The sequence below is a fragment of the Lagopus leucura genome, unplaced genomic scaffold (assembly GCF_019238085.1).
Source record: "Lagopus leucura isolate 7727_CA_CO unplaced genomic scaffold, USGS_WTPT01 Super-Scaffold_1, whole genome shotgun sequence".
Lineage (NCBI taxonomy): Eukaryota > Metazoa > Chordata > Aves > Galliformes > Phasianidae > Lagopus > Lagopus leucura.
The window spans coordinates 26848149-26908833 of NW_024962250.1; the positions used below are offsets into that span (position 1 = coordinate 26848149).

The 60685-nt window shown below is 40.9% G+C and overlaps 2 protein-coding genes across 6 annotated transcripts; one reads left to right on the top strand and one right to left on the bottom strand.

The window, feature by feature from the left end:
• Positions 1 to 11006: 11006 nt before the first annotated feature.
• On the top strand, positions 11007 to 19069 carry PSMC1 (proteasome 26S subunit, ATPase 1). Its single transcript, XM_042873381.1, has 11 exons — positions 11007 to 11055; positions 11488 to 11541; positions 12019 to 12115; positions 12526 to 12650; positions 13269 to 13454; positions 13663 to 13791; positions 14673 to 14769; positions 14920 to 15109; positions 16282 to 16433; positions 17881 to 18035; positions 18795 to 19069. The coding sequence occupies exons 1-11, from the start codon at positions 11053 to 11055 to the stop codon at positions 18927 to 18929; spliced, it is 1323 nt and encodes a 440-aa protein (XP_042729315.1). The 5' UTR covers positions 11007 to 11052; the 3' UTR covers positions 18930 to 19069.
• A 2186-nt stretch (positions 19070 to 21255) lies between these two features.
• Positions 21256 to 46319, bottom strand: NRDE2 (NRDE-2, necessary for RNA interference, domain containing). 5 transcript variants are annotated; one of them, XM_042873165.1, is made up of 14 exons: positions 46183 to 46319; positions 39825 to 39933; positions 38446 to 38634; positions 37331 to 37480; positions 36286 to 36748; positions 35717 to 36119; positions 32714 to 32847; positions 30576 to 30699; positions 29054 to 29229; positions 28091 to 28477; positions 26135 to 27063; positions 24156 to 24294; positions 22613 to 22684; positions 21256 to 21992 (listed from the first exon to the last, which is right to left on the bottom strand). In XM_042873165.1, the coding sequence occupies exons 1-14, from the start codon at positions 46259 to 46261 to the stop codon at positions 21867 to 21869; spliced, it is 3480 nt and encodes a 1159-aa protein (XP_042729099.1). In that variant the 5' UTR covers positions 46262 to 46319; the 3' UTR covers positions 21256 to 21866. The 5 variants fall into 5 exon arrangements, with proteins under 5 accessions (XP_042729099.1, XP_042729013.1, XP_042728929.1 ...); XM_042873079.1 differs by having other exon boundaries at positions 37331 to 37483; XM_042872995.1 differs by lacking the exon at positions 46183 to 46319 and adding an exon at positions 43755 to 43868.
• Between the last annotated feature and the right edge of the window lie 14366 nt (positions 46320 to 60685).

Below are 60685 nucleotides of genomic sequence, written 5' to 3' on the forward strand. Positions count from 1 at the left end.
ATGTAAATGTTGAGACAGTTTATTAACTTCTACTCTACTGCAGTCAGGGAGACCCGATAGCTCCAGGTTTGCTCTCAAGACCTGAGCATCACAGTTGTCCCTTCCTAGCTCAGCCGTGCACAACACAGCAAGAGTGCTGGGCGTGGACATGTCACCACCAGGCCCTCTGCCCCAGCTTTCATGTTATAAACTTGCATGGCATCCTGCTTTGCAGTAATTTGTCCATCATGCAGGAAAGGAATCTGGGATTTTAATTTGATAATGACAGCTTTGAATGGCTCTCACTTCTTCCTTCAAAACAGAGAGCCAGCAAAGAAACAAATGTTTTTCTGAAGAGATGTGATAAGATTGTCTGCCTTAGAGTAGGCGTGAGCAGCTCCAGCACTGCAGGGCTCCAGCACTGCAAAAGTAGTGTCCAAGAGAGTGATCTCACAGCCCTGGGGGCTGCAGCGGGACACAGCAGCAAGCTGACAAGCACCTTCAACTCTGTACCACCAGTCACCTGCATCAAGACTTTAGCAGTTCTTCCTGTCCAAGACTCTCAGAAATATGAAGCACATGATGCTGAATCCACCAGCATTCCCAAACTCCTGCAGAGAGAATCTGTGCAATGTTGTAAGATAAGCACCTTTGCTGGAGGTGCGTTGTGGCTCTCCTGTGTGGCATGTGCTGTAAGGTGCAGATATGCTGTTTTCATACAGCTCAGCTCCTCCAGGTCCTGCTCTGACACAGCAGCACGCCATGCATTGGCTGGAACACATACTGAGTCCCAGTGACCTTCTGGGCTCTTAATGGACTTAAATGCTCTTTTGAACTGGGCCCCAAATGATGCTACTTAAATACAAAACGTTTCCTTTTCCTTCTGATTATTGAAATGAATGAACCCCACATGATAGATGTGAGACAGTGCTGTGCAACCGATCTATAATAATCAGATATTGTGGGAATTCTGTGCTGTGGGACGAATCGAACAGTTTCCAAGCCTGATAAATTGAGGAATTCAAAATCTGGTTTGTAATTCAGAAAATAAGTGGATTAATTAAAGAGGCATGTCAAACTGAAGATTCCTTGAGTAATAAGGAACTGAACAGAGACCCATAATTATAACAGAAGAGCTGACTGCCAATCACATTATCATCAATTCTTTCAAAATTTACTTGAACGGTGTGACACCCGTAATGCACAAAGAATAGAGTGACTGCAGTGAGCCATGGTACAAACCCAGCTGGTAGCTATGTTATTTCCCCCCCAGAATGGCTCTGCATCATAAAATGCCCAGCTCTGGAAGATAACCAGAGGTCAATTCTATTTTATATTTAGTTTGGGATGTTTTCTGCCCTATGCAAACATCACTACTGACCTGTCCCTGCACATGGCACCTATTTAGAGTTAGAACTGTGAATGTAGGGGAGAGAAGCTGTTTTGCTGGACAGTTTAATTCTACCACACCCTCACGATATGGGTTCTGATATTTCAGTTAATGTCATGACTCTGAAAGCAAAGAGGAATCACAGAGGAGAGAGAAGGCAGCAGAGGAGTGCTGCAGGAAGTCTCTCTGCGTTCCCCAGGGAATTTATCTAAGTACCCATCTCATGCTCCCTTCTGCAATACACAAAGTAATCGTGATTCTGTGATTAGCCTGGCAGTATCTGTAGCCTTCTTCTCTGTCCCATGAGGCTGCTACAATGCAAAATGTGTGTCTCTCTCCTCCCACTGCTACAAGACTATTCTGTTTCAGCAGAAATCACACATTCAGCTCCATTAAATGTAATGGCATCAGATTGATATGAATGCTCTTTTTAGTCATCTAAGGAAACGCTAATGCCTCTGAGCAGGGAGATCCTCTCTCTAAAAGCCTCCTTTCTCCACACTGTTCCAATGGATGTCACCATTAGCTTCTGACTGCAGTTGTAGCCACAGTTTTATGGGCAGTTGTGCCCTTCTGATCCATTTTAGCATTCCTGTTTCCACCCCAAATACAGAGCTCTGTACTGGTATATAAAACCCTCTCCAATGATTAAGAAGGAGATCTAAAAACTGGGCAACATTATACAAAACAACTACATTTCCAGCATCAGTCTCCTGCTCTGGAGCTCCATATTTCTGTAAAAACAGAGTGATGCACATCGACACCACAGCATCTTATGAGAGTGAACAGAGCAGCTGGAGCCTGTGATGCAAGATGGTGGCGCAGCTGTCCCGGAGGGGTGAGCCACTGCACACTCCCTCCAAGATGTTCCAAAGCCAGTGCCCTCCCCAGCTGGCAGTGCATGTGGCAGTGGCACACGCTGCTGGGAGGTACCTGTGCTGACTTCTCAGAGTGATTTGCAGAAGTGCGAAAAAGACATAAGGGGTTTCACCACAGTTACCCTGAATTATTTCCCATGCACAAACCCATGCGCATTGAGATCCTGCGAGCTGCTGTGCCACAGCATGCTCCTCCCTTCGTGCCTCTCCACATAAGGGCTCAGAGGTTGCTGCCAGGGGAAGGAGTCGCTTTCCAGCTGGCATCTCGAGTTTGTAACGTGATGCAATGTCAGGGGAGAGCGAAATGTAAAAGTCCTTATGTTGACACTGTTGTGCTTTTCACCCTAATGAGAAGTCACCCCTCACTGTAGGAGGATGGCTGCCAGCCCTGACCCTGCCTTAAGAAAGGGCATGCTACCTGGCATGCCCAGGCTGAGCTCAGTGGGGCTCGTGTTCACAGCAGAAAGGAAAAAGAAAAGTCGGGAGCATCGGTTCACTCCATCCTATAGCTTGGACGTGCTTCAAGCACTGCAGATGAATCAATGGGAATAACGTACTGTTAAGAGCAGCAGAGGGCCTCAGAGTATCTTTAACATTTACTTTAATTTAATTTTTCCCATTTTTTAAAAAAAGAACCAGGGTAATTTCCATTTGATTTCCTGGGCAAATTTGGATCAGAGTGTAATACCTGGCCACTTGTGCTGGGTGTTTAGGCTCAGTACAGTCAATTGGCAGGGCATTAATTAGCAACACATCCCTATTGTCTCATCTAAAGATGTGGTTTCTGGCTAAGGCTTTTTATGAAAAACCAAATTAAGTGTAAGTAAACTATCTGGCATTTGCAATGCAAAGTGCTTGCATAAGAAGCTATTTGACACACCCAGAGGCACAACAAAGGCAGCAGGCATGCTGCAGTGACAGAGCTGCCCAGGCAGTGCACAGGGAGAAAAGGATCACTGAATTCCTTGTCTCCAAGGAATAAAAGGAAGGCTCTGCAGATTAGAATCCAAACTGAAGGGCAAGTGAGCTGCCGTGAGTTTCTAGATCAGACTGGCATGTTCCCCCCACAAAGCCCCAGCGTTGCTTTGGAAACTGTGGTAACTCTTCCCATCTTCTGCATATTGCAGTCCTGTGTACTTCTGGTGTTAAAACCACAGAGAGACCCTATGTCCATTTAATCTGGGAAAGGAGCACAGAAACAGCCCTTAGAGGGGCAGTGAGCAGTGGAAAGGTGAGCATCAAATGGCTTCTACTGGCTTGCAGATCCCTCCTGTAGTTCCCAAACATGATGTCAGCTTTCAGTTAGGAGAAACATTTACATTGCTGATAATTTAGTCCAATGTCAAAGCCAGTGTGATATTTTCCCTCTCTGGAGAAGCTGCTAATGAAGGCGCTGTGCTGGTGTTTGCCAAGCAGCACCAGGTTGGTTGCAATGAAGACAGGGCTGTGTGCTGGGAAGCACCTGGTAAGAGAGAATCAGCAGTGTTTCTCTGCACTCACAGCTCTCCACTACAGAGAACTGCGTGGGCAATCCAGGCAAGTAAACTAATGAGCTTTGCTTAACAATCTATCCCAGCTGAATTCCTGAGGCAATTTACACATTAGGTGTATAGCAGCAAGGAAGTGACATTTCATACTAGCTCTTTATAAGAGATAAAATAGTAGAGGATTTGTAGCAAAGAGGAAATATGGCTTGGTAATTAGGTAGGAAATGAATAACTGAGCTAAAGGCAGAGTTCAGACAGGAAACTGAAATATGCTTCAGACAGGATTTTTCCATTAATGCTAATTGTCACAATAGCTGCTTAGTAACATAATCCTTGAGCAGCATGAAATGCTGCTGGTCTCACGTGCCTAAGCCAGACAAAAAGAATGTACAGCCCTTAACAGAATTCTACATTTTGAAGCAAGGCTCCTTCAATATCTATGTCAGTGCTGCTCCTGGACTTCCATCTGAGCTCTCAGCCCTAGCCAACTCTCACGGGCCCACAGACCTGCTGCAGATTTACATTCAGCAAGCTTAATTTACTTAACAACTGGAACCTGTTCAGGTCCTGAGCACTGCATTCATGCTCAGGTGGGAGTAGTTTTAGTACATTTCCATTTGGCTTGTGCTAGGACTGAGAGTATGGAAGTCTGTGGCTTTCCCTCTGGTCTGGTCATCACAAGCTTCTAGGTGGCTGCAGACTCTGGATGCTCCCAGTACTGGGTTATTCCTCAGTAGCTGTTCTGGAAAGTGGGTTATCGTTCTGTGCCCAGCTTCTCTGGGGCTCCTGCTTCAGGATGCAGTGTGAGTGGGATGCTGAGAGGCTAAAGACTGAGTCAACAAAACTGAGCTGTTCAGCAGGTTTGGGAGAAGTTGCACAGGTAGGGATGAAATCTGGGTTGGCCTTTGTATGTGCAGAAACATTCAGTCAGCAGTTTGTCAGTGAGTATCTCCAACCATAATACGTGTAAAATGGAAGATGGAACATGGAAGGAAAAAAGTTCTGACCACTTGGCTGCTTGACCTTTAGCTGCCAGCAGCAAACACAAGAGCTCTACACTGGGCCTGTGGCACAGGGGAGCCTGTCTAGGATGTCCCTATAGGACACATGGCATTAACAGGACATATCACCACAGAAATGCAACTCTGAGACTTGTTTTCCTCTCCTACTTCTCTTTCACCATGGGAGGAATAGAATTGTTTACAACTACAAGGCACTATACTGTGATTTACAGGTTAAGGGTTCCTCTTGAGCTCTTCTTCTCATCCACGAGTCTGGTAGCACGGCTAGAGACACTGTATTCCTGCTGGCTTTATTTCTGCTTTAACTGAGGATGTGTCAGTCCCATGCCTGTCCAACATTCCTTTTTTTTCTTTGGGGTGTATGTAAACCATGACTTTCCAATGCTCCTACCACAAGCTAATGATGAAAAAGAAATGATGGTCCCATCTCTTTCTGTTCTCTCTTACACGTCTCCTTCAGACTCTCACTGTCCCTTCAGGAAGTCTCTTCTCTGGCTGCAGATGACAGGAATCAGCTGAAAACCGTCCGTATGTCAGTTGGCAGCTAAGCAGCATGCCACCATAATGCTCTGCATCTCTTTTCATCACTTCAGCTGCTGCTGCCCTCTGTACAGCCAGGCAGCTCCTACTGTTTTATCATTGTCTTGCAAGATCTCCACTTTGCTGCTGGAACAATTGGCAGTAATCAGGGTTACTGTCAGCACTGCTGGTTTTATTGGTGCACTGAGGATATTGAAGACTTCCCTGGGAAGTCCCAGCTCACGCATTACTGTGATCTGGGAGCATCTCAACCTTATTTTGTAGAAGAAATTATACTCTCATGGTCACATAAGAGCCAGAACACAAGGTTCTGGTGCATGCTGTAAGTGTGATAAAGCTGAGGGCAGAGGAAGTGTTAAAATGTGACTTTAAAAGTCACAAAAAAAATTTCATTATTCACATTTTGATGTTTACAGCATGTCTGGAGATTTGGGGTTGGCAGTGCTGCCCATGTTGCTCACGGGCATCACAGCCAGCAGCTGTTAGCATGGGGCTGGATTATTGGTGGCCTTCACAGCAGCATCACCAGGAGGAGACAGCAGAGAGCTTTGAGAAGAACCTCTTTTAGGGGAGAGCGTTTGGACTCTGCAGACTGGCAAGGAAAGGAAGGTGCTCTGTGCTATGAACCTCAGGAGAACAGTGCTGACTGCCCTTCCAGGGGCTGTGCGCCTTTGGCCAGAACTTTTGCCCACTTGTCCTGCGACATCAAAGTTTTCTGGGTGCTGCAATTCAGACCTGGCTGCTGTGCAGAACGGTACTCACACTCACCTCCCACTGCTGGCCCAGAACCCCAGAGGATTTCACCACTCCAGATTCAGGCAGCTCTCTTTAGCAGGGATCCAGCCATGCCTCCTTACCTGCCAAGTCTGGGTTGCTCAGACCTGGCTGTCATTCCATGCTGACAGAGTCTACAGAACAAACTGCCAGGGCAACACCACACACTGACCTATTCAGAGAAAGAAAAACAGATGAAATGGTTTTCTTGGAACTGCTATTTCAGGATACCCTGTGGCCTTTTCCTTTGACAAGCTTAATAAAGAATGCTTATGTTGTACAGGAAATCTGGTTAGTCTCCATGAGTGGACTTCTCAATTGTTAATCTCATTTGTGCCAGAGACTAAAATCTGGCTACCATGACTTTTGTCAGCCTGTTGATCTAATATTCACAACCATTTCCATAATTACATAGCCAATCACTTTTTAACTGGCTGTAGGATCACTGGAAAATACTTCTGATTGGGGCAGTAAATCCACTCGCTGTAGAGATTCCTGCTTCTAGCTTGTCTTGCAGATAATGTTAAATTGCTTGCAGATATTCAATGAAGTCCACAAACACCATAACTGGCTGCTGCCATTCACTGTACAGATTAACATTTGCCTACCATTATTCTAGTGCTATTTATCCTATTGTGACACAACCAATACCCAGCCACAAGGTGAAAGACAGCTCAGCTGCTCCAACTACAGTGGGGAGACAGTTTGCAGTTAGTCAATAAAAACAGAGACAGTCTCTTTACAAGGCAGTGAGTCATATTAGGTTCTTTTAAAAATTCCTTGTATTTTAACAGCAGCATATTAACAGTTTGGTATCTAGCATAACTACGTAGTTTCCATGGAAATAAACAGGAGGCATTACTTTTAGAGCGACCTATGTATTCCACTGAGCAGTGCTGTGTTCACTCACAATTAAATGTGCTCGAGAGATCCATTTTCAAAACTTATACATGCTCTGTGCATTTACAAAAGGAGCATCCTGAGCTACAAAGGCCACAAAGACAATAATTCTTGGTGTGGGAGACCCAGCAAAGCAGGCTGCAGCAGGAGGAAACGAGGTGGCACAGTGCAGGGTACCAGAAAGTTCCTGCTCTGTGCCCAAAGCCATTCAGTGCCAGGCCCAGACATGGCCAGCTGTGTGCCCAAACATTTGGCTCATTGGCCTTCTTTAGGTCTTTAGGATCTGGATTTCCAATACTCTTTCCAGAAGGCTGCTCCATAGTCTCATCTCAATCTAGTTTATTTCTGAGCAGTACGACTATGTTCCGTTTCTGTTACCCCGGCATTCACTGTCAAGTACGTTCTGCCTCTCCCTTCTCAGTGGCTAAATTCTTCAAGTGTTCACAAAATGTCACACTGTTCTTTGTGAGCCCTGCCATATATACATCTGGTATGCAGTTAGATGTAGCTTAGCAGTATTTCTTTCCTGTTTATTGTTGGATTTGCAATGTTAAATATTTCCTCCTGGGTGATCTGCATTATCACATCCCATTCTGTCACTGTTTAGCTCTCTCTCTTAAGCAGTAGCTAGGGCAGAGCTAAATTGGCCTATATTTTGTAAGTGTCTTACTCATTTTCCTCTGCAGCTGTGACCTTTCTGTTTAGGAAGACACTCAGATTGTATGACTGCTGCACAGACGCACACCATCAATAACAGCAACAGCAAACAATACATGAGTAACAGTGGGGAAAGCCGTGATAACCTGGAGCAAAGTGCACCTCTTGCTGATGACAAAAGGCTCTGCTGGCAAGCTCTGTTCGACAATTACTGAAAGGAGAATAAGCATCTAAGAATGTTAAGCCGCTTAATGAATTTTATTTCTAACCATAAATCCTCGCTTGTGTGTCCGCGGAGGAATATTGTCATGTTGTCATGGCCCTTTCTCACAGTGCATCATTTGTTCTTGTTTTTCTGCTCTGAATCTTTCATCGCTGGGCTGGTGATATATGGCAAACACCTTGCTGTCTCTGAAACTGATAACAGGGAGGCACAGGTGGGTGAAGGAAATGCACTGACAAAGACAGATATTGATAATAAAAACATAATTGGTGATAAAACATTAATTTATCAAATTCTTATTAAATCAGATCCAGTGATAGCTACTGTCCTTTGTAATACTGCCTACAGTGTAACACTTAGAGTTTAACATACCATTCTAGGTGGAATTCTTTTTGTTTCACAGAGGAATGTTGTTCCTCTGAGCAGGCATCTGCTTCTGTTGCTCTCAGGCTGGGGAGGTTTAGTTTGCCATGAGCTGACATTGCTTTGAGAGCTGACAGCAGAATTTGTTGACAGTGCTACAACTGCTGTCCCCTTTTCACATTTAATTAATGGCAACACTTCTGCAGGGTGCCTGCAGCCACAGCCATGATCCCACCACACATCTCATAGACGTAGGTTGCTCTGAAAGTAATGCCTCCTATTCCATGGAAACTACACCAGATACAAAGAGCACAAGAACACTATTTGATAGAACAAATTCTCAGCTGCAGAACACTGGTTTTCAACACAGTCACCACCATAAGCTATGCATTTTCACCAGCAATGAACAAGAACCTGTATGCTGCACTCCTAACAGTCCGTACCAGTGGAAGAGACCGACTGTCACTACTGCAGAAATGCACCACCTGCCTCCTCCCTGCGCTCACATCCACCATTTGGTCTCCATCAACATTCAGCAAGTATCAACAAATGTCAGTAGGTGCCATTTTTCCTGCGTGGGGGAATTAAAAGGCACACCTTTGCTTCATCTGCACTTCGTGTCAGACACCATTCTGTCACACTGCCTCTCTGCTGCCATCTGTCTCACGGCAACAAGATGGAATGGAATATTGATGGAAAGGTTCAACCATTATTACTGTACCACTAACATCCGCTTCTGACATTGTGGGCCAACATAACATAGAAGATATTACCTCCAGAGCAGCCCTCAAAACATCTGTGTTATGCACTATAAAGGAATCTGCTGTGAATGAAGAAGGGAAATGAAGAGCTGTGAAATGGATGGTGTCATTACTTGTAACCCCAGATTTGAGCGTCTTTGCCAAGGTTGGCTTTGTAGGGGATTGGTATGGGAGAGAAAACTTATAGGGGAGGGACAAATGATAGACTGCACAGAAGATAATATCCAGTTGCAAAGCCATGGTATCCCCATGCCTGCTGCTCTTTCTCCTAAGCTCTTCCAGAGGAGACCAGCATCTTCAGGTTGTCCTGGAGTCTGTTGTCAGACAGGCCCATGTGAAACAACATCCAAAGCACAGAGGATCCACGCATTTCTCACTCCATATGCCAGAACCACACTCATTCTATAGCACTCAGGACTTTCTCCAGTTTTTTGGTTGTTTTGATAGAAGAGTTCTGCACAGCCCCTATAGTAAGTGCTCATGCCCCATACTGGGGCCTTGGCTCTTGTTTCTGAAGTTCTCTCTCAGTAAGTGTGTCCTGTTGGTGTGAGTGAGCAAAAGAGAACCCAAAAAAGCAGTCTCAGCAGCTGAAAAAATCATGGGTGGATACTGTTGTTTGCAAGTGAGGATGAGTGATTTGACTAATTCAGCAGATTCAATCTGCATTAACAGAAAACACAGTTAGACAGATGTATCAGCCCTACCTCCTGATAGCACTGCAATTACAGGCTGATGGAGCAGAATGTGCATCACAAAACTGAAGCCACAGTTATTCAGCAGAAGATGTGAGACACTTGTGCAGCATTAGATTACAGAGCTGAAGGAAACATCAGAGGGATGATTATGCTACAGCCCACAGCCAACAGATTAATGCAGAGCCAGAACTTCAGCAAGGAACATTTAAAACCAACCTATCTTCTTCTTAATTCAGCCTGGTGAAGCTGGTGACTCCAAGGTTATCAGGGACGTTAGGATTTTTCTGCGTGTTTCTCTCGTGTCTCAATGACTTTCCATTTCCCTACACCACCAACAGCTCTGTCTGCTCTCCCTTCTTTCTGTTTCCCTGAGCTCTCAGTCATTAACTCTGCACAGCCTTGCCAGGCAGCTTGTGCTGTCTAAGAATTTCATGCCCACACTCTTAAGTAGTCACTACAGTTTTTAGAAAGCATCCACGTGTCTTCAGAAATACTACTGCCTGGGAAATAAGGGGAAAGGGTTGTTTTGTGTATTCCTCTTTCTGTGGGAATTATTTCAGCATCTCTTCTTCAGTTCATCACTCACTGTGTCCTGCACAGCAGCTCTGGAACAAACTCAATGTATGTGAACATGGATGTAGTTAGTTATGAAGCATTCAGCTTGTTCGTAGACCACTGTAGACCAGCAGCACATCAGTGGGCTGGATCTGGGATGATTCCTTCCAACCTCAGTGACTTACACAGGCCAGGTGAAGGATCCCATATCCCGTTCAGACATCTTACCTCCATATCCCCCCCCCCCTTCCACTCCTTGTCATCAGGAAGTCCTTGGCAGCTTCCATGCAGCCAGCAGCAGCCCTACAAATACAGACTGGTATGTTGGCCCTTACAAACAAGCTATTGCATTTGCCAATCACACAACCAAGACGCAGCACATTAAAAGCATTATCCTTAATATAACGACCTGTTCTGGGAGTGTGTTTCAAGCAAGACACTTTCCAGCAGCACTGCAGTTTTCCTAAGCATTTTATTTTCAAGAGCACCCACAGACTTTGGATGTTGCGATTTCTGCTCGTCCCACGCCAGCTTATGGGCAGCGGGAAAGATTTCCTCAGCAGAAAAGCTGCAGCTCCTGCAAGGACCACGGCAGCGCAGCAGTCGGTGAACTGGGCGCCGCCGGCAGCGCAGGCTCTGACGAATTCAGGATTAGCGCGAGCGTAAAAATCGGCTCTGTTAGGAACCGTCGCTGCGGCACACGGCGGTGGGGCGCAGCCGCCAGGGGGCGTAGCCGCCCGCCCCTCGCGCTTGTTCCGTGCCGCGCGCCGTAGTGACGTCACCGCCGCGTCCCGTCCGGCGCGGCGGTTCCGGTGCGGCGCGGAAGCGATGGTGAGCGGCGGCGCGGCCCGGGGCTGGCGGGGCGCTGCGGGCAGGGGGCGGCGGGCGGCGGGCGGCGGGAGCGCGCGGGGAAGTTCGGGAGAGCGCGGTGCCGCGCAGGGACGCTCTGGAACGCTCTGCAACCCTCCGCTCCCGCGCCGCGTTTTGCCGAGTCACCGCCCGAGAGGGGTGTGGGGCGAGACACGGAATCCGCGGGTCCGGGCGGGCTGCGGGGCGGGAGGCTCGGGGGCCGATCTCGAGGAGATGGCCGGCACGGCGGCGCAGCCCGTTATCCCCGCAGCCCGCGGTGATCGCCGGCGTTCGGCGGCGCTGCGTTCCGTATCGGGGGGAGGGGTCTGAGCGCCGCTCCCGTGGAGCTGTCGTGAGGTGCCGAGCTCGTAGCGCTGGCGTGTTCACGCGGCGGCTGTGCTTTTTCTCTTTCAGGGTCAAAGTCAGAGTGGCGGCCACGGACCCGGCGGTGGCAAGAAGGACGACAAGGTGCGCGGAGCGGTGTGCCGGGCCGAGCCGGCCTTCCTGTGCCGCCTCGGCTTTGGAGGTGCCCGGAGGTGCCCGGGGCCGCCGGCCCTGCGCCGCTTGGCACTGCGTTGCTCGTGGAGCACAGCGGGCGGCTGTGAGCTGCACGGCCAGCAGATCGTGCAGGGATGAGGATGTGTCCAAAGTGTCGGGCCTCGTGCTTCTCTCGTGTGGTGTAGTTCGGGTTCCAGCCCCCTGTGTTTTGTATTCAATGAAAAATGGCAGGGACTTACACTGAGCGTGAGAAGCTCTTTTAAAATCCCCTTTAAAATAAGAGCGATCCTATTTCTGGGCTTGTCTCTCTGTATCGTGAAAGAGGCGGCTTTGGTCTGCAGCCATTCCGCAAATTGTCAGCCTGTGTACCTCGCATCTCTGTTTTCTTTTCATTGCTCATATATTGACTTTTTACATTTTTTTGTTGGAATTCCCTCTGCACATAAGGACAAGAAGAAGAAATATGAACCTCCGGTTCCAACCAGAGTGGGGAAGAAGAAGAAGAAGACAAAGGGACCAGATGCTGCCAGCAAGCTGCCCCTGGGTAAGCGCTCAGCCTACCTGGGCCCTGTGGGCTGCCTGCGCTGCCCTTCTGGCTGCAGGCAGGGCGCAAAGCACAAATGCATGCACTGCAGGGCCAAGCATTGTTCTATTTCTAATGAATTTAAAATAGAAGGTAAGGCGGTTGTTATACAGGATGAGTTCTGTGCATTCCTGTGTAAGAGAAAAAGAGAGACTTCAAAATGAGGAGAAAAAGAGAGGAGACATCATTTTAAAAGATGGTTTTGTTCGAGAATTGGGACAAGATTTACATGGTGATTTTTATCTTAGTGATTGCTGTCTGTGTAGAAGGTATCATCAGAACCTAAAGCAGGAATTCTCCTGATGAACTAATGAATAGTTGATAGCATGTCATACTTAGGCTGAAATGCCGTGCTTCTGCTTTGATTACAGTGACTCCTCACACGCAGTGCAGACTCAAACTGCTGAAATTGGAGAGGATTAAAGATTACCTGCTAATGGAGGAAGAATTTATCAGAAATCAAGAACAAATGAAACCTTTGGAAGAAAAACAAGAGGTGAGCTTTGAGCAAAATGCTAATACTAAGATGACTGCTGTCATTTAAACTATTTCACACAAAGGCAATAGAAATGAAGTGTCATGACTGTGAAAGTCAACCCAAACAAAAAGTCAACACATACTGTGTGCATTAAAATTTTTCACTAAACATCAACTAGCTTTCAGAAAGCAGGATTTTGATTGAGGGCTTTAATGCTTTTAGTCCAAGCATGGGTTATTACAGATGAGGCAGCAGCAATTTTTGGCTTCTTAGTAGTCTTTCCAAGTACAACAGAGAAAGGAAGAATTCTTCTTGTGCTCATCCTTATAGTAGTGTCCATAGAACTAAAATAGCCAGTTTTGTTACTGGCCTATGGTTCTGTGCCTTTTGGGGCAGTAACACAAAAGTAGCAAAAGCAGCTTCTGTTCTTTCTGGTGTAAACTGCTGAGTTAATGTTGTCTAACACTAAGATGACTTTAAATGCTTATAAAATGGAGAAACAGTGAATCCTTAGAATGTGCTGCCAACATACGACTGCGCAGTACTTTATCTGAAGTTAACACACAGATTCTGGGCCACCCAGCAGTAATGTTCCTGCCTGTGTTCCTGAGTTGTTTCTTGAATTCTTGACGGCAGGAAGAAAGATCAAAGGTGGACGATCTGAGGGGAACACCAATGTCTGTGGGTACCTTGGAGGAGATCATTGATGACAACCATGCCATCGTGTCCACGTCAGTGGGATCAGAACACTACGTCAGTATTCTGTCTTTTGTGGACAAGGATTTGCTAGAGCCAGGCTGCTCTGTTTTGCTGAATCATAAGGTGAGTCACATGAAGTTAAGTGAGATGAAAAAAAGTAGCACAAGCTCTGCTATTTTTAACTGGCATCTGTTCCGAGAGTCGCAGGATCGCACGATCTGAGATTAATGCTGTTTATTTCATACACCTAAACATATGGGCACTGAGTTTAGGCTCGTTCTGGTGTTCATAGCGCCGCTTGCTTTCTGACAACTCTTCATGCTGGAATTAGGTTCATGCTGTGATCGGAGTCCTGATGGATGACACAGATCCTTTAGTTACTGTGATGAAAGTTGAGAAAGCTCCTCAAGAAACATATGCTGACATTGGTGGCCTTGACAACCAGATTCAGGAAATTAAGGTAATCATGTGTGCTAACTTCTGCTGCTAAGTAAGCTCTACACTTAGCCATGATGACAAGAGTATTAAAGAGTAACAGCAGAACCACCTGCTGTTCATGTGGAGTTGTTTTGCATCTTGCTCCTGCATTTCTCAATTTGGTTTCACTAGGCAGGCACTTGGACCTAGAAGGTCTTCTAAGTTGTTAATAGTATCTCCATTCACAAACTGTGTAGGCAGAAACCTTCCACAGTTGCTGTGGAATCTACAGAGCGCTGAGCTCATAATTTTTTTTGGTTACTTATTGTTTTACAGCGTGTGTCTTGTAAAGTTATTCAGAGTTGCAAGATGTGGTTTAAATTCTAGGAAGTGCAGATGTCATGTAATGTAAGGGTTTGGAAGGTTTTTTGTTTGTTTATTGGTGGGGATTAGTGGGTTTTTGTTTTCCTACCAGCAGAGCTCAGGCTGAAATCTGTAAAAACTCAGCTCTTTCACTTTGGATTGGCATTCAGAGTCAACAAATGCTCTTCAAGTATTCATCTGTGGTATCGGGTAGCTCATCTGGGAAGCGTACTTTAATGAAGGGCCCTCCAGTTTGTGAGGGGCTCCCATAAGTGTTTGGGAGCCAGTCTGCTGACTTCCAGACTCAGTGTGATGCCTGAGGTTGGAGGAAGGGAACACTCACTGTTTCAGCCTGTCATGTGGAAAAGAAGCAATAGAAAGAGCTGCTTTAGGGTAGAATAGTTCTTAGAATTGCAAACATCTGAGATGTGTGTTTTTCAAGGCTTGTCTTCCATTTACTTCAGTTCTTTTTGCCTTTCTTACTTGTATTAAGAACTCCACAGAGTTCTTCTGTCGGGTGCTCACTGTTTGAAAACACGGCTTGTTTTTCTCTTGATGTAGGAGTCTGTGGAGCTTCCCCTCACCCACCCTGAGTACTATGAAGAGATGGGTATAAAGCCACCCAAAGGAGTCATTCTGTACGGCCCCCCTGGCACAGGTATGTGTAGCACCGTGCTGAGCTAGCCCTAGTTAAATAAATTGCACTTGCTTAGTATTAAACCACTGCCAAGTCTGTCACTGATTTCATACGTTTGCTTTTTTTTCCTGCCTGCAGACTAATTACAAACTTTTTTGCAATTAAAAACAGGTAAAACCTTACTGGCCAAAGCAGTCGCAAACCAAACGTCGGCAACCTTCCTGAGAGTTGTTGGTTCAGAGCTCATCCAGAAGTACCTGGGCGACGGCCCAAAGCTGGTGCGCGAGCTGTTCCGCGTGGCTGAGGAGCACGCGCCGTCCATTGTCTTCATTGATGAGATCGATGCCATCGGTACAAAGAGGTGCGTGTCCCTCTGCTTCTGCAGCCACAGCCAAATCCAGTCTGAATTCTGGTCACCATTTCCACAGTAATGCCTTTGGCACAGGCAACTTGTTTTACGAGTTAAAATTCAAATGACTTCTTTGATACTGAAGTACACCACAACTTTTTCATATTAAATAGATATGGGCAGAGATCTGACCTCTTTTCTTTTGCTACTTGGTACCATCACAGGATGCCTTAAACTGGAAGAGTCACTGTGTAAGCTAACGTGCTGTGCTTTCAGTGCATACCCAAATACAGTAACTGGCTGCAGTGGTTCACCTGCATAGCAGCACATGTAACACAGAGCGTGTCCACGTGTTGGGTATCTCTCCAGATAGGTAGCTACTTATTACAGTAAGGGTTTAGAATATTGTATGATAAGTAACACCATGTAATGTCATGGGTGTGGAATTTGATCAGCATTGCTCATGCCGCATTAAGGTATCCTTCAGCCTGTAGCTAAGTTGTATTACCTTCAAAATTCCTTAGGCTGCTTGGAGCCATCCAATTTAAATAGTCTTTAAAGCAGTCAAGTGCTTTTCTTCAAGTAAATGAAGTGGTGCTCATATGTATTACTGCAGTTAGCAGCATCAGTCTCCAGTAGAAGGGAGCTTCTGCCTCGTGTATTTCAGCATATGTAGAACAGATGGGACTGATGGCAAGCACTCAGAATTCTTCAGAAATGTTTTTGTTGCTTCAGACTTGCTCACAAACACAAGTGAGGCTTTTTTGGATATGGATCACTTGGTCACGTATTTGCAAAGGGCAGTGACTGAACCAGAAGGCACCAAAATGCATCCCTTGGCATCTGTGTGCATGAGGGAAAACCTCTGAAATTTAGAAATGAAGAAGGCAAGTGGCAGGCTTTGTTTTCTGTCAAGCTGGCACGCTGCCTGTTAAGAATTAGGGTTTTTTTCTGTTATGTTTTTGTTCATTTGCTACGTCATAACTAGATCTGAAAACCTGCCTTTTGCTTTCTATGGGTAACCCCCCAAGAAAGCACAGGAAAACTGTTTTAACATATAACCCATTACGGCATAGGTTGTTGGGTTTTTTAGAGGCCATTTTGTTTGTTAATTTGTGGCAGATCAGTGAAGTGTGTTCTGAAGTTGGCATAATGCTTCTTCTGACTGTATTGTTCTCTCAAAGGTACGACTCAAATTCTGGGGGTGAGAGGGAGATCCAGCGTACAATGCTGGAGCTGCTGAACCAGCTGGATGGCTTCGACTCTCGTGGGGACGTTAAAGTCATCATGGCCACAAACCGAATAGAAACTCTGGATCCGGCTTTAATTAGGCCAGGTAAGGGGATTCTGGTCTGTTTAGGGCACTGCTCTTGTGAAAGGTCTTGTAGCTCATCAGACACGTGGGCTGGTCACAAGAATGCATGTCAGTGCTTTGCCTTTAACCATCACTTCAGCTGTGTTAATGTGTCTGTTAAAAGCAGACCCCATTCACAACTTTCTAAATGCGAGGAAAAAATGGAGGCAGAATTGCATTAACTTGTCTTTATGTATAAATGACTCAAATATTCTTCCTTTGTATTAAGATGGCACAGGTACTTTTTAAGAAATTGTTAAGAAGGCTAAATAATGGGGAGTACATACATTTAGAATCATAGATTTGTTTATATCTGCAGCAGCTGGGAAGGTAGGGCAGTACCAATTGAGGTTATTAGATGAGAACTTTGAACGTGGACAGTGAGATTTCAATGCAAGGAAACCAGTCTGCTTCCTGCCATACTCTGCTGCCTGGGGGATGAATGAAAGAGAAATAACATCGTATTTTGATGTATGTATTACGTGTTGCTCAAAAAGACTCAGGTTGTACTTTCAGATGGCCAGTAAAAATGTACCAGAACACAACCTGCATTGAGAGCATTTGGGTCTGTTAAATCAGAAGTAAAAAAGCAATGCAAGGAGTGAACTAAGCAAGCCTCCTGGTAGCATTCTTAAGTAAATCTCAACTACTTGAGGGTATGAAGATACTTTTCTTCTTGGGTAGCAGAGGTAAGATAGAGAACAAATATAATTCAAGTTGAATTTGTTAGAGAATGCCTCTGTGCAGTCAGTGCTCCATATGGACCCAAGGAGTTCAGAAAAAACACCTGCTGAGGTGCTGTTCTGTGCTTTTTTAAAAAGTTTTTGTCACCATCGTGGCCTTACCCTTCATGTCAAGAACAGTTGTGTGAGTACAGAGCAGAAAATACTATACTGATGTTGAAAGACAAGCTATAGGGTAATGTGAAGCTAACTGGAAGGGAATTTCCATGCTGTACCATCTATTTAAATTATTACTGTCGCTTGAGCAGCCATGGCACTTCCAGCAGCCTGGTAAACTCATTTACCATTGTGTGGGTTTGTCTGGTGCGCTGCATCTGGCGCCATTGACTGCTTTCAGAAAAGATAACGTAAAGGTAGAGAAAAACAGGCACGGTGTGGAGATGGAAGATACCTTTGACAAGTATGCTTACAAAGTTGGAACCATGGGAGCTGGAACATCTCAAGTCCCAACTGACAAAAAGGAAACATCCGGTAGGAACTTCCAGCAGAATTTCTTATGCAGAGCTTTCTTTCTTCAGTTCAGTTTAAGGGTTCTTCATAACTGATCAGTTTCTTCTATAAAACGTGATTGATACTGGCGTGAAGATTGTTGCTTTCAGTCCAAATTTGAGATGTTCTTCTGGCTCTATTTCCAGTAGCTGCGTGCAAAAAGAAAAGCCCTAAGAGTGAATTTTTCTTTTGCGCAGGGCGTATCGACAGGAAAATAGAGTTCCCTCTGCCTGATGAGAAGACCAAGAAACGAATCTTTCAGATTCACACCAGCAGGATGACATTGGCAGATGATGTGACTTTGGACGAGCTGATTATGGCAAAAGATGACCTCAGTGGTGCAGACATTAAGGTGGGTGTTTGTCACCGCCGGCTACAGTTCAAAACATGAATCCCATGAGTACTGTATCCCAGAACTTTGTATGTTGAAACTTTCCTCTTTCCTCTGGTAACATCCCCAGGGGTCATTTGGATCGCTCTAAAATACCTCCTCTGAGTGCCCCATACTCAGCTTGACAAATGGGAAACTGTTACCAAATAGGTCATTGTCAGGCAGCTTGTGCTGATAGAAATACATACCTGTGGTAGCTGAATATGAAATTCTGTAAGAAGCAAAGTGGAAATTAGAAGTGGAATCTTGCAGAAGCATCCAAGATGCTGTTAATCATTACTTTAAGATAATACAGGATAAGAAGCATTTTTAGGACAACATTACAAGCAGGTAAAAATGCAGTCATAGATGAGGAAGGTTGAGACAAGCAGCTCCTGTATGTGAAGTGAACAGGGCTCTTGTTAGAGTCACCTCTTGTGAAATAGAACAGCCCACTGCTGAGAGCTGTTCCTGGGGAGGAGGGAAATGGTATTATTACAGCGCTGCCTTTCGTTTGCCATGGATGCTTTACCTCACAGAAAGACCTCTAACTTTGTCCACATTGTTTTATGTGCTTCTTTGGAGCTACTGACTCATATCCAAAATGGAAGCATTTAAATTGTGCTGTCAATCTTCCAATACTACAAACTCAGCTGAATTTTCATGTAGCTCAAACTGTCTTCCAGGGTGTTGTTTGAAGGGCTGCAGAGCCAGTAACTTGTTTGGCTTTCTCTGTTGCAGGCAATTTGTACAGAAGCTGGGTTGATGGCTTTGAGAGAACGGCGAATGAAAGTAACAAATGAAGACTTCAAAAAGTCTAAAGAGAACGTTCTCTATAAGAAGCAGGAGGGAACCCCAGAGGGACTGTATCTTTAAGTCTTGTCTGTTCAGGGACTATTGGGAACTCTGGTTGGGATGACAGTCTCATGTAAAACCACATAGTCCAGCTAACGCTCGTTCTTGAGGTTATAAAGCCTGGCGGTTTGTTTCTCAATAAAACATTTATTTGAATGGAAGTACTTTGGAGGCAAGAGGAGTTACTGACACAGTTGTTCAGTATACAGAACACAGTCTTTGCTGTGGAAACTTTCTGTGGGTGCAAAACGCGGCCGGTAACAGAAATGAGGTTACACATGAAGTGTTGCAGTGCTGTGACAACAATGGCAGCAGCAAGGCCAAGAGCTATTGGTTTTTCATGTTACAATTATGTGATTTATTGCTAAAAACTAACCCTATGTATGACTGGAGATGTATGCATGTGGACAAGAGGAACCCTGAAATAGAGTTGTTTTCAGCTGTAGAGAAAGGGGGGGAAAAAGGAAGGCAAAAAGTTGTGTTACCCATTCTTGTGAACCTGAGGTGTGTCTCACTGGGAATGAGAAGCCAGAGAGTTGTTAGGCAAGCACTTTTTTATTGTGACAGCTGGCCTCATCATGGCTTGTGGAGCTCAGGGGCTTTATAACCTGTGGTAAACAAGGCTGTACTTTTTATTTTGGGGGGGAGGGGGGCGGGATTGGGAGGAGGAAGGGGGAACGTGGTTGTTAGTGCTGGAAACAACCACCACGGAGGGGATGGTGCAGCTGAGAAGGGAAGCTGCACTGTGTTGTGCTAAATCTAGAACTGCCTTCTTGTACACTGAATGCCATGAGAGTAGCTGAAGAAGCCGCATATGTTTGAAAAACTTAATGCCTACCTTTTGCAGCAGAATTTCTGCCTCTTTATCCAATATTTTGGAACTCAAGGAAAAAAAAAGATTAAAGTAATAAAGCACAGAAAAAATTATAGCATGTCTGAATTGAAGGCGGGACTTAACTTCAGGGGCTCCAGTGAGTGAGCAGCATGAGCAGTGCACCAGGAAGAACCGTGCTAAGGAGGAACAGGACCCCTGAGAGGGAGAATGCATGGAAGAAAAAGGTGACTGAAAAATAAACAGAAGCACAGCTGTGCTGCCCTTCTCCCCCTTCCCAGAACTTCAGAGGAAGTGGCATTCTTCTCTGATGGGAGAGCAGAAACAAGTTAAACATCCACAAGTTTTGATTTGGTGCACAAAATAATTCCTACCTCCATTTCAGGACTCCTTGGTATATGAGAGAAGTGTTGAATTTAAAAATAACAGACTTCAGGGGCACTGTTAGCTTCAGCTGGTGGCTGAGCACCTGGTGAAGGGCTGTGGCCTCAAGGAGCACAGGCAAATTGTTCATACATGTGCTCCCCATGTGACCAGGAGGGGTGGAACCAGGGAGAAACCCTGGGCTCATGTAAGGGCCACCTACTGGAAGGGGAACAGCTCTTGTACTTTGGCTGCTGCTGGTGGAGGATTGCTGAACGGACAGAGAGCCTCCTCTCCAGTTAGGTGAGTTCCTTTCTTCTTTCTGTATATGACTGTCGGCCTACCTGGGAATACTTTGCCTGGTATTGCTAAGAACTTCTCAGAAGCAATTTTGCTTCTTCATAAGCAGAATGCATACTTTTTAATGAAGATTTATAGCAAAACCAGCATCACCTGGAGTATCAGGTTATAAGGCTTCTAGAAAGTGCTATGATGCTATTTAAAGTCCTGCACGTTCCCTGTAACGTTTAGAATACTTTTAGAAAGATGAATACATGAATCGTAGCCTCATCTAACACATCTCACGCTGTGTTACTACAGGTAAAGGTGAGGTTGAGGCTGCAGGACTTTGTTTTTCATGTACTTGGATTTCAGCAGCTGAGCATCTCCTGTTTGTTTCTGTGCTCTCACTGCCAGTTGCTGCTCTTGTCCTAAAACCTTCTGAAGCAGTTTGGGGCGCTCAGTAGCTGCAGCTACTCTGTTTCACACGATGGTCTAACTTCTGAGTACTTGGATGTCAAGAGAGGGATGCTTAATGCAGTTGTTTGCGTACTTTCATATATTGTCTTACAGAATAAATACAGCATAATCATACTGTTAAATCATTACCTTATTTCATACTGTTTATCCATGAGCTTGCCTAAAGTTTTTTGGAATAGAAGCTAGTCACTGAGGTTGTGCTTTCACAATTCTGCTTTCTTTGGACAGGATTGAATACAGAACAGATCTTTCTCTTATGATAACTGCTTAGATTTGCATTGAGAGAGAGTAATCAATTATATAGTCTTGATTAAAAAATGGGCTGCATTGAGATGTTCTAGAGATACAATTTCATTTTAAAATTCACAATAAGAAAAAATAACTCAAGTTCCATTTGAATTATAAAAATTAAGGTATGTATTTCATAAATATTCATATCAAAAGCCATTTGTCAAAACATTCCTATACAAGTCCATAACAGGTGTCTGTCAAAGATAAGATTTGGCTTTTACCAACTGTTCATGAAGAGATGTAACTTGCTGTGACTTGGTACTTAAATACACGTGTGTACCAAACTGGAGGAAATTACTGAGGTCTGCCAACTGGAAGAGTGGGGTACCTGTGGGGCAGATGTTTATTTCCTGTGTGGCTCACAAGGTGTAGTTAGCGTGTATGGAATCTCTGCTGAACTCTAGGGAATGTAACTTCAATCAATGGAATAGGAAATGTGAGCGGTGTACAATAGGACTGTGTTTGTAAGAGGGTTTGTAAGAGAGAATCCTGTGGAAGTCAGCGCTACTTCAGTGAATGGATGCATTTTTGTGGGCTAAGTGCAGTTCTTGATCCCGGAATGCTTGCAGCTAGAAATCCATTTTGGTAGCAATTTGTACAAAACCTTGGGGGGAAGCACACAATACTCAAGTCACAACAGAGTTCTTGTTTGAAAAGAGTTCTAAGTGTTAGTTTTAGAACTGGCTTTGTATTTTCTTCATCCTTATCTTCTCTTAAACCTCTAATAGTAGATCCAGCTCTTCCATAGGTACCCGCACTCTTAATTCTTTTTCAGTCATGAGATCAAGCGTCTCCTGCAGCTGCTCAGGGAAGTATTCCACTGCGTCCATGTAGAGTACCTAGAGAGGCAGTGTGGGAATGAGAACTTGCCATCTTTCTGTCAGAGCAACACAGATAGGGGAAGCAGGCAGACACACGAACAGCCCTGGAGCCCTGTATACAAGAACAGTCGCACTCTTTAAAATTAACACAACAGTACTGCGACACTCACAGCAGTGTAAGTGTTTAACCAAGCGTGTTCAACTCCTACTGAGTAACTACTGAGTACTGACCATGAGGTGCTGGATCATTTGCGGCAGATACAGACACTGCTTGGGGAGTTACAGGTGCTCCTGAGCAACTTCTCTCCCTGTTAGTGAAATGCATTTTAAGTTGACTGTATGCTTCTGCTACTGCTGTGCTTATGTTAAATGTGGTTTGCAAGACTCAGCTGCCTCTGGGTCACACAGAGAGGACTGTTATCTCCATCTCATGCAGCACTTTTCGGTGCTGATTGTTACGTTTGTCTCCATTTCAGATGTGTATCTTTTGCAGGAAGTCTTACAGTAGTTCTTCAGAAAGGTCTACTTTCATTTACATGTTGGTCATTATGATAACTACTAAATTATTACTTAAAAAAAAAAAAAAATACAACTTCAAAAACTAGTGTGGTAACAGGCTTTTTTATTCCTATGCTTACCTTTGCCCAAGGACAGCTTTGAATGGCTTTATAAAACAATCCTTTACTCTTTTCTTTTTTTCCAACTGAAACCTGCGTGAAGAAAAAAGTGTTCACGTTTCCATACAGTCATGGCTGAAATAACAGAACAACTATTTTAGATAAGGAAATTACTACTGTAAAGCTTGGTGTTCCTCTACTGAGGAGCCCTTACAGCTACAAATAGTAATAGCTGTACAGTTGGATCGGTCACGCTGCGCAACTGGAGATGTCTGAAGGGGGTTTCAGTGCAAATTCGCAACCCACAGCTTCCACCACAGGAGCATCTTTGGTACCACAGAGGTGATGATGCATTCCTTTTGTGTACTGGTGTGTACTTCTCAGTATGACTTGTTAAGGTTGGATCCCCTTACATATGAAAATGAGCAAGTTAAATGGCGTGTCTGGAAGGAGTTACAACTTCTCCCTCGATCCATTCAACTATTTGATAAGGAAAACACAGCTAGGAATTTTTTCAGAAAGAGGCAGAGAGATCAGAATGCTGAGCCAGTCTGCTTAACTTCAGTCATTCCAGTTATGGGTAAAAGCATTTACAGTCTCTTGAAATTTTTTGAGTTGGGCTGCTTTCAAAAACACCTTACAGGTATGGGATTTTATGACAACTCCAAAAAAACCCAATAATTCTAAGATACCAAAGATACACCAATTGTTTTGAGATGTTTGGAGAACAAGGGCTCTTCAGTCACAAGCTCACATTCTCTCTTGCTCTGACTACTGCTGAAAACCAGATTCCATGTCAGTTCCTAAAATCCAGAAATTCTTTCTCGTATCATTGACACATTGCTTGCAGCAACTAGTTCTGGTGTCCTGTTCTCTTTACTGAATTCTTTACTGAATAGCAATTTTTCATTACTGGAAGCTCCGCTCTCAGAGCTGTGCTGAAATCTGGCTGAACTGCTGGCTCGGTGCTGCCAAGGCCAGTTCTGGGGTGCTTTGGCCAGTTCTGGGCTCCCAGCACAACAGAGATGTGGGTGTGCTGAAGGGAGGCCAATGAAGGACCACAAAGATTGGAACATCTCTCCCATGAGGGAGGCTGACGGAGCTGGGATGTTGAGCTTGGAAAGAGCAGGCTCAGGAGGAACTTGGCACATACAACTAAATGAATGGAGGCTGCAAGAGGACTAAGGCAGCTCTTCTCAGTGGTGCCCAGTGCCAGGACAAGAGGCGTTGGGTACAAACTGGAACACAGGAGGTTCCATCTGAACATCAGGCAGCGCTTCTGTATATGTGCCTGAGCACTGGCAAAGGTTACCTGGAAAGGCAAGAAATTGCTAGCACCTATATGAAACCACATTATCAGAAGCTATCACTCCTTGTAATTCATATGAATTAAGTTTTCCTTAATACTGCAAACAATAAGCAGCATTATAATTCAAAAATGTAACACCTTGAAAATGACATAAGCAGTGTTTCACATTCCTTTTTTCCTGTGGTATTGTATATACTGTGCTGATGAGAAATTCCAGATACGATAAATACAGTAAAACTGACACCCTCTTCTTACCAGAAAGTTCAAATACATTCTCCACAGCAAGGGACAGTGGGTGCCATTTTCACTCTGAATCGCGTGTTCAAATAGAGATATAATCCTATTTGTTAACCCAGTTTCAGGAATAGTGGTATATATTTCACCAACATCTGCCCTGGAACACAGAGGGGGGGAAGAAAAACACAGTCACTTAAACACAAGCTAAAGACCACATCCAGATGAGAGAGGGTAGAAATCAAGGCACTGTCTATGCACAGGGGTTTGTACTTCAGGCTATAACATCTGAATGTTATAAAACATATTTGTAGCACTCGCTAACCCAATCAGTGATTTTTCTAAGTAGAAACATCCATTAAAAGCAGATAAATTAAAGAATTTTTCTGTATTCACAGAGCAGCTCCTTCAAAGGGAGTAGAAAATTTCTCTGAGAGCAATGATCTGCTATCATCTGATCTTAAACCACTTATCTTAGTCTTCATTCAAGATGATGCATCCTTTGAAATTTGGCACAGCAACCCAAATTTGAGCCCATGTCGGCAAGCTGCCTTTTGATGTCTGTTCAGATTCACCACTGGCACCTTTGTCTTGGATCAAGCCCTGGGTTACAGCTCTGAATCTCAACTGTGATTAAGTAGAAAACCATTTTGTTTTTCACAGTTTCAAATCCTACATTTTCCAGACATAACAAGAGGGTTTTTTTTGTTTGTTTGTTTTTTAGCAATTACTTTCTACCTACAGCTGATACAGACTGCCTTATTTTTGATGTTTGCATTGAAGGAAGGAGTCTGCAGCACTTGGGGCAGTCTCGCCCTGTGTGTTTTCCTTGATTCAGAGGTCATCTCTCTACTCTTGCAACATCCAACTCGTCTCTGTAGAAGTGTGATCTATGGGAACAGCTACACCAACAGAGAATGATCCAGAAAAGAACTAAATGTCACAGAGAAAATAATCATTCTGGGATTTTAACATGGGTTTCTAGTAACAGTAATGAAAACCCATCACACTGTCAGTCTGTAATTAACAGCAAATCAAATTATAATCCTACTTTACATCTGATGGCTGTAGAATTCTAATTACAGTTTAGGATCACACTCACTGACTGCTCAGAAATGTCACTGTCATGAGTGCATGCCTGTTGCCAGACTATGGCAAAGCATGAAGTGGGCACACTTGTTTCAATGCATACTGATAACTCTGTAATTTCATGAAGTGCTAATATGGGAAGCTTACAGCTGTGTACGTTCAAGATATCATTTTCCTAGAAATTTCTGCTTCTATGGGAAACACAAAGAACCAAGCTGCCAACACTGGGGTACGTAGGTAGCACTAGAAAGGTACCTCCCAGTGATGAGAAGACAAGTTCAAGTTAAGGAGACCGAGTTTTAAGAATAAACACACACTTCTATTCCTCACAACTCCAACCCTTTCTTCCTTCCCCAAGAAAAAATATCTGAGTCCAGACCACACTGCAAATTCCGGAAATTTCCAGCCTCTTCCACCTCGTAACAGCCCCATATGAGAACTGTACTCTCAAGCACTCACTCTGCAAACAGATCTGCCACAACTGTGCTGTGACAAAGAAGTGAAGTAGGGCTGTGAGCTCAGCAAGAGGCCGTGATGCAGCTCTGTGTTACAGCACTTCTTGCTCAATGTACTGAAATGCAGCCATTTCTAAGCTCATGTCTATTTTGACCATCTAAACAGATAGAGCTATTTAAAAGTTACTTAAAGATGTGCACCATCCTGTGTCAGTGCTAAGTAGCCCAACACAAGCGATACACCATCTGGTCCAGCAGAAAGGGCATAAGACTAAAATCTAGGCCTGTAACTCTGTTCAGGATTCTGTCTCACTGTCCAGCCTTGGACAAAGAGCCCTGCTTAGTCACAGCTTCTTCATCTGCAAAATGAGAATGATAGTAGTGTTTCCTCTCCTCTGTAAAGCAATCAGATATGTTAAAAGAAAAGCATAATCATAATGAGCTGCAAGATATTACCTCTGGACATTCTCAATAAGTTTTTTTCTCATCTGCTCTGCTTGGATGGCAAACAGCCACGGCTCTAAAGAGTTAGCAGACCTTGTGACACCATCGAAAAACCTCCGTGCCTTGCTAGCACTGTGAGACTTCTTCTGGCTCTGGATGTATGCTCTCCATAGAGCCTGGTTGCTAGGAAACTGTTTGAGGGCCTCTGTTAGTGCTTCTCGCAAAGGACTCAAAGGATAAGCACTAATTTTCATGTGGAATCTGAGTAAATTTGCACGCAGCAGTGTGACAGCCTCAAGAGCAGTGGGAAAATGCTGAATGCTGGAAGTCTCTGCAGTATTTTCACATTTCTGTACATGAGAAGCTTCAAGCTTTTCCAAAGCCTGCGCACACACTAATTCTGCAGCATCAATTCCAACAGTCAAATACTGGAACACTGTGTAACAGCCAACTAAGTTAACCAGTTGATTAGAATTACTGGCCTGATCCTGCTCAGAAACCGGTGCCTTATTGAAAGAATCTTGCAGTGCATGCTCGTACGTCTTACGAGCTTTCAAGACGCCAACAGACAGCACTTGTCCGTTGTAGGGCACGTATGGTCCGCTTTCAGTCAGTTTGGTCAACACATGAACAGCACGTGACGTAACAGCTCCTTCTAGGCTTTGCAGTAGCTCCACTTCCAGCTGGGCATAAAGCAGACTGAGGCTGCACAGCTGGGGACTCTTCAGTCCTCCCGTCCCTGCTGTGCAGAGGGCTGTGTCAAACACCTTCCTAGCATCGTCAGTGTTACCAAGCAGCCACTCCAGGTAGGCGTAGAGTTTCCAGAGAGCGAGGTTATTTCTGTTGTCAGGTGCTTTAAGGAGATTCTTGGCCAATTTTTTACTTTTCCTCCCTTGAGCTTTCAGCTTCTTCTTCTTTTTTGTTTGGATACACTGAACTACCTGCAGGGGAGAATAAGCAGAACGTGTTCTGAGAGAGGTGAGGAAACAAAAAATATACTGTGAGATTTGGCCGTTGTTTTTATTTCATCGCTGTCTTTGATTTCACATCATTCTATATTTCATACTGGCCAAATCTGATGCTATTGAGTAAAGCTGTCAAGAGTTGTGTGTCAACAGCTCCCTTCTACGCACCCAAATTATGCAGGCTTATGATTCTTGTGCCTGCCACTGCATACATTAAATATTATCAAATGCCACTCCTTTCAAAGGCCAAACAGTCAAAAAAAAGGAGCTGCTAATCTGCAGTGGTCCAGAACAAAATATGAGATGCAAGTAGAAGCAATTTATGACCAGCACAATTAAACCTTCAAGTAGCTTTCACAGCAGAAATATGTTTGGGGGAAAAGCCTGCAGGTTTCATTGGAGACCTTCTGGTTAGGTAGTCTTTGGGCAAGAGGCAGGGAACTTCTCCATATGGTAAACACAGCGTTAAAGTTTCTTAAAGGTTAGGACAAACTTGACTTCAGTGGGAATCTATTTGAACAGTGTTACGTAACTAAATGCATGCTCAAGTGATAAGGAGTTACTTCCTCCAATAACACTGCAATTGTAACTCACACAGGAAGTCATACACCTTATCACCTTATCCTGATAGGGTGATCAAACCATGGTACTGGGGAATACGCACTTTGAAGAGCACTGATGAAAGTACTTGGCTCACACACTCTGCCTTGTTAAAAACGATTTGCATCCATTCTTGCCTAGCATATGAAGTATCTCATAGCAGGAGACAATATACTAACATCCATCCAAGACTGCAACAAATATTTTATTCCATGAAAATATGTGTCCATGTAACACAGACTGAAGAACAGGGTTTGTTTCTTTCCTTTTCTTAGTTGGCATTTACTACTTTGAATACCCAGTCCTATAAGACTTAATTTTCCTCAGTATTTATTTTACACAGATGTAAACACACAAGAAAGTTACACAGCATAAAAGCAATTATAAGCAGATTCCTCCTTACCTTAGATATTTCATACTGTAACCAACAAATGGACAGGTTTGATTTTTCCTTTCCTGAAAACAACGGAGATAGAACGTGAAAAACATTCTGTATGAACTCCTCTCCATCTTTACAGTGGCCTATGTGATGTCTCCTCCTTAGCATCGTGTCCATATGACCAATACTGCTGAATCCAGAAAGCGGCGTATCAATAGAAGTCAGTGGCTTTTCATCAGAAAGCACGTTGTCAAAGACATTATTTTCATCCATGGCAACATAGAGGTTGGGAGGAAAGAGCTTACTTATACATGGAACTCCCAGGAATTGCAAAAATGAATACACTAATTGATGCTGAATGTCCGGATTAGAAAGCTGGATTAAAGATGGCCCAAGATCATCAAATAATACCTAAAGATAAAATTAAAAACAAACTCAGTTAATTTATGCAATCAAAATTCAACAAACCTGCAACTTAACTAACTAAAGAAGCTTTTGAAGCCAAAAAGGATTTATAATTAATATTAAATAGTAAGGAATTTGATTCAAATTAAAAACAGGTCTAGAGAAGATACTGATGAGGCCATTTAACACATTTTTATTTGAAAATCAATGTTTGACTTGACCCAGCTCCCAAGAAGAAAAAGTTTCCAACTATGTGACTTGAAGCTAGCTGCAGGCAACAAAGCCTTTGTTTATTTAGTGCAGATATCTTTTTAAACAGAAGATTAGTGACATTTCTGATCTGTAACAGATGAGGGAAACCACAGAACACAAAGACAGACTGTTTGCCTACAGCCCTTTCCTAAGTTTACCATAGCATCCCCAATGATTTCAGCAGAGTCAGCACCAAACCTCAGGTGAATTTTGAATTACAAACAATTGAAAAAAAAAAAAGAATTACTCCTTTAAAAATACCCATTGGCAATGAACTCAAATGCAAGGGTAATTTTTTAATCGCCCCTTGTTTTAATTTGCTATAGTGACCTGTCTTTCTGGATCTTCACAGTCTTCTTCTGCTTGATTTTTGGTTTTGTCTGGCCTCCAAGGTAACCAATGTCTTGATTCACGAGAATATTCAATATCCATCCAAATGTGCCACTTGGGGAGAGTTTTATCCTTTATTTCTTCATCCTCATCTATTTCTTCTTCATCATCATCGTCTAAAAACAAATCAGGGACGTCCCACAATGCACCATTATTAAAGAAAAATTAATCTACCAAATCTATTTGACATACAATGTAACTATTTACAAATGTAAACAAATACAGTGCTAATCAAGCAGACATACGACAGTGCTGAACATTTTTACATCGGAGCTCTGGGCTTTGACACCAACTCTGTACTGTTTCTAAACTTTTTGAACGAGTGAATCAATGTCAGCATTCAAACTTTCTCATAGAGAATAAAATTAAATGCCAGCAGGCTGTGGGATACTTGACAACAGCAGTTTACAACCAGCAGCCAAGAGCCAGCAGCTACCTTTTCATGCAGTGTAGGTTCTTCACTTCATACCTTCATACCTTAGCATGCGATCTCAAATGTGTTTTATGAATATTCATGAGAAAAATGCTGTAAGTAAAAAATATTATTATGATGTCAAACATTAAAAACAATGCTTGGCAATGTTGCTTTGAAATATTTTGTATTTCAAAATTGTAAGCAACGTGTAACAGAAACCAATGCGGTCAAACAGGTACAAAAAGAAGTGTTTAACCACAGCCTTTTTTTTTTTTTAACCACTTTTGCTGATCTTAGACACTTAGATGTTACTACAGTATTTTTTCTGTGACAGCAGACCTTAATTTTGTGCTGTAACTGATGAGCACTTGTAAGTTAAAGAAAAGATGTATCTGTTTAAGAAATAGTCTTGACATGAAGGGAAGCACTGTAGATGACAGGACAGGGTGGGACTAAGCAGCAAGGTGTTTTTTGCATCCCTTGTTGAGACAGCAACCTTCACTTCTACATGTTCCCTGCCACAGAAGCACTCCAGTCAGAGGAAGAAGCAATTCTTTTATTCTCTGTGTCACACAGAGAAAGGCAAAGTTTTCCTTTTATTGCTATTCCTTTTATTGCTACTATTGCTACTATTATTTGCTGTAAGAAACCAAACTCATATGCTCCTACAATTAAACTAGGAAATGCATAGGCAACTATCATCTAAATAATATAATCCTAGCTGCTCTATGTGATAACAGAGTGTTAAGAGCTTCCTTTTACTTTAGATGGGCACAGGTCTGAACCAAACAGTCATGCCTTTCAGAACAGACTGCAGGATGTCCCTTCCCATCTCCCTCCTTTCTCTTCCCTAGGAAGGACAGCAGCATTCCATAAACAATAGGGGACATAAAACACTCAGACACATTTTTGAAGTGTGATATAGTTCATCTTGAGCTTGCTAATGCTTCTATGCAAAAACATGAGAAGAAATAGCTTGCATCATTCTAAATGAACTTTTTAGAAGAACACAATGACACACAACTACACACACTGATATGGGCGTACCAGGATTGTCAAGAGCAACCCAGCCACCCTTTTCTTGTTGGTGCATCCATGCTCTCCAGCCTCTTGCTCCTTTTTCTCCAATTCGTGGTTCTCCACTATCCCAAAAGGGTTCAAAGAATTCCACCTGTTGTTTTTGGGCAGGGGAAACAAGAACAGAACATATTTAGAAAAATAATTTTTGCTATAATACAGACACTCACTAAATCAACTTTGGTTGTATCTGAAGTTTTTGTTAGATGCTGCTTAACAATCTGCAGCAACTCAAATCCTTTGGTTGCACATGTGGCACAGCACAGCTGTCGTCAGCTGTGCTTATTAGCACAATGATCATTTTGAAAAGGTATTAAGCTTTACAGAAAGCAGAAGACTTTTTTTTTTTTTGTCAAATGTCCTTTGCAGATTCTTCAAGGATAAGGTTCTGAAGTCCTCAGGATGGGGCTCTCTGAACCCAAATTTTCCCTCTTCACATCTTTTTTGGATCCACGAAGAAATTGGTTCAAGGAGCGATGATTCAGATAACCATACTGCTATGGTCAAATCAAAATGCTACAGTCAGACACAAACACGAGTGGACTGAGATCAAGAAGAAAAGATCAGTTAATCATCTCTCAGGTTTCAAGATGATCAACAACCTTAGGGCTTTTTTCAGTGAGTCAAAAGTCCATGGTTCTGGGCCTAACTCTGTCACTGCCTGTATGCAATCTTCTCCTCTTTAGATTCAACTCCTATCCCAATTTCTGTATACTTAGCTCTTACTACCATCTCTTCTATTACATGCTTCTACTGTGTACCAAACCTTGGAATGGACATTGACATGGGACTCGAATACAAATGTTAACAACAAAATTTACTCTAAGAAAAAGTAGGCATCAACATATCAGAAAATGCAGGGTTTACAGCAACTGCAAAATCTAATTCTGGTCCTTATGGATTTATTCTTTGCACCAAGTGAGAAAGTGAATTGCAGAAACAGTACGGAAACAATGAATTCAAGACTGAGTCATAATGTTTCTAAAAGAAGGCAGAATTAGAGAGGTTCCACCAACTGTAAATCTAGCATTTTCTTATTTTCAGTAATTGCACTTCCCAGGCCTAGATACTGTCCTGTTAATTCTGGTTTGTTTCCATCTGCATTCTTATGACTTTCTGAACACTACAAATAATCACACCATTTTTTGTATGATTGGAAGTGTAACTCAGTTTTTGTGTGTGTGTAACTATACCACACCTACCATCCTGCACAGTAACTGAAGTCTAAACTTTTGGCACTTTAAGAGGACGCTGGTATTATCTAAACTCCAAGATGGCTTCCCTGGTAGTCAGTGGTGTTAATTTAGAGAACAAAAAAATGGTAGCTAAGTAGCAGATGCTAGAGAAGGTGGGGTAATAAAAGGATTTTTAATATTACCTAATTTTTGTCACTTACAGCAGGCTAACTGCTTAGCTGGTGCCTCTCTCCACCACTCATTAAAAAGGAAGTGGCTCCCAGCAAATCAGTGGGAGGATGCTATGCTGGCAATGGCCCACTCTCTGAATAATAGCTGACTGTTACTGGGGCCTGTGCCTAACAATCTCCTGAGCAAATCTAGAGAGAAGTGATTTAATACTTACATAGGATGTGCTGAATGGAATATCATGGGAAAACTAAAAGATGTTTTAAAGCATGAAGATGCTCCCCATGTAAATGTCAAAGAGTTACTGAGAACATGTAAAGGAGAACCTAAGAAAGGCTACAAGAACTGTCTAGCGCAAAAAGCTCTAATTTATAGGTCCTATCAGCTTTCTCCATCAACAACAGTAACAAGACAACAACAGGCTACTCTGGGAAAAAGTAGGAAAGCACTAATACCCAGACTTTGGTCAGCCAGCTGAATTTTCTCCATCTTTATTAGTAAGAAAGAGGACAAGAAATTACTGGTTATTTCACTTCCATTATATATAGTGGAAGCATCAGTTTGACACACAGTTTCAGAGGACCCACAAGCATTTTTCCAATGCAGGCACCACCTTGAAGAACCACAAAGAAAGCTGTAATTCAAAATATTTTCCCCAAGTCCCTAAATTTCACCAATATTTTTCGGCCACAGCATTCTCTGTAATGCACAAGGACATAAACACGTTTAAATAGAAATTGCTACCTGTCCCTTTGTTGGCAGATCTTTTACGCTGTCAGGTTTAAAGAAGGTGAAGTCAATCAGAGCCTGAAACAAAGACACAGCCTTCTCCGAATGGCCAGCTTGTCTCAGAAAGTGGCACTGCTGAATAAAGATAGCTGCGAAGTAAAGGAGATGAAGTGTTAATATTTCAAAGAGTTTTGTTGTGAAGTATTTTATTACAGCCCACAAAAATACAAAACCCTAATTGCAGTGCTGTGCGGTGTAGTTGTTCTGGAACGATACCAAAATCCAAAAGATGGGAATAACTGGCATCAAAGCATGTCAAAACTGTTGTAGCCTGATCAATCTGAAATCCTCTCAATTTCATGTTTAGATACACACATAACAATGTATGTTTATGTAACTGATTCTGATCCTTTTGTCTATCTATTTATATTAAGAAGTGGCAAGCATCTTACCCCTTTTGTCTTATATTCAGATTTACATCAGATGCATGCATACAGAACTTGGAATTCAGGTAAAACATACAGACTAGGTGTTTAAATAAATCGTCCTGCAGAGCCACCAATTGTTTCTGATAATGAAGAACGACTTAAAGAGATTCCTGAAGGTATTTAAACAACAAGAAGTGTGTGTAATGCACCTAACAAATCCTCCAAAGCATTGTAACCAGTGCAGACAATTTTCCCATCAATTCTGGTATTTAACTGCCACGGGGAAAAAAATGTTGTTTCCTAGCTAATGAAGTTTGATTAAAATTTTGTGATGAAAGAGATTACTTGATCGGGTCCTGCTGCTAAACAGAAGCCAAAAATAAATGATAAGCTAAGATTTTCTGTGTGATAAAAAAAGCAACACATACTTGAAGCAAAACAAAGATGAGCATTTTTTGGTGGTAAATACTGAAGACATCATGAATGGGTATTTGATTCACTCCACAACGCTAAGACCCTTCTGCAGAGGGACCTAAAAGATACGGATGTTTCTGCCCAAACTTCTACATACAATTTTAGAAGTAGGACTCCCTTCCCACAGCAAAACCTGAGAATGCTTATTTTCATTTGCTTTACATTCAGAGATCCCAGTAAATTTAAAATGTAACAAGTTCTATTAAACAGTTTGAAAACTGGCCTATAATTTTAAAACAAAACTAACCTACTTCCTTAACGTTTTTAACAAATAATTATTTCCAAGCAAAGTCCAATGCACTGCACGGAACTGCACACTAGATGGCGCAGTCCAACACTATTTAAAACCAGCTCTTAGATTTAACCACAATCAAAGGTCAAAGGTTGAAGACAGAAGTCCACCATACATCTACAGTGCTATTCCTCTCATAGCTCATTTGTGACATTCATAGTGCATTCATGTTAACAATAAATGAATAAAATGGTCATTTGCCTAGTAAGTACGCTGTCAGCTCAAAATTAGCTGAAGAATTGCACAGGCGTCATACTGAAACAAGCAAACAAACAACCAAAGCACCTGTCAGACCAAAAAAACTCCACACTGGAAGCTTCTCCACTCCTATTATTTGAATTTCAAAGTGCAGTGGGAGAGAGGGAAGAAATCCAGAAAAACAAAGGAAACCAGAAAAAAAAAAACAAAAAGGGGAAAAAAGTCCTCAGCAGTGCTTGTAAACAAATGGCTACAGTGTTAATACCTAAGTAGAAATTAAGAGTGAACTGAAACACAAGGCGAGTTGATTTTCTTTTCTATCTATAAAAGTAGACATGTCAAGAAACAAGTTTTCTGAAACCATCAATCAACATAAAAATATTCAATTAGTTAAAGAGATGATAGAAAAAAACGTTTCTCATAGCAGTTACCAAGTCACATACGTTCTGCACAGGGAAAAAATGAAAGAAAAACCATTCTGTTTGCAAAATACAGAAGGCTGAATGAAACATCTATCCTGAAAAGCAGCCATTGCAATTGGTGTACAAAGTGATTGAAATATTGAAATCAGAAGCAGTCTGACCAATCAGAAAATACCAGGCAGTGCAACAGCCACCTGCCAGCACAGGACTTTTCCTTTACAGCACATTTTCCAGTGCTTGATCCAAAATGAATCAGAAGACCGTAACAGATCTGAAATTGAAAATAGTCTATAACCCAGCAGCTCAATCTTAAAATCCCAGATTGGATGCTGTATAACAGATAGCATCATTTCTCAAACAGCAGTTACAGGATTTGGACAAAAATAGAGACTTCTTCAACTGTGCCACAAATGAAGCAGCATGAACTACATCACAATAGACAAATAAACCCATATTCATGGTGATACTATTATTTCCCCCCTCAGGGTATTCATAGATTAATGATCACAGTGACTCTTGGAGGTAGAGAAGCATAATTGAAATGGGATATGTCACATTCCTTTGGCTCCAAATAAATTTAAAGGCTGTGCCAGAACTGAGCAAAACCTGCTTCTTCCCTGGATCCAGTCCAGCATCCTAACCATCCGACTAACTATCCTTCTAGGGATAATTATATAATAAACTCTAACTGGTAGATAAACACATCTAATAAACACAAAAGGCATGATCACATGCTATTACAGCTCAGGATTCTGAATCTACTAATTGGGACTCTTGAGAAAACTTACTACCCTTCTGTTTTCTGTATTAAAGTAATTAATCAATAACCTTTTGTACAAAAGGAATTGTTTCTTTCACAAGCCAACCTTTTTTTTTTCCTTATTCTTTTTTACACTTTTTAAAGATAAAAGCACATCTCTTGGCTGTTGACTGCATTTCTTCAGCCTTGACATTTGTACTGTAAACTACTCAGCACATTAGACTTTTCTGGATGTTACATCACAAACTCTTCAGGGAAAGACAGCATCTGCTGCATCCATATTTGGGTGGAATATCTGCTTTAATTCTCAGCTAAAAACTCAAGACTTTGCAAAGGTAACAGAATTCCCATAAAAGATAGGAAAATCTACTCTTCTAGGGAATGTAGTCAACTTTTATGAAAACCTTTCCAGTGGTAACACAAAACAGAGAGAAAGAACCTTACCAAGCATGGCTTCTTCTGTGCCAGGCAGTGGAGGATGTGATACCATGCTGCCGTCCTGTACAGCTGCCAAGGTAGTCAAACATTTTCCATAGAGGCTATTGATTTTAGAAACAGAAAAGGTACTGAATTGACTTTGGCAGAACAGGAGATATTTCTTCCACAGCTCTGGATTATTGGGATGTATGAAAATTAGTTTCTGCCATTCTTTGATCACAGCTGGCGATTCCCAGAATTCTGTGCAAACATTCAGCCTGGCGAGTTTCAGATCAACGTTACTTGGATTGCTTTCAATTGCCCTCTCTAAAATAGCTAGTTTCTTCTCCAAGATTAACTTCAGTGATTTTCTTCTTACTTCCTGCTCTCCCATACTGGCATAAGGGCTAGGTCCTCTCATTAATTCATCCTTTAAACAAAACAAAGATCACAACAAAATTAGGAAGAATCATCACGAGAAGAATGCTGACACTTGTGAAATGAATTAACAGCTCGTTCAGTGTAGCAGATTCATAGTGAAATATAATGTTTGTATACTTATTACTCAGAAATAAGCCACCTGTCAATACACATACCTGAAATGAAACAAAATTCATCCAAGCCTGAATATCTCTTGGGTTTTCTCTGACTTTCTTATTATGTTCTTCCACTTTTGTCATTAGAATGGGGTTAACATTTATCCCAGGCTCTTGAAACGCCTGCTGCGTGTTTACAGGCTCATGTTCTTCGCCTCTGTACCCTTTTCCTTGTAGCCACTCTGTAGTTGATGGATCATAAATCCCAAGAGGATTTACTTCTGTTGTGTCAGAAGGATCACTGGCTTCCACGTGGAAAACTGGTATAAATGCAGCTGGGTCAGATGGAGAACTTTTATTGCAAACAGGAATCCCATCTGTGTTCAGGCTCTTCACATTGCTCTTTGAGAAGTAGCGCTCAGGTCGCCTCTGCAATTGCTTCTTCTCTGATGCTGTGCTGTCCCAAGATATACACTGTTTCTTTGCATCTATGCCAAGACAGGACTCTCCTCTCCTTTTGTATCTTAGAAGGAAAAATACAATTAAACATCTTCTAAAGCACACATTAGAAAAAAATAACTCATTTCTGAAAGAAAACATGAAAGAAGTACATAAATTCAAATTGACTCAAATGACATATGCATAGAGCTTCAAAAGTGTAAGAACTTGGCAAATTTCTTCTTATTTAATGCACCAATGTAATTATTTTTGCAGTGACATCAGAATTTATACTATCACTCTAAGCTTACTCTCAGTTCAACAGTATCTGTCATGCTTGCAGAGGAAAAATTATTTTTTCCTCCTATCACTTTAAGCCATCCAGGCAGACAATATTGGGCAAAGATGAACAATCCTGTCTACAACAAAACAAATGTTCAATCAAAATATGAAAATGTTCTTTATTCCCATTATTTCAATTATAATTTCAATTATTTTAAGATATTTCCACCCAAAGCAAAGTTAAACTCTGAAATAAGCTGTTCAGATATTTTCTCATCTTCGTACACATTTGAATTGTCAAACATTTCACAATCAGTCTCAATTTAACAAGTCTTGCAGAGATTCCATGACAGTTTGAATACCAATACAAACAGATTCATTGTACCTTGCAATGTCCCCTCGATACAGGGATTTGTAGGCCCAGTTTGCAGGGTCTGATTTTTTGTCTATTCTGAAAGTTTCTGCTGTGAAAGCCTGGACATCATCCAGCCAAACAAAGCGGTTGCTGGTAAGATTTGATGTTTTATCATCTAGACTGCTGAAAACAAGAAGTATACTCTAGTTATTCATGTGCATATTCAGCATTACAAAAACAAGAAGCATTGCATTTCTGTAGTTCACAATAACTTAATTTACCCAAAGCCATGGCACATGATTCCTTACTGCAAAGTCAGTCAAACACTAGGAAAACAAAACAACCAAGCAGAAATACACAAATAGGGCCATCAAAAGAGAACAAAAATATCTATCATTTTCAAGAACTGGACTGAAAAGTAATAAACAGATTTAACAAATTAATTCCTTGATAAATTATGTTTTTAAAACAATACTTTATTACTTTTCTAACTTAATTGTCTTAGTAAGATGCTACAACAAAGAAGAAGAGGATAACTTGTAAGAGGATAATAGAATCAAAGAATGGTGGTATGGCAGTAGAGGCTGAAAAATAGCATTTTGTGGTTGAGACTTTGCTCTATCAAACAGTGTTCTTGTGCTCTTTGTATCTGTTGTCGTTTCCACTAGTAAATAGGAGGCATTACTTTCGGAGCAACCTGTAGATGAGAGAACTCAAGTGGAAATTGCACTTGGCTGAGATCTAGAGGAAACCACGAACTTCCAGTCTGAATTCAACACAACTACTTAACTTAGTGAGTTTTAAGCCCTCAGAAGCTTTCAAAGCCTTCAAGATAGTCAAAATAGGTCTCCAAACATCTTCAAAACTGTTTCATTATGACCATGTTTTGTTTTAAAGAACAGCACTTCACAGAATATTTTAGTCACAGTATTTCAGAAATAACCTATCAAGTGTTTTCAACTCCTTTTCATTGTTTCAAAGATAGGTTTGATCACTTAAAGCATAGGGAAAAAAAATAAACAAAACAAACACCAGAAGCAAAAATCTCATTCATTAGGCAGAAAAAAAAAAACAAAAAAACCAACCCCCAAAAAAGTGAAAAATACACTGAATTTAGATCCTGTATAGCATTGATAAGTACATACTTTGTAGCAGCTTTGTCCTTGACGTGCTTTGTGTCCAGGTCTGATTCGCTGCTACTGGAGTCCCCCTTGGCTTTCTTTTTTGTCTTAGAGTGGTGATGCTTTTTCTTTTTCTTTTTCCTTTTCTTAGTTGACTTTTTCAGACTCTCATCTGTATCACTTTCCCCTGATAAATCTGATCTTGAAGTATTCCTATTTGGAAACAGGTATATACTTAGATATCTGAGTAGTAAAACTGTAAAGAGGCATCACTGTAAGAAAGCTCATAATCATGTTCCCCTTCACCTTTGTTCTGTCTGTATTTTGGGAGAAGAGAGTTATCAGCAAGCCATTCAATGAAATACAATAAATCTGCAGTAAATAACACACAGCAATATAATAATAATGATAAACAACAAGATTTTTTTTGACATACTATTTTGCAAAGGTGAATTAAGCACGGTGAGTTTATTATATCATTATATTTGAAGGGTAATCTGTAGATTCCTTAGTTTTGTGACATTAAAATTTTGAAAATGTATTAAAAAATAGAATACATGACTGATAAACAGAACTGTGATGGCATTTATCTCAAACAACACATGCAAATGTAAGCAGAAGCATGCAGAAAGAGGTATTCAACTGTGATTCTTATAATAAAGACATTCTGTCTCATTTCCACCAACAGTCAACATGAATGTGAGAGCTTGTATCAAATTAAACATGACTAAGTTTTCATACTTGGCAACTACAACTAGATTCCGTAAATTATTAGGTTTTAGTTGTAGTCTAGATATGTCAAGTGTAGCAACTGTTCCGGCAAAGGTACTGAAATCAACCAGCCCTTCAGCAAATATGGTGCTGAGAGCACATTTTTGTAAAAGGATAAAATCAGGCACTTCAGTGATGAGCACGCTCTATGCAGCTGCACAATTTGATACATGTAATATCTCATTAATTCACATCTTTAACTAGTTCTTAAGAAGTAAAATAATTCCTATACTTGACTGTGAAATGGTTGACTGAACTGGTTTTCACAGAATAATCACAGCGATGATCCTTAATCTTTACATTATTTCAAGGGCCACAGGACGTTCAGAAGCTAATGAAGAATCATCACTCAGCCCCCTTTCCTGCCAGAATAACAAAGAATTAAATGTGGCTGTGAGAAAACGAAAATGGGAATGTAATTACGTAAGTATAATTTCTCATTATTTTAAGTTAAAGGACATGGAAGTGTTATTCATACTTCTATATATGACTCAGCTCAGGACTTTTAAAATAGTGAACAGTGAAATGAAAAGCGGCGCTAAAAGCTCCTGATTTTGGTCTCACATAACAAAAGATAAGCAGGACATCAGAAAGAGGCTATTTAATTAAAGAGATACTGAAGTACATTCTACCTTCTTAGTGGTGATTTTTCAGGGGTGAGATTTGCAGCTTCTGCAGTGCGCTGATGCAGTAACAGGGCATCTTCCGTAGAGAAGCTTGGGTTACTAAGCCAGTCCAGTTCTGCGGGTAAAAAGGAGATCGGTGCAAACTAATTTGCTGTGGTTTTTTTAAAGTTGGGGGGTTAATCTAATCAACAGACAGCTAAATTTACAGCACATGTCACTAAGTCATGAGGAATAGTTGAGCGTTGGAGAGCAGCCCATCAGATTTCCATTTAGCAGAACGCCAGGTTTCAACAAGGTAAAATGTTTAGGAGCTGGAATCTTCTTGAGACATCAATCTAAGCTTTTAAAAAGACACTATGTAACAACACTTAAAAGTTCATACTGAAAGCAGATAACACATTTCAGATACTGCTATATACTTGGAAAAAGTAATCTCTCCCATGCCCATTTAACATAGAAAAATTCTAACTTTGAGAGTAAATTTGAAAAAAAAATAGAGAAGGATATAATTACATGAGAGGAGTTGTTAATGAATGTAATGCAACATATGCAAACTTAGAAAATTACAAAATACACTTTATTCACTGTATGGAAAATATATTTAACACTATTTTACTGATAGGGACAACCATTACTGATAAGAACACTCAAATGTTTTACATAAGATCAAAGCATTTCTCTGGATTCTCAGTTCTTTAACCACTGTAGTATCATTACCCTTTGAAACTGTGTGAGAAAAGGCTAACTGATGTTCGTGTGGATGCTTTGGCTGGCGTTCAGCATCTAGACCAAACATTTCAGTCATTAGATAAGGTGCTGACAAGATGTAAAGATGTGGTTTTGCCATAACTTCACTGATATTAAAACTCCTATTTTCATAAAGGAAACCTGGAAATTTCTAAGTGTGTGGAAGTTGCTAACATTTAATGAGGAATGCTATTTAGCAGAAGCACGGCGTGTAACAGCAGCCTTGCCAGTGCCACGCCATGCAAGTGGACAAAAGGAACGCATTTCATCTCCGTGCTCTTTACAACCATTTTTGCCTCCATGTTCTTCCTGTCACATTCTTGTCTTTGTGTTTTTGCCCACACTGACCTCTAATCCTTAAATAGCACTAACTCACTGGCTGCCAAGCCATACATCTCTCCTCCTTCAGAGTTCTTCTTTCAGAAATATCTCTTCATACCATACTTCTTTCTCCTGTCTCGTGTCTCTGACTTGTTGTCCACAAAAGGCTTTAAAATGGAGCAGGCTACAGAGCAGCTTGCTAACCTAATATGAACTCTCAAATCCCCATAATCAAGCACAGCTCCATCCTCATTCCCCAGGAGATGGGAAGCCCAAGGAGAGCTCCTCCCAGCTCATGCTGAACCTCCATCCTGAGACGCTGGGAGGCAGCCGCTCTGCCCAGCCCGACCCACCCCCTGCACAGCACTCTTGTTCTCAGCTCACTGAAACCTAACAGGTAAAACTGAATGATGAAAACTCAGTCTGTTGTGATTGTGTCCCTCTGCCTGGCAACTGGAACCACCACACCTAAGGCAAATATTGCCATCCTTTGGTGCCAATCAGCACAAGAAGCTTTTTTTTTTATTTCCCTCCAAGGAAATTCCTTAACCGTTCCATATGTGAAACACACAGGACTAAAATTCTAACCTGAAAACTCCATCCCTAATTGAGATAATTCAATAACTGTCTCATAGCAGAGCGCTGCTTTGCACAGGAGATATCTCAACCAGATTAATTTAATGTGATGTTGACTTAAAAAAATTGCTATTTTCCATACGTTCAATTATTTCTGCTCACGTTGGTATTGAAGAAGCAGGGTAAAGGAATACAGGAACAAAATGCAGCCCTACAATATTTTCTGGTCACACTCTGGTGTTCCTTACACACAGACAAATTTAGAGAAGATAAATCAGCCCAGAGAACTCCAGATTTAAGTAAATACAACTAATCTGTGCATAAGAACTTTTTTTACTTACAGAAATAAAGGATAAGTCCAATTCCTTTCAAAAGAATCCATCACTGTTCAGATTTGCATAGTATCACCCAGATCCACCCAACAAAGCAGGGAAATTTACTGGTTGGCAGTCAGTGGTGTAAAGGCTCATGACTGAAGAACTAGAACTCATTAGCAGACAGAGCTCCTCAAAATCATTATATCTATTTCAAAGACATGCAGAACATTATCCAATTTGTCACTGGCCAGATCTTTCATAATGTACTCCAGGCAAGAAAATCTTCTCTGTAGAATTTGATAAACTGCTGTTTCCCTTTCCAATATGTAATAATTCATTTACTAGTGTTATTTATTTTGGCAGGAATTTATTGTAATATAGTTCTGTATTGATTTGAATGAAATATTATGGTTCAAAACCACTTGAAATATATTAATACCTATACTCACAACACTTAATAAAACACTGACTTAGGCTTGTCAGAGAAAAAGGTAAGCCAAAGCAAAAAGAAGTTAAATTTCTTTCATAAGCACACAGAACTGCTGGGATGAGATCCAAAATTCAAGCCTTACAGTACCCAGACCACTAGGAAAAAAGTCTACGACATTAGAAGATGTTAGGTCAAGATCTTAAACATGTTATACATCACAAAAGAGGTTTTTCATTGATTTCGAAAGCATAGTATCTGGCCCTTCAATAATTAATGCAGGTAATGCATTTTTCAATATTACTTGACCATGTAAACATATTAGGTGCAGAATGCCCAAACAAGGAGAAAAAATGTCTGTACAACAGGTATGTTAACTTTTATAACCTTGAGAGTTAAGGCATTACGGTTCTAAATAATTTTCAAATGGAGGTACAGGTCCTAAGCAGCACTAACAGTGTCAGTCTGAAAACTAAAACAAAAACAAAACAAAAAACCACACAACTCACTGATAAGACTTTCTCTTTAATTGCATTATTTGTTAAATCTCTGTTCATTTTATCAGTTTAATCAAGAAAGTAGTAAAGCTTCAGCTGCTTTAAAAGAAACAATAAAACCTGGGGCTGATCAACCATATAAATTTCCCTGAGGCGCAACCCACTCTTGAAGTCTACAAGTCAGTCCCGACAGCACCTATAGCTGATCTGGCAGAAGAGTGAAACACCATCTTTACATTTCTCTGTTTGGAAGGCTGACAGGAATCACATTCTTACATGAAGAGTGAGTTGGTGAAACTCCTGCTTTTCCTTCTCCCTCAAAAGTCAGCAAATGAATCTTGCAATGAATCTTACAAAAGAATCTTACTTGAATCTTACAAAAGAACGAAGCCTGGATTTCTGAGCTGTATCCTACATCCTTTATACTGCCTACTGCTGCCACAGCTTCAGGAATTACCTGGGTTCTCCAGACCCTTCTACTTCCCCACATCCCATCACCATTGCCAGGGCAGCATGCAACTTGTGCTGTACCAGATGTTTATTAGTTAGCCAATGTGTGCATGATCAACGCCAAACAGTTCAATTCGCGTTACAGCCTCTCTTGCAGGAGTGGCACTCACACAGATTTCTCTTTTCTAAGCAACCGTAGATTTTTGTCAAATCTCTGGATCTGCCACTTTTACTTCCCACTCAAAATGAAATTTATTGAAAGGTTTAAAAATATTGAAGGGGAAAAGAGAGATACTAAGGGAGCAGGCCAACAAACATGAGATTCACTTCCCTAGGAAATCTGCATTAAATATAGCAAAATAACATCTACTAAAATCTTAAGTGTTGTTAACAAAATGTTCTAAGATGTTGGATTAGCTTTTCCTGTTACTCCCTTACTGATGTGAAGTCACTCACTAAACATGTTGCAATACACTTAGAGTGGTGAGCATAACCAGATTTCTTGATAGCTCAAATGGGTGTTTCAGTGCCTTACAGAAAGCTCACCTTGAGAAATGGGGTCATAAGCATTAATCCCTGACTGCCTGTAGCTTCATTTTACCTGAAAGATGAGATCTAGCTCCGTTTTTAAAATATTGAAGAATTACACTGCAGGCTCCGACCCCTGTAGCACAGTCAATATGTCTCTGTGGGCACATGAGTGAAATGGTTAGAATTCTCCAACTACAGTGTTTTCTGAACAATTTAATCAAACCGACCGAATACTTTGGAAAGAACTGAACTATTTTTTCCATTACACAACATGCAAGCCCAAACTTTCTTGTAGATACAAACATTTCAAACATCAAAATGGATTCCAAATTTCATATGCTACCATCTTAATGTTTTTTGCTTGTCAGTTGTCAAAAAAGCTTAGTATTCTTGCAAAACAGACATATGTTCTGAGAGAATGTAACAAATGAAAGATGTAAAACATTTATTTTGTGATGCATGTACTTGTTATTCCTCTAGAAGCAATCTAATGGGGTTTTTCATACTTTCCCCAAAATAATAAAAAATAATAACAATTACAGTGCATGTCTACAGGGACAATTTTTAAGAGTTACAGAGTTGTGCAAAGAACTTTTGCTGCCTTTCAGAATCCTGAAAATCTGCTTTTAGCAATAATCAGTGCATTATCTTAACTATAAAATACTTTGGATTGTAAATGATGCTGTGCATAATGCTTACATTATTGTTGGTGGGGTTAATTATTACCACTGCTCTGTTCACTACAGCTACTGATAAATTTGTAATCAAGCCTTAATCTTCATAATCTAACTGAAAGAAAAATTATACAATATTACTTTGAACTCCAGAAGATGCTGAAATTCAATCATCTAGCAGGACAGGACGAAGTACAGCCAAACTTCTGTTCCAGAGAGCACTTAGATTTATATAAACAGGTTATGAAAGCTTGTAACAATGTCAGACAGAGGTGAGAAGAACCAAACAGGGCAAGAATGTCTACATTACTACCTCAGTTTTTATGATAAAACTACTAAGCAGTCCTGAGTGTATCACGTTAAAAAACACATACTCAGTGATCTCCATATCATGATGGACTTTGGCTTCATATCAGCCCTGAGGAAGCAGAGCCCATCTATCAAAGATACTGAAGTTGCCCATCAAGTTCTCAAGTTCTCACAAGCTGAATGTGTGAAATTTGATATATGCCACCATAAATGTGGTTCTGAGTTAATACCTAATTTTTATGACTTGTACTGAAACACGATACTTGAAAACTAAGTACGAAAGTGGCTAAAACATAAAATGAACATATGATGGTTCTTAAAGCTATGCCAATATTTGTACAAAAAACATCCAGTAAACCAAAATGTAACTCGTAAACAATGAAAAAAAAAAAAAAAAAAAAAAAAAAGAAATCTAGACCTGAAACTAAGCCACTAAGCCTCAAACATCTTTTTCTATGTAACTTAATCTTCTGGACAGGCAGTCTGCGGTGACACATTCTGAATGGCAAACCTAAAGGGATCCATTATCCGAGTTTTAAAATTTAAGCAGAGGCCTCACTATTAGAGAAATCTCACTGCACCTCTGCTTGGCACAGCAGCTCCTCTCTTCCTAGAAGCTATAATTTGGGATCTTATTCAGTCCACTGTTCCCTGCACCAAGGGTAATTAGCAGAAAGGCTTCCCAGCATGGCTAATGCATCTCTGTACCAGCAGAGATTGCAGTACCAACAGCTGCAATACCATCAGGGAAATGTGGAGCTGGTAAGGACCTGGCAAGAAGCTAACCCAGCCTGTGTTCCTAAAAGCCTTACAAACTCAGTGTGATGACTGGACCAAGCATACAAGAAATCTACCCCAGACAAACAATTATATTTGAGCTTCCCCTTCATTATATAGAGTTCTTTACTCATTTAATAGAAGTACAACTCACTAGACAGCAACCATGACAGTCAGAAATACAAATCGAATCATCATTTCCGTAAGTCTTCCAAAAGTGATCCTTTGCAGCTCTAAATGCCACGAAGGAAATTGAGATAACACAGTAAGTATTGTTTTTTATGCTGTCCAGGCTAGCGAGGAAAAACACTCATTTGCTGCATAAAACAAAGCACACCTTCTCTACCAGGCACAAAGCTGACGTGCGTATACTTTCCAAACAAAGATGGGCATTTCTACAGCCATGCTTCCAGGCAGAGCTGGGATCAAAGCGAGCACAGCCAAAGCACAGTAGAGAACGCAGCAGGCGAGGGCGGGGCCAAGGCGAGCGAGGCCCCTCCCTATAAAGCAGCCCTCACGGCGCGCTCTCGGCGTCGGTTGCGCTCCCCGCGGACTCTGAAAGCAAAGCGCCGTTACCGCGCACAGGACCCAGCAGCAGCGCAGCGGGCCGGCTGGCCGGAGCGGGGCTGCGCGAACCGGCACGGCGCAGGAAGCTCCCTGGACAAGCGGAAGGGCTCAGCAGGGCCGGGCCGCGCCGCGGAGCGCTACTGGCAGGAAGAGAATTCCCCGTGACTTTACCTTTCCTGGAGCCCTCGCTGCTGCCGGATGGGGCCTCCCCGGGCTCTGGGGCACCGGCGAAAGCCGGGAACAAGGCCATGTCCCAGCTCTCGCCAGCAGTACCTGCCCGAAGTGCCCCGCGGAGCGACGGAGCAAGATGGCGCTGCGGCGCCGGGCATGCTGGGAGGTGTAGTCCGCCTGCCCCAGCTCCCAAAATGGCGGCGGGAACGCGGCAATTGCTGAAGGCAGGCGGGCTCGGTGCTGCGGGTGTCCTGCGTTCTCCGAACTTCTGATGGGGCTGCTGTTCAGCCCGTAGGGAAGAGTAGGGGATGAGGGTTCTACAGTCAGAGGCAGCCTTTCCTTCCCCACCGCCCAGTTTTTCCTCGTGCAGAACGCTGGGAGCGAACACTGACTGCAGGTCTGCCCGGCCAGAGAGTCCATCCCAAATGGCCCTAGCAGCGGTTTAGGGGAGGAATAACTACTCCTACATTCAGAATTGATACTTTTTCTAACCGGAGGAGACGCTTATCATATCAAATAGCATCAATGAGCAAGCTCTCCGTAAAGGAGATGGGAAAACAACAAACACTTTTATTCTTATGACCTCTTGGGCAGAATGTTTAATTATGAACTGTGTGCAGTGTGAGGAAAAATGCAAGCATCCCTATTTATTTCTCTACATAATTTTACACACCATTATGATACTTCTGTTTATTTTTTTTTTTTTTTATCTTCTGGATAACAACTGTGCTTTTTTTTTTTCTTTTTTTTTTTTTTTTCCTCTTTGCTTACCAAATCCACTCCATACTGTTGTACTTGGATTCTTCTGGTGTTTCTCTAGTTTTTCTAACTGCTGCTCTAGTCCTGCTGCACAGCCAGAATTTCATGTAGTAATTAAGCTCTAGGCATACAAAAGATGCATGTATTACAGGAAACTGCAAAGACCAGTTTGATCTCCACTGCTTTCCCAATGCCTTTTGGTGATTCTGTTTCTTTTTTTGCCTCTCTGAAGCTACAATATCTCTTAGGAGCCTCATGCTGAGTGTGAAAGATACTCAGTATCTACTGTGTAGAGCTATTAGGATTGCTTTCCCATGTACGCTATTTCACATTTAACTGCTATTCTTTAACTGTTACTTTATACTTGAACTGTGAATTACTTCAGTAACTACTCTGTCAGTATTCCAGTTGATTCACACTGACTCCTTCCCTACAATCTGCAGACTTTGTCAGCTTTACCTTCAGTGTCTTTCACAGCCTATTGTAAATATTGAAGACTCAGATCCCAGGGAATTCTGTGGGTGACTTACTCCTTTTGAAAACTATAAAACTGTTTCTTTTATTCCTCTACATTTACTGAGAATTTTGTTGTGAACAAAATTATGCCCAGAAGGAGGCATTTGTTCAGGAACAAACAGAACATTCTGTTTGCTAGAAAAGCCCATAAACATTTTATACAAGCTTTATCAGGGTGAAGACTGGAGCACTAGGTTAAAGTTTAAGAAGTTCTGAGTGATCAGAACTTCCTATAGCCAGAAAATATGCAATTTTATCCACTTTCATTTGTAAAGAAATAAAGGAAGTTTATTCCTATAAATAAATAAATAGTCCCTTATTTTTTGGCTATTTATCTACCTTGTGCCCTAGAGGCCCACTATCCATCTTTTTAAAACAAGAGAGGAGTAGATTTTCCTGTAACAAAAATGTATTTCAGATTCTTCTTCTACCCTCAAATCAAAACAAATGTCACATGTACTTTGACAGATAACATTCAACTTATTGCAGAATTTTAAGGTAGCTTTGTGGCTTCCATAGATGATGCTTCTAGTTACTGTAGCGTATTGTGATTTTTTTGTTTTGTTTTGCTTTGTTTTTGGTGTCCTAGTATTACAGGATCGGATATTTTCATTTGAGGGAGAGGTAAGTAACACCCATGATGAACTGTTCAAATGCAGATAATGAAACAGAATGTTTAAATAATCAGTATTTAAAAAATAAATAAGCTACACTGTCTATATGAAGGAATTTTTCATGTTCTATTACCCATTATTTTGGAAGCAGTTAGCAGCTCTTCTAGATTTTCCCTGTGGTTCATGATTTCTTACGGAAAATACCTGCCACACTGTCATTAGTCTGGTTCCCTCTCCACCCTCCAATAAAGTTCATCAAACCATTTATCCCTAGTTATTATCCTATTCCCATTTATCACAAACCTTTGTGAAGATGTGATGTACCTAAGTCTAATTCACTGAGTGCAGCTCCTGAAGAAACACTTACTGTACACCTGTTCAATAATTATATTTTGAAACTTGTTTGGTTTTTGTTTGTTTGTTGTTTTGTTTTTGTTTTTTTTTACTCTTAGCTCCTGTTGCAGGACAGTTCAGGACCTTGATTTTCTGATGCTTAGACACATCTCTGTTTATACCTATCTGCTTCTGGGCCAGCATTGTGCTATGACTTCAAAAAACTCTTCCTTCACCAGGGAACTAACTTGGGTGTAATCCACGCATGGACAGTAACCATATACCACTCAGTCTTTCTTCCAACAAGTATTTAAAAAATCTCTCCTCATAAGAATGGTTGTTCAGATCGCTTTTTGTGTTTTTTGCATACTGTGACCGATTACTACCCTAGAGCTTTTCCAATCACTTCCTCTGGATTAATTATTGTACAAGAAAATCTTGTTATTAATCCCTGAGGATTAATAACAATAGCCTTTTATTTTGAATTAAATTTCATTTCACATCTATTATTCCAGCCTGCTGGGTCACCTGTTTTATAGGAATGATGGTCTTGTTATGGCTCTTTGTGAGAAAGGCCTCTCAGCTTTTAGTCATCAGCAAGTTTAATCAGCACAGTCTCATTTTTGTGCCACTGCCTTCAATAAATATGATTGCACCAAATGTGGGTTTAAAGCCAGTTGGAAACTCGCTCTAGTCTCACAGTACCCTTTTCAGGACAGCATTATTGTCATTCTTCTTTTATTCAGTTCTTTACCTAACTTACATTTTTGTGCTATTTCCCATTTCAACTAATCATTTCACAAGCACATTTTCAAGTGCTTTACTGAGAAGGAAATCAGCTGGATCTACCAGGTTTCTATCCATAAAAACACTACCGTCGTTGAAGTACACTCATGACCTGCCTTCATAAACTTGAACTGCATTTTATCTCATCTTCAATTTATATCAATATTATTATCTTCTTTTCCCAAAAAATTTGTTTTAAAGCCTCTCACATTACTGTATTGTCTGACAGTAAAACTGCAAATACATCAAATGTTCATTCAAAGAAGAGTGAAGCTTGCTATATACCATCACCACATACAACAGGTCAATTAAATTCTCTGCTGCAAACAGTAAAACTTCAAGCACTGGTTCTTTCATTAGTCACTGATGCCTCCCCAGGTGAGCAAGTTGAGCTCTCCTAGCTTAGTTTCCACGTCATAGTTATTTACACCTGTGTATATTCTATTCTAACAGCAAACTTAGTTTTGTTATCCCTTTCTACATCTTTGTCCCTTCTGAAAATAGTAAAATGTAATCCTTAGGTTGGGGAATGTAGCTAGATTGTATTTAACCCTGCTGCTTTAGGGATCCTCCTTTTTGTGTTAGTGAGGGTGTGCTATTGGCACTGCTAAGTAGTTTTATGGTTTTTGCTTTAACTTTTGAAAGATATAGCTCTGGGTTAGATCTGACAAGTCTTCTTTTATTTCTGCAACTCCAAGCCTCCAAATTATAGCTTTGCTTTCATTCATTCATTCCCATTCTTCATTCCAAATGGATCTTTTCCTTGTTTTGACTTTCACTGCTGGGGTGTTTGCTCATCCAGCCATCATAAACAAAATGTAAATTTCAGACTGTTTTTGCATTTCTGATTTAGATAAATTCCAGACTGCCAGCAAGTTTATGCTGCTGATTTACTCACTCCATTCAAATACCTCTACAAATTACCAAAAATTGTTGTTCTGATAATAAAAATGCCCTCCAAAACTTTAATAATTGAAACAGCTTTGCTCATTCTTCCAGTTTACTTGAACTTTTCAACCAGGCAGGAATTGAGAGGAGACTGCTCTGGTTTTATTCTAAATGCAACTAGCTCTCTCCCCACCATCACTACCTTTCTAACATTAGTCTGAAATAGCACCAGTTTCTGCCCAGTAAAAAAACACTCTAATCATCACTTGCCCAAATATCTGGGCTGTACTAGTATTAGTAGTGCATGTTTTCCACTGTACATCTTAGTTTTTGAGTCTCTTTTTAACCTTGTCTGAAATCTTCCTCATCCCCTTGTTTCACCACCAACTGAGCTGTGATGCTTGCAGGAGATTTTCCTTTCTTCAGTCTCCATTTGTGCTGCAAAATGCCATTAATTTAGCTGCCAGCAAGATGACAGAGTTTCCTCCAGACTTTTGAAGAAAACTTAAATTTATAATAAATTCATATAAGCATCTATTATTGGTATTGAAAAGTTAATGTATGAGCAGACAATTTGTATAATGCTTGAGTTGTATTCAATGTCATTTCTCTAAGAGAATGCTGACTGCTGTCACTAGAAGATCAGTATGACTAGAATTGAAAGTAGTTGATATACACACAGTGGAAACAATCTACAACATAAAGAACAAGAATCCTGCTGTCCTGAACAATTTCAGTGCTCTTTCAGCACACTGAGGATTATTATGCTTATAAAAACACCAGCTTGACATACCTAAATCATGGATATCATCACTAAGTCACAATAATATATTAGCTAGGACTAATCTACTACACGTTTATTAAAATGAGAACCTTTGTTTTATAAGCAGCAAAAGTCCTTTTATACAAACTGCAATTATTCTACTGAATAGCTGTTACTTTCAACCTGAAGAACAGCAATATGTTGCACAACCTTGAGAAAAGGGGAATGCATAGGCAAGTACAGTTGGTAAGCACTATTAAAGCATTAGGAAATTTAATATTTATGTAGAGAAGAAAAGACATTAATTTTATTTTTATGGTCCTTCTTCAGAGGTATGACCATGCTTCTTCCATACAATTCTTTTTCACCTTACGTGTCCTTCAGTATTTTCCTACATCCATTAAATTACATAGAAAACAGTTCTTTTAGCTCAGAAGGCCGGGGAAAAAAAAAAAAAAAGCCAGCAGTACATCCATGCAATGCAATAAGGGGAAAAGTAAGGCTGATGGTAATTCAAATCTAGTTCTTAACCTAGGGCAGAAGAATTTGAATGCCATGTACCTTCATTAGGGTATGAGTAGAAATATATTCTATACAATTTTGCGTTTGATTTTTTTTACACACGCATAAGTTAGTGCAGTGGTTTGAAATTTGTAAATGTTCAAGAAAAATAATTATGTCAAAAATCACTCTGTACCACAAACGTGTATATACATGTGTATATCTATTTGTATCTATGAACATTCCTAATGTTTTTAACAATCGCCTTCCCCACCTAAGCAAGAGGCTGGCTGGAGTAGATGAGCTTCTGAAGTGCCTTCCGCTCTGACTTGTGCTACAATCCTCTAGGTATTCTCCCCTCTCTTCAGAATTCTCCCACATGCACTTTTTTAAATCCAGACATACACAAATCCAGCAGATAATCGTCTGTCAAACAGCTTGCAGCATAATTCTATTTCCCTTACTTATACATATTACCTCTTCATACACAAGTTGAGGATAATCATTACCACACATGACCAGTTGCTTACAGATGGTCAGTTGCATATTATTCTTTCTTTCTCCACTCAATCAGAATTGTACAATGATTGTTTACCTCATTATCTATACCAAATACTCTTCTTCCCCTCAATAAACTTTACTTTCCTTTTTTCTTCCCCTCAGATTCACTATCAGTTTCTCTTAGATCATCAATTTTGTTCAGTGCCGCCGAGCATCCATGAACCCGGAGCCCATTTTCACAAGTGCAGCCATTATGTAAAATGATCTTCAACCATCTGGCCAAAAGTAAGTCCTTGTTGGCCAGAGGACTTCTCACCTATTTTTACGACTTCATTTTTGGTAGCATATGAAATCCACTCCCAGAAATACAAGCTTGGATTTATCACTGGGACGTAACTAAGAGATTACCGAGGCTAAGGGATGATCAGCACATCATCAGTACAGGCTGCACCTCATCCGCTTGCAAAAGAAGCATTATGTGTAATTAAGATTTGTGAGATAACGTGATAAATACATAGAATATGGAAGAGATGCGGCTTTATGTTATGACTGAAATAATGTGGCACACACTGCCTCAAATTCTTCTAAGACAATATGTTTTAAATACTTCAAGTGTACTGCTGACCCATCTTTAGGAACGCAGTCTCAGTTGTATTCTGAGGTGACTGGAGTGGTTCTAACATTTCTTTTCCCATTATAGGTTAAAATACTACCAAATTTTCCTGTTCAACTTATGAGTGACTTTTATGAGTTATTTTAACTCATTTATTAATAAATTTAGGATACAAAGTGGTAAACCTACAGCATTTATTATTCACGTAGGTGACAAAAGAGCATATGCAGAAAGCCCTATTTCTCATCTGGATGATCTTTAAAGATCCATATCATGTTGCCCATCAGCTATTGATTTTCATTGTTGATCTTTTCTTCATAGGTTATTTTGCTCCTGAATATAGATTTGAAGAAAAACAAGTCATTTAGTTATTTTAGACATTTCATCATACAAAAGGATTAAAATCTATCCTAATAAACTTTAAACGCTTGGGGAAACCTATGAGATTGATCCTAGAATTTTATAGGACTGATGTTTGTGATTTAGACAACTAGACCAGAAAACTAATCACAATGTTCTTTTAGGTCTAGGTCTCTTTTATCCTTCAAACAAGTGGAAAGCCTTGCATGTCTGAGGGAGAAGTACTGGAGAAATTACTCCGTAAATTCTCCTGAAGTAGCTGAAGTACCTGAAGTGTATGATTCTTCTTGATCAAAAATCACCACAGAAAGAATTGAGTTGCAAGGGGCATGTTAAAATAGCAATAAACTCTTTTTCTTAGAGCAACATTAGAGTATGAGAAAAATGATTACAGCACAGAAAAGGGTAAAAGAGTCAGAAAAATGTAAAAATCAACTGCATTATTTGCACTGTATAATTTAGTATTATTTGTCCAAAATATCTTGTACCACTGGATGAGTATCTTTTAAAAATAGAAAGCCCTTAAAGTGCTTTTGTGAAAGTCTGTTATTCTACAGATTTTACTTGGATAAAGAGCCTTAGTCCATTTATTTCTATCTGCTCTTTTCATTACTGTCAGTACTACTTGATATAATTTAGCCTAGCAATTACATTAGGTGGTTATTCCAAAATAGGAATAATGTATTAAAAGCAAATAGAAAATCCATACAAAGCTACATAGAAATGCAGCTTACACTGAGATACTTCACTGATTATATTTAAGCAATTTATTAATGACTAAGAAATTATTATTACTGCTTACCAGTATGTCCAGAACAACTTCATTAATCTTTAGAGCACAGACAACCACGGCAGACAAACCTTGTGCTGGAAGCAGTATTTTTTCCAGGAATCACAATGTTTGGTTCCTGATATTTAGAACTGTTCAAAATCCTTACATCCAAATAACATTAAAAAAAATATTATACCACCTTTGCTACCAAAAGGGCACAAGTGAGTTTTAGTTTAAAGTACTTTAGAGCTGAGCACATTGCCATTCTAACAAAGAAAGTACACTGTCCACTTAAATAAAAACTGTCTGGCACCTGCACAGTGAAACAGAGAAGCTGCACTCCACCTCAAACTATGTTAGGGCCGTTGGCAGACACACGGCAAGCTATGTAGCCTCATATGAACCATGGAATCTCTAAACACTGTCAAAGCAGTGCTTGTTTGGGAAGAGCTGTTAAGCATTCTCTCCCAGGTTCATCTAAGTTTATAGAAAAACTATACCTTGGGTTTGTGAGTTGGTATCTCAAAGTTGTTAGTAAACAAATCAGTAGCAATGTACTGGAAAGGAAAAAAAATCTCCTATGTTTTTATATTACAGAAATGCTTGAACAGCTGTAATCATCACTGGAGGCCAGACTGCTGGAGTAACACTAGTAACACTGAATACGAACCCTGAAGAGTTTAAGATGTAGACTAGAAAACATTCTATCCCAAAATGCTAAGATCAGAATTTTCCTTCAGCTGCTGGAAGTAATTAGTCTGTATTATTACTCAGTAAATAACTGTTCAAAAAAGGTAAATTAATAGGATTAGCAGTTATAGACAAGCCTGGCTATCAGCATAACACTTCAGGAACACGGACAAGCTGTGGGGGCAGGGAGAAACTAAATGAGGAGGAATGGGAAGGAGGAAAGTGATAGGAAGGACTACAGTTAGAAAATGAGAGCTGCTGAATGCCATTTGTAAACTAACAGCTGTAGCCCAGTAGAGTAATAGAATTTGTCCTTCTCAGGTCAGGAGAAATACTGCCTTTTTAGGTGATCTCTGCTGTTTGGGGATCTCTTTCCTCAGGGTTGCCAGCTGTGTTTTGATAGTCAGATTGGGTGGGAGATGTCTCCAGAGGCAGATTCTGACATCTCTCTTCCCTGTCTGGGAAACAGCTCGACAGCCATCAGTTCCTCCACTCGTCAAGGGAATTTCTTTGCTCCTTGGCAAAGTGCCTGCTCTGCATTTATTCCCTTTGTCTGGATTTCTTTCACTTTTCAATGAAGTTTTCAGCACAAAAGGATTTCATCTTCTCAAAGAAAAATCACAGTTAAATCTTTCATATGGCACTCTTAGAACTGATTTCTGAAGTTTTCTTCTTTCCCCCATCTTCCCTCCAAATATACAATTTTTTCTCCCACAAGCATAGTGGATCAAGAGGAGGCAACAGCAAGGACAAACGGGGATTTCTCTGCAATTTCTAGCCTTCTGACACTATGACTGTGGGACAAAGAGGCCCCTGAGGCCATTTCATTTTTTTTCCTCATAGAAGGCACTGACAAAGGTTCCTATGCCTCCCTAAAGACTCTGTTGTTTTCCATTCTCAACAAACCATGAAGCTTACAGCCTTAGGAGTCTTGGTGAAGCCACTTAGTTTGTACAGAGTACTTTGTGTGGTTTGTAATTTTGCAGCCCTGTAGTATTCTAAATGATGATCAAGTACTAAAACAAAGAGATTATAGTTTTCATGTGCTAAAATGAAATCGTTCTATTCATTAATGCCATTCCTAAATCATTTTCTTTGCAAGGAAGAAAAAGCCTTCCCTCAAATCTCCACTTAACCTCCCACCATTTTTCAACATTTCACCTTCTCAGAGCAAACATAGTAGACAATCATGGAAGTATTGCTTATACTTGAGATTACTCCTAATTTACAATGGTATAGCTATTAGCGCTATTAGCGGAATTAGAGGAATTAGAGGAGCACAGCTGCCCTGTGGCTACTGTTTCACAGTAAAAAATGGTAACAGTAGCTTAAAGCTTCCTAATACCCCCTCTGCTCCTCCTTGGCACCAGCAAAGCTATTTGTTGGGCTTCTTAAATAAGGCTCATTAAAAAGTCAGCAGTAAGCCAGGGAGCTGATTCTAAAAAAAACCATTGTTTTGACAAGGTGTGCTCACACAACTGAATGGGTGGCATGCCACAGACAGAAGAGAGAACAAAAAAGGGAAGCGGGAATACAAGTTGATTCTGCTTCCTGAACAGCAGTAAAATAACAGCCTGTGCAAGATCAGAAGCTAAAGCAGGCTTGTAACACACATGGAACCAATTGTCAATTTTTGTACTGCAGATTATCCATGCCACAAATGTAAAATCATCTCACCTCCAGCAGTTACTAGCTAAGGCTCAGCACTGTACAAATGTTGCCTGCAAGACTCTCCCTGGTCTGGAAACTACAGTCACCACCATGCAGGACAAAGCTGGAGAGAATAAATTCAGTTGAAGCAAAGTTCCCCTGCAAAGAAACAGCTGAAACTTCTCCACAGCATGGTCCCAATCTGAAGAGCAACAGACAGCGTGCCACAGTCACACCTCCCTGCTTGCCTCAGAAACAGATCAAATGCAGCCGGGCCTTGGGCCAGTTGCAGCTGACTTCATGTGGGGACAGCTGAAACGATCCCCAGCACATGGGTTTGTGGGTGGCCTTGCAGGTTGGACAAATATGATACGCATGCAGGGATCCAGCTTGGATATCTGACCCAACAACCTCTCCTGCAGGGAAGGAAGAAGATAGCACTGAAACATCAGCAACAAGAAGCCTGGCCAGTCTCTGCAGGAAAGCATGGGAGCAGAATGAAAAGGCCAAAATGTCATAGGTGACACTACCAGTGAGGCATTTACACTATAGAGTATTACTTGCAAAAGAAAACAGGAAACACTGCAGTTACAAGTAGGATGTTCAGAAGCATTCCCTATGTGGTTCAGCTCCAATCCCACTGAGCTCAGTGACACAGGGTCCAGCTGAATCTATAAGATGACTCCTTTTGTTGTCTGCTAGACTGCTTATTCAAAGTTTAAAAGTACAGTAGTTTCTTGCAAACTAAGATGAAACAATCAATTCACTGTATGTGAGCACCTTTTAGTGCTAGACAGTAGCTTTGCAGCTGGTTATTCTGTATTGTTTATACTGCACTATAAATGAATTTATCTTTTGGGATCATTTTAAAAGCATACAAATTGCCATAGAAAAGCAACCCAACTTCCAGGTGAACAGAAGTGTTTTCACTATAATATAATAGCTATCACACTGTCTTTAACAGCACATAAAAAATGCAAAACTAATGATTTTAATTCCTTTCAAAAACTCAGAGGAGATGCATAATTCTATTAAAACAGATTTGGCACTTTGATTTTCACATGCATTTTTTCTGCCTTATAGAAGCAATACCAACAAAGCCAAATAAGCTATTGCTCTGTTTCTTTGTTGCAATCTTGTATGTGGTATTACATTCTCTAATAATATCAAATATTTTTGGCCCTGAGTTGGCCAGTTTTATGCATCTTTAACATTGATGCCACTAGGAAAATAAATTGATGCAGTTTGGTATGATCCCTTCACTTAGGAGAATGGACATAGCATCCTGTTCCATGAAGCACAGAAGAATTTAGATGAGAAGGAGCGATTTGTTTACCTCTAGCTCCCAGACTTTCTGTAGGCTTTCTTCAAGCATTTCTGATGGCACACAGACAGAATTTCAGCTGCTTTCAGATCTTTTCCTCAGTTCTGAAATTATTTCTAAGTCCTCAGAAAACCACTTCAACTGTCTGACTCTCCTATTGTCTGTGTCTACATGAGACTCAGTTTTCTCTTGCCTGGTATCTACATAAAGGTAAATTTTAATTGCTTCTTGTGTCATCTGAATGGAAAGTGGCTCTCATGGCCACTCAACAAAATGGCATACAACACTCAACATGATACCATGTTCTTTAGACTTCATTTTCTTGTATTGTCAAACAAATCCTCTCTGAATTGCACAGAATCTCTTGGCTTAGCTAGATATCCCAGGCAATCCCATGTGGCCATCCACTGAAGCCAAGAGAATTACTGCAGGGATGGATTTGGCAGTATAGCATTTTGAACTGAGTTCCCTTAAGCAAGAAATCAGCACAAATGTGCAAATCTGGCTATGTTTGAAGGTTCTGTCTTGCAGCCATCTGTGCAGACTTTTACTGTTAAACAGGAATAAAACAAATTCTGGACAAAATGATACTCATTTATACACGGTAAACATATAGGTAAAAATATCTAAATATAGTGAAAATGCACAGGTTAAAAAAATACACAGAATTAGGAAAGCTGAAAATAACAAGTAAAAGTTGTTTTGAATTGTTAGAAAATCCACAAAACAATATGCTTGAGTAAGACACTAACTAAGCAAAAGCTTAAGACCAGTTGACGTTCCAAATTAACACTGGAATCCCAGTATGATTTCTTAAGCTGAAAGATGCAGCCAGCTGAAGGCTGTTTACTTTGTGTTGAATTTTCAGACAAAACATTAAAAAGCTGAAATGTTGTCTATTTTGTAACACTACATAAAATCCTGTACATTTTTGAAGAAGTAATGTGCTTGATTACTGTTTGTCAAATCATTGAGTAATTACATGGCGAAACATTCTGCTACAGAAACCCACCAAAGTCAAGAAACAAATAAATTCTACAAACGTGCATGAATAACAAACAACTCAAAGCTGCAGTTGTTAAGAATAATTCCAGAAGTGTTATTACTTGGTTTGTTGTTGGGTTTTGTTTGTTTGTTTGTTTGTTTGTTCACACAAACTGGATCCACATTCTGCTGTCAATCCTGTTTGGGACAGGCTTCTGATCAATTTAAGCAGGTGAATATAGGGTTTAAACACTGAGTGATCTCAGATTCAGACACATCAATAATTCTGTTAACTGTGTTAAACGCAGTTAAACACTATTTTTACATTTTAAAATCTCTTAACATGCAAAGAGTGATTCAACTGGCAGATATATTCTCACTGGAGCTGTGGAGCAATCACACCACAAAAGTAGTTCCAAGCAGTCACTAACCACTGCTACTGCAAAGCCTTCCTGAGTCTCCAGCATGTGCTGGCACAGAGTAGTTATTCTGAAGCAACAAGTCTAACCCATGGGTAAGCCTGAAGCCACGTAATATTAGCAACAAACACCAGCCAAGATGGGCAGTAACTTGCTTCTGACCCAGCCAGCACCTCTTGCCTCTCCAACATCGCTGTCCTGCCACAGCAGCCTCACAGAAGTCAGCTTTTTCAAGAGAAGGTAAGACATGAAAGAAAAGGTAAGACATGGGACATGGATGGAGTGGAATTGCATAAAGGAAAGGAGTTGGCCTTACTGTGGAGATGAGAGAGGCAAGTTAAAATTTAGGGTTGGGGTTTCAAAATGTGGTAGACATAGGTATAGAAATGGCATAAGCAGGCTTATGGCACAAGATGTCCAAGGTAAAAAAGATTACCTATATTAACTTTGGCTCTGAATTGTGGCTAGGCTCCCAGCTACAATGCATTTGAGAAGTACTTTTAGTTGTATACAAAGGGCTGGTAACTATCAAGCCACTAGTTAGGGAAAATATATATATATACATACGCATATATATATATATATACACATATATATATATAAAGTTATAAGTATCTGCTCTTATTTTAAAAGCAATTTTAATTGGTAAGCCTTAGAGATAGCACAGACAACTGCTCTGCAGCAATGGGCTTTGTATATATGTCACTGAGTGATGAGCGATGAGACAAATAAAGAAAATAAAGAGAGCACAGAGCAAATTGGGATGCCTCTGTAATACTCCCACCTGCTCTCCTTACTGCCTGGAAGGAGTTGTGACATTCAAAGGAGGATGTCTTAAAACTATGGAGAACTCTTATTATAATGCAGCTACAGAGGAGTTAATACCGTACTACCTAGGAAGTGGACAGATGAGGGAGACTCGTACAGAAATGATATCTTTGTGGCAATTTGCTGTCATTCCTACTCTGTAATGAAAATATGTGGATAACCTGCAGAAGAAGTAGGTTATTTGCATTGCAATACTCATGCCAGTTATGAAATTAGTAAACATTACAGCCACTGGCTATCAAACTGAGGATGACCTGAACTACTAAGTGCCTAGAACTGCAGTTATGAAACGCTCCTCTGGTATCTGCACCCAGAAGTGCATCTACAGTAACAACACAGAGCATACAAGGATGATTTTGAGTATCTGAGTGTATCCACCTTTGATTCAAGCTAATGTAAATGTTGGAACTAGCAATATTTGCTGCTGTCATGTGATGTGTTTTTGACCAAATAACCAATCACATGGCAGAACAAAATCTTATTTCACACTGTTTTATTTATCAGTTACATTTAGTCATCTTCCATCAACCACATCTCTTTCCCAAACAAAATACAGCAGTTATCCAATGTCTGTCCAAAACAGGAAAACATTCAGGTGAAGACTAGTAAAAATGGTGTATCACAATGATGACCTGATGATTATCAAAAGTTGAAACTAGTCTCACTGAACTTCATTGGTATATCTCTAAAGGCCTTCAAAGATGTCTTTAAAGATATCTTTAAATCTTTGTTTTAGAGATATAACAGCGCCAATGAGTCATTAAGTTGTATGAAGACCCTTCCCTGAGATAATTCAGGTAAGAGAGAAACTTCTTCCTGAGCTAGCCAAGCAAACATGGCAGGAGGGAAGCATATATGTGGCTCAGCCAAAAAGAATATAAAAACTAAGCAGCTAACAAAACAAAATTTGGAGAAAACAATGGGCATAAGATGGCTTCAAACAACGTATCCCTTCCTGGTGACTGGCAATTCCCAGCATTGTGACAGTGAGCAAGCAGAGACTGCTAACAGGAATTACATTTTTAATGTCATTCATCTGTATACTGCAACTGCAGCATTACCCTTGTGTTGTGATTTCCTTAGACTGTTACATCAATCTTCTAAATCAAAATCCCATGTAATATCTAATAAATAAGTAAATGGATACTAAATGAGGAGGAAAAGGAGAGGAGAGGAGAGGAGAGGAGAGGAGAGGAGAGGAG

Excerpts from the sequence above, each read along its gene's own strand:
- PSMC1 (XM_042873381.1), top strand. Across the intron at positions 12,651-13,268 it reads CTTTGGAAGAAAAACAAGAG|GAAGAAAGATCAAAGGTGGA; the intron begins GTGAGCTTTGAG and ends TCTTGACGGCAG. Across the intron at positions 13,792-14,672 it reads ACCAGATTCAGGAAATTAAG|GAGTCTGTGGAGCTTCCCCT; the intron begins GTAATCATGTGT and ends CTCTTGATGTAG.
- NRDE2 (XM_042872914.1), bottom strand. The coding sequence starts at position 43,851 with ATGTGCCCACAGAGACATATTGACTGTGCTACAGGGGTCGGAGCCTGC. Across the intron at positions 29,230-30,575 it reads GGTTGCTCTTGACAATCCTG|ACGATGATGATGAAGAAGAA; the intron begins GTACGCCCATAT and ends ATTTGTTTTTAG. Across the intron at positions 22,685-24,155 it reads GAATGTATTTGAACTTTCTG|GTTTCAGTTGGAAAAAAAGA; the intron begins GTAAGAAGAGGG and ends TTCTTCACGCAG.